The sequence below is a fragment of the Polypterus senegalus genome, chromosome 8, assembly GCF_016835505.1.
Source record: "Polypterus senegalus isolate Bchr_013 chromosome 8, ASM1683550v1, whole genome shotgun sequence".
In the NCBI taxonomy this organism is placed as follows: domain Eukaryota; kingdom Metazoa; phylum Chordata; class Cladistia; order Polypteriformes; family Polypteridae; genus Polypterus; species Polypterus senegalus.
The window spans coordinates 114736161-114808249 of NC_053161.1; positions in this window are offsets into that span (position 1 = coordinate 114736161).

Below are 72089 nucleotides of genomic sequence, written 5' to 3' on the forward strand. Positions count from 1 at the left end.
TGCTGATCCTAGTTTTTATATTGCTTCTTTAAAGTTTCCTTCCTTGCAGTTAATCATGTGTCTTGCAATTCATCTTATTGCCTCCTCTTCTTTGCTTTGCGAAATGTATTTTGATGATTTATTCTGAGAAAAGAGTTATTCTGTACTAAGATAAAAATGACTACACCTTTAATATCACAGATATAAAAAAACACTTTGTGTTATATATTATATGTTACTTTGTTTCAGTTCCTCACTTTGACAGCTATTACTCCTGGAGGTGTATTTGCTTAGTGTAACTTCAACAGTAGAGGGCACTGTAATATAAAATGAGAACAGCTACTTGGCTAATGGAGAACTATTTCTTTGTACTATAGAGATGGGGCTTATTTTATTTTCATTATGTAAACAACATTATTGATTCCTTTTGGGCCTCAAAGCAGCTTTTATTAAATTTGGCGTTCACCTCTTGACAGAGTTCTAGTTGCAGTTATTGCTTTTTTGTACAACAGCAGAAATATTTCGTGCAATCGAGGATTTACAATATTTGCAATATATTGAAATATTTATGTAAATATAGAAGTGGTCATCAGAAGAGCTGTATTTTTCTGCAGCTATTTCACTTTATTAATTCAATGTGCTTTTTTTTTACTGATTAATATAAATAATTAGAATATATAAATATTGATAAGCCCAATTCAGATGTCATGACTCCACCACTGTGGAGTGTCAACTAATTTGTCAAATAACTGCTGAATCATGAAATCATGCCTCTGGTTTATGTAAGACTCTCTCAGCTTCCAGCTCATATTGTGAATTTTTATCTTTACCTTAATCAGTATCCTTTATCTATCTATCTATTGTCACGCATTTGCTATCAGGGTTCCCCTGACAAGCTCGACTGAGGTAAGCACTACCACTCCAGGACTTGAGGAGGCGCTGCCACTAATAGTATCCTCTCCTTTTTTTACATCCTATAGAAGTCACCCGGTGAGGGCACCACAGCCCCGAGATGACATCTAGAGCAAGCCCCGCCCCTTCCAGTCACATCACCAATTAAAGTGGTGACCTAGGAAGATAGCATCTGATTGCCGACCAGGACCTGAGTCCATTAAGAGCTACAAAGCCAAGAGAGAAACTGTTGGCTGATTTGAAGTTAGTGTCTCTTTTTGTTGTAAATCACACGCTTGTTTTGCTTTTTCTTCTAATTTTTGTTATGATTGAACCAGGTTTTGGAGTGGTACCCCAATATTTCTCTCTGTTTCCGATTACCTTCTTGCCACTGGTCACACTGTCTATCTCCCCAATGTACTTGTCTGTCTATTGCCACCTTGCAGTACTGTGCTCAGCAGATTCAGTTCTAGTCCTACACTACACTCTTTGTGAAAGTTGCATTGCTAATGCTAGTGAGATTGCAGTTCTTCACAATCTTGAAATAAAAGATTTGAATGAATTAATATAAGACTGCACAAAAAGTGGAAGGCTAAACAAAAATCGGAACTGTAGCAACAGAAAAACATGTTCTCAGCTGTTCCATTAAAGGCTTCTCTGTTTCTGTAAATTGTGGTATAGCGTTTACCACCTGGTTCAAAGAAAAGTGCCTTGTACAAAAGTGATCTGCAGGTCACAGCACATTGTGGATTTTACTTTGATTTCCTCAGGTTGTTTTGTAAAAGAAAGCTTTAAGGAAGCAGTCCTGTAGGGTAAGGTCAGCTCTTGTAGTGGCGGAAGACTGCACGATGGGATCCCCCCCCCAAGCAGAATCATAATTTTTGTGTGAACTACTTAGAGTGTAAAAAAAATAAAATAATTAGAATAACTCACCTTGTATTCACCTACTGTATCTTCTAGCAGTCCTGTGAGTTCAAAAAATAAACAAAACTTCAATAAACAGATAAAAATCAAGAGAAATTGGTTTTAGTGTGTTCAAAGGTTGTCATCTTTCTTTTACATTTTAATTCTTAGTCTTCCCTTTCAAGTTACAGTACATTTTCCTTCTTGTTCTGTTTACTTGGATTGATAATAAAGATTTACTTTCTAAAAAAGAAACACTAAATACATTTTCTGATTTCTCATTCTCTTCATTTAATATAAAATTAATTGTCTGGTTAAAGGTACAGGACAGCTACGGGAAGCGCTCGGGACCCCGTGGAGGTCGTGGCAAAGGAAAGAATTAAAACAAAATTGTGTGCCATTATGAAGAATGCTGCACATCCTCTCTGTGACACACTTAATACTTGGGACTTTCAGCCCACAAATTAATCAGCAGAGGTGGGTCAAAAATGCAACTGGGGCTCCTTTATACCAACAGCAATACGTCTACATAATGCCGCACTGTGACTGTCAAATCAGAACTTTCTTTATAATTTTCTTCCTTTTTAGTCATTTTGGTATGTGTTCAGGTCATATGTGTGTATATATTTATCTATCTAGTCATGTTTATTTATTTAAAAATCTTTTGTAAAAAGCCAAATTTCCCCTAGGAGACAAATAAAGATCTATCTATTTATCTATCTATGGTGCAGTGGTAGTGCTGCTGCTTTGCAGTAAGGAGATTGTGGGTTCACTTCCCGGTTCCTCCCGGTGTGGATAGTGCTTTGAGTACTGAGAAAAGCGCTATATAAATGTAATGAATTATTATTATCTGTCTGTCTGTCCACAGTTAGGCTTTATCTACAATCTATATTGTTAATAATTAAACATGTGAGGACACTGTGTTGCTGTGCTAGCAAAGATCTGGTGCTTCGTTCATGGATTGTTCCTGCCTCACGCTGTATGCTTGCTGGGACTGGCGTGACACTTGGAGGATAGAATAATTAAACATGTACTACGAAGATATTTCAATTTTTCTTAAAAGTTTTGAGGAATCGTCATTCTAAGCTTAAAAATGGCTTAACGTCTATTACAGAGCTGATTGTGCAGCGATTGGGTATTAGGAGAAAGAAAAGAAAGGACAGGAATTGGGGGTTATATACAATACTGCTGCAATAAATTATTTCATCGAAGGTCACGCACAATCACTGCACCACCGTGTACCCATGTTTAATAACATGCTTTAACTCCTGTCATCATGAAAATGATATCAAGTATACATCTCAGTATTTTAATTATTCAGAGAGCTGTAATATTATGAATGTAATGGATTCTGTGTCCTGTCGGAGGAAGAAAAAGTCCAGAAGCACGTAGTGATTCACACACATAGAAGATCAAATACAAAACAAAGCATTTAACGTGCTACTTTAGTTATGATGGGATTTGAGAAACGAGTAAATGAAACGATTTTAAGATGAAGTTTATGATGTTCTGCTTTAATGACAAAATAAACTATGTGATTAAAGTGGAAACTTCGAGATTAAAGTTGACATTTCGTGCTTTTTTCCCACTGTGAGTCTTTTTATTTCTCTGTACCCTAATAAGCTTTCATATGACACTCAGATGGTGGGCTATGACTCGCCTTTTCACAGCGACTTTGATATCTGACAACTTCTTTTTAATTTCGGGCACTGTGAGACTTTGTGAACTTGAGCGTTTGAGTTTCTCTAGCACTGTATGTCAGTCGATCAACTTCTTTTTGTTTTTTAAACCACTATTTAAACCAAAAGATAATACGTTTTTTTCTTGCCTCCACTTGGTATTCGCTGAAATTGTTCTATTTTTCCTCTTGCTTTTGCCATTGCCTTTTCATAGAACACTGAGCTTAAGGGATATTTATATTGATTTGCATATTTAAAGAGGCGTAATTCTGGGAGGAGTTGGGGTGGGGCAGTAGGCACATGCACGTCCATTAATTTTTACGCTGACCAGGATTTATGTAGCGGAAGAACGTGGAAGTTGGCGTTTGCACAGATTTATGCATCTGGATATTTTTGTGCGTAAGCACATTTCCGCTTTTGAGCTTATGTAATGTTATAGTGTGAGTTCTACGCACGCCGTTATGCATGAGGCCCAAGATGGCCTGAGCCACCCCACAAATTAAAGATGACTCTTTGGTATTTTAAGTCCACATTTATTATGCACTGTTAAAATAATTTCAGTACAGTATATTGTAACTGGTACATCTGAAGTACTACCATAAAACAATGTACAATGTTCAATGTACAATATCATGTTCATGTTCATGTATCATCACTGATCCTAATGCAAGGTTTACTGGATCTGTCTCGAACATGTAGTGCCAGTGGTCTTTTCTATACCTTTTCTACTGCACGCACATTCACACTGCTGGCTCCGACTCACTTTGTCCATATGGAATCATAGACAACTCTGCAAAAAATGAAATCTAAAGTAAGTGAAAAGTATTTATGTAAATACTTTAAATCTTGTTTTCCTTATTGTAAGAATTACTGATTTATTTAAAAAAATCATATTTACTATTTTTTTAGCTTACTTTAAGAAATTTTCTCAAGTAAATTTTGCCTACCCCATTGGCAGATATTTTTGCTAAATAAAAGCAAAATAACTCCCATTTAAAGTTGTTTTTGGTCAAGTTTTTGTATATGTATTTTTGTCATTAACACTAGACATTTTGCCATGTATTCACACTATAAGCCATTTCAATTTGTAGATTTGCACTCTGGTAGCTGCTGGTGGTCAGTCATGAACCAGTGAAATGGATTATAAGGGTCCTCAGAAGAAGCCTTCCTTGTTAACGTAAGCTAATGGAGAGTTCCATTAACTGTTTGTCTTTGCACTTGTCTTGTTTGTGTTTTAATTTTAATTTTTTTTTTTAAATTTTAATTTAATTTTAATTTTTTATTTGCACTTCATGTTGTTACACTATGGACCCTGAGCTTCGCACTTTCGTCTATCTGTATACTTGTATATTATTGAGATGACAATAAAGTTTGCTTTGGCTTTGACTGTTTGTGCAGGGACAGGCTGTGGGCAATGTGAAGCAGTGCACTTCCTGGTGACATCAGCTGAGCTTGCTATTTCTCTTAGGCCTGACCATATTACACAGAATCGCCTCATCATCATCTACATTGACTTTCCATGACTCTGTGAGTTGATCTTAGCCAGGATGTGTGCTTGCTGCCACATACAGTTCAGTAGAGTCAAGCAGGTGTGTGAATCCTGTAAGAGTTGAAAGCACCAAGTGCTTGATCATATCTTGATCATATTGTGCTGTCTCTCCCTCTCTTTCTCTACTCCTTTCTCTCGCTGTCACTCACACACACACATATATACACACACACACACACCCCTCTGCATGACTCCTTTAATGGCTGTCTGGCTTCGCAGAAATGGTCCACTTCTTATGACAATCTACAGATACTAAGCCACATGAGAAACACCACTAGTAATTATTATTGATTCTACTTGATGGTTTAATAAATCACTTCTTTATTTAGTAAATCTGTTTGTTGAGTATTTGTTGAGAAGATTGCCTCTAGTGGGAATTTCACTCAAGTGGGTTTATTTTTTTTGGTTTTAGATGCTTTGTTGATGAGAGGATTAATCTTAACAGCTGTGTTTACCATACAGTCATAAGTGAATGATTCAAACAGCCTGACCATAAAGCACAAGAGTAGTCAATTCTGCTTCAAATAAATTAATGAACTTGCTTTTCATGTGTGTAAACATTTACCTAAGCCTAACCCTAACCCTGGGTACTGTAGCTTGTTCCTTCATACCAAAGACTTCCAAGTTTAGATGCCTTGCACTTCTGAAGTATTCATTTGTTTGAATAAGTAGGTTCAGAATTGCATTGCTTGTTTGATGGTAATAATGGAATAAGTACCAACCACATTAAATAAAAACACTCTTAATACATTGCATTATAAGACAAGCAGTAATGGCACACTGCACAATAACATGCAGTGAATACACTTGACTTGAGCATTCATAGTTTTCATACTGTTTCTCTGTACGTTTAGCATTTGTTGCTTTTCTCCACCCTAGCGGGCTACTTCTTCTCTTCTTTAGTTGGCATCGTTTCACGTTAAAGCTGATTAAGCCAGTGTTTGTGTTGCAGTTGCTTAGTCATTTTTCTTTAATTTCTCACTTAAGCTGGCACTTAAGTCTTCAATCTGCCTCAAGAATGATTTAAGGTATAAAGAGGTAGGGGAAGTGACGGTCAGAGGTGGGTAGAGTAGCCAAAAATTGTATTCAAGTAAGAGTAGCGTTACTTCAAAATAATATTACTCAAGTGGAAGTAAAAAGTAGTCCACCAAAACTTACTCAAGTAAGAGTAAAACAGTACTTGGTGAAAAGACTACTCAAGTACTGAGTAACTGTTTAAACATAACAAATGATTTATTTTTTAGAAATGTTGTAATAAGACAGACAAAAATATAAAGTAATGTGCAAATTCTGCTATTTCCAAATAATAAAATAAAAAAATGAGTAAAAATAATTCACATCTTTACAAAATAAAGATGCACAAATAACACAACGTTCCAAATCTCAGTTTTTCACAACAAAGGTTTTGAAGCCGATACCTACAGTAGGTAACATGTATGTTTGAACAGTGCAAACTACTTACAGTGACAAGATATCCTGTACACTGACAGTATAATACTGCATATTTACTTTGTGGTGTAGTGGGACCATGGCTTCAAACACAATAAAAAAAAAAGGCCAGTATCAAATCCATAAAGCCGTGTCACTCTCTGCGGGCGCAATTGCATGGCTGCGGGGAGTTAATGAGGTAGTTGGAGCGAGTCGCACCATCATTCTTAATTGATTTATTAGCTTGCTGCAGTGTGTGATTAAGGCCCACAGAGACGGGAGTGTATATATACGGGACAGCACAAAAAGAAGGGGGGATCAAAGAAAGGGAGAAAAGACATGAGGTTAAAAGACATGAAAGGCAGGCTTGGGAACGACGATCTGGTTCTTGCAGTGAAGCAGTGCACAGGAGCCCCCGCATGACTAAAAAGTCTTTCACAGGCTGCAAGACGCAGGAAGTTTGTGTGTTGTCATGTGACTGCATCGCTACGATTGATTGGTAAACAGTCATGCAGTAGATCCACTGGCAACTTATCTTTTGCAAAAATATAGTTTAATGTATAAATGGAAAAAGTAATTAGGCTAGTGTTGCCTAATGTAACGGAGTAAGATTAGCATTTCTTCACAAATGTACTCAAGTAAAAGTAAAAAGTATGGTGCAGTAAAACTACTCTTAGAAGTACAATTATTTTTAAAAAGTTACTCAAGTAAATGTAACGGAGTAAATGTAACTTGTTACTACCCACCTCTGGTGACGGTGAAGGTAGTAAGGAATAGGAACGGCGCCCGTACACATGTACCACATGGTTCCCCTGCTGGTCACTGCAGTGAGTTGATTCTACAATAAATTAAAATAAAAATAAAAAGAGGAATAACCTTGGAGTCAATCATCATCCTGAAAGTGGATAGTATACATCATGTAGTACATGTGTACCAAATTTCAGGTCAATAGTTCAAATGGTTTGCAAGCTAGAGTTGATTTAAAATCCTGGACAGACAAATGAACAGCCACGGTAGCTTATTATATATAAAGATTATGTTTTGTATTTTTCCCATTGCTAATAAATTTGCAAAAACCTCATTGAGAGTTTGTCACTGCTTCATAACTGATGCTGCTGAATACGCTTCAGTTCTCTACAATCATAGAGACTCATCACGTGGTACTTACCTGAACTTCTTTTCATCAGCAGAAATCCTGAAAAAAATAATTCCTGCAACTTCCGGTTTCCAAAATGGCCACGATGACGCCACTTCCGGCCAACCTCGATGACATCACTTCCAGCTCCCATAAATTGCCTCACTTCTGGCCCATCATGATGACGTTGATTCCAGTTCCTGCTACAGTGTCACTTCCTGCCAACCATTTCCTGTCATATGATCCATTTTGTTATAAAACCGCCATTTTGTTCTAAGTAAATTGTTCATTGTACTTCTAAGACTTTGAATCGCTTTTTTCATTATTGTCTGCACGACAATATACGTGGATGGTCCCCAAAACTTTGTTTTTGTTTGTGAAGAATTATTTACCCGAAATAATTACCACACAGGTTAGGAAGATGGATGGATAATTAGTAAGGAGCTGTTTTTTTTTAGTTTGAATGGCATTCTAAGCCTAAGCCTAAGACCTAGTAGCTTACTAGGGCTAGCTCCAGCAATGTAGCGCCTGCCTAATATGTGATGAAATTTGAATTCAGTCTTCTGCAGAAAAATGGATTATAGTCCTGTACTTATACGATCAGCCATGTTCCAAAATGTGTCATCCAGAGCAGCAAGACGCAACTCCAGCTCTTTTGTCTTCTGAATTGTGCCAGACTGGAGGCATAACTGATAGAAAATTCACAAATTGCTTCCTCGACTGCCAGACAAAACCAGAGTCTTCCACTGAGCCAGAATTAATTCTAATTGACTGTTCCAAAAACTCAATACGTTCTGCTAGAATACAAGATTATGAAGTTGTGATAAGTTAAACTGTCAATGAGTTGTAATTTTAAAAAATACAATTGTGAAAAGGCAATTCCTTAACAGAGGGGTTCAGCAATAAAAGGAGTCAGTCAAATTCAAGTCAATGTAAATTTGTAAAGTAAACAGGTAGAATGAGGAATTCAACGATGCAGAAGGAGATTTACATCCTTGTTGCGAATATGTTTATAACGGGTAAATCTCAGAAGCTGATTAGTTAGAGAAGGAAAACAGGAAGGTTGGTTATGGAGTAGGAGCATAATTAATCTAAGTACAAGTTTTTTTGGGTTTACAATTTCTTTTAGTAGATGGCAAAACTCAGGACCTAACCTGTGAATTTTAATTGGAAAGTTATGTCATAGAATCAAGATTACATTTATTGGACAAGTATGCATGCATACAAGGAATTTGACTCCAGTTTTAGTGACTCTCCTAGTTTAAGTAACACACCTGAGATAAAAAACAAGACTGAATATATATATATGAATATAAAGTGCAGTGTAACTCAGTGCAAGAAATGCTGAAATAAACAGTAAAAAACAATTATTAACAATATGTAAACAGAACCTTGGAGGCCTGCGGAGTGCGGTGCCCAGCTTAATTAACAATTGTGAGCTTGATGACCGATGGGAAAAATGTTCTTATATCTGCTTGTTTCGGCATACATTAATCTATAACGCTTGGCTGACAGAAAAGTTCAAAAGGTTGTGGCATGGAAGTGAGGGGTGGGTGATCATTTCATGACTCACAAATAATACAGGTCCTCTAAGGTGGTAAGACTGGCACCAATGATACAGTGCATCCGGAAAGTATTCACAGCGCATCACTTTTTCCACATTTTGTTATGTTACAGCCTTATTCCAAAATGGATTAAATTCATTTTTTTTCCTCAGAATTCTACACACAACACCCCATAATGACAACGTGAAAAAAGTTTGCTTGAGATTTTTGCAAATTTATTAAAAATAAAACATTTGAGAAATTTACATGTATATAAGCATTCACAGCCTTTTCCATGAAGCTCAAAACTGAGCTCAGGTGCATCCTGTTTCCTCTGATCATCCTTGAGATGTTTCTGCAGCTTAATTGGAGTCCACCTGTGGTAAATGCAGTTGATTGGACATGATTTGGAAAGGCACACACCTGCCTATATAAGATCCCACAGTTGACAGTTCATGTCAGAGCACAAACCAAGCATGAAGTCAAAGGAATTGTCTGTAGACCTCCGAGACAGGATTGTCTTGAGGCACAAATCTAGGGAAGGTTACAGAAAAATTTCTGCTGCTTTGAAGGTCCCAATGAGCACAGTGGCCTCCATCATCCGTAAGTGGAAGAAGTTCCAAACCGCCAGGACTCTTCCTAGAGCTGGCCGGCCATCTAAACTGAGCTATCGGGGGAGAAGGGCCTTAGTCAGGGAGGTGACCAAGAACCCGATGGTCACTCTGTCAGAGCTGCAGAGGTCCTCTGTGGAGAGATGAGAACCTTCCAGAAGGACAACCATCTCTGCAGCAATCCACCAATCAGGCCTGTATGGAATAGTGGCCAGACGGAAACCACTCCTTAGTAAAAGGCGCATGGCAGCCTGCCTGGAGTTTGCCAAAAGGCACCTGAAGGACTCTCAGACCATGAGAAACAAAATTCTCTGGTCTGATGAGACAAAGATTGAACTCTTTGGTGTGAATGCCAGGCATCACATTTGGAGAAAACCAGGCACCGCTCATCACCAGGCCAGTACCATTCCTACAGTGAAGCATGGTGGTGGCAGCATCATGCTGTGGGGATGTTTTTCAGGAACTGGGAGACTAGTCCGGATAAAGGGAAAGATGACTGCAGCAATGTACAGAGACATCTTGGATGAAAACCTGCTGCAGAGCACTCTTGACCTCAGACTGGGGCGACGTTTCATCTTTCAGCAGGACAACGACCCTAAGCACACAGCCAAGATATCAAAGGACTGGCTTCAGGACAACTCTGTGAATGTCCTTGAGTGGCCCAGCCAGAGCCCAGACTTGAATCCGATTGAACATCTCTGGAGAGATCTTACAATGGCTGTGTACCGACACTTCCCATCCAACCTGATGGAGCTTGAGAGTTGCTGCAAAGAGGAATGGGCGAAACTGGCCAAGGATAGGTGTGCCAAGCTTGTGGCATAATATTCAAAAAGACTTGAGGCTGTAATTGCTGCCAAAGGTGCATCGACAAAGTATTGAGCAAAGGCTGTGAATACTTATGTACATGTGATATCTCCGTTTTTTTATTTTTAATAAATTTGCAAAAACCTCAAGTAAACTTTTTTTTTCACATTGTCATTATGGGGTGTTGTGTGTAGAATTGTGAGGAAAAAAATGAATTTAATCCATTTTGGAATAAGGCAGTAACATAACAAAATGTGGAAAAAGTGATGCTCTGTGAATACTTTCCGGATACACTGTATTTTCGAGAGAGCTAACTATTGATTGTAGCGTGTTTTTGTCCTGTTTAGTCACTGACATGAACCACACTGTTATGGATGAGCTGAGAACAGACTGAATGACTGCTGTGTAAAACTGAATCAGCAGCTCCTGTGGAATGGTGAACTTTCTCAGCTGTCACAGGACACACGTTCACTGTTGTTCCTTTTATATGATGGTTGTAGGAGGATGGCCAATGAATAATTTTTGACCGAAATAATGTGATAATGCTTGTTCCCAAGATGGATCACATCTTTGGACAACAGTCAAGTGTTCTGTAGGCAAATGATGTCAACCTTCTTGCATCTCTGGTAATTAAGATTCCAAAAGTTTCAATAAGTTATAGTGACATTAGCCATACAACTGAAGTAGAAAAAGAAAATCAAAGAGTTTTTCCGAAAATTGTTAAAGAAATAAAAAGAGAAAAACAATTGAGGAAAAAAGATTTGACATACAGCTGAGCCAAGCTGAGTTGCAAAAGACATTTTCAAAATGACAGCTGAGAATAGAATAATAAACAATATAAATGATAAGGTTTTAGGGGGTATAAGTGGCTGATGTTAAGAGTGGTGTGCCACAGGGGTCAGTGCTAAGTCACTGTTATCTATACTAATAAAAGGCAAAGCCCTCACTGACTGACTGACTGACTGACTGACTGACTGACTGACTGACTGACTGACTGACTGACTGACTGACTGACTGACTCACTCACTCACTCACTAACTCATCACTAATTCTCCAAGTTCCCGTGTGGGTAGAAGGCTGAAATTTGGCAGGCTCATTCCTTACAGCTTACTTACAAAAGTCGGGCAGATTTCATTTCGAAATTCTACGCGTAATGGTCATAACTGGAAGGTATTTTTCTCCATTTACTGTAATGGAGTTGAGCTCGAAAGCCATGGGGGGCCGAGTTTCGTGTGACATCATCACACCTCCCACGTAATCACGTGAACTGACTGTCAACGCAGTGCGTAGAAAACCAGGAAGACCTCCAAAAAGCACTGAAGAAAACATGCATTATATAATTGAGAAGGCAGCGAAACAATAAGAAGCGAGCGAGTGACATATACTACCATATTCATGAGTGCTGCTACTTCGGAAAGAAAGCAAGGTGTAAACCTAAACTTTAAATTAAGTTCATAGACAGGCTGCCGCTGGCGTTTCTCATGCCCACGGGTAATGCGGGATGCAAGTTTAATGAGAGGATATAAAACGAGAGTTTTGATCACTTTGTAACTAAGTTAAAATTGTAGGTGAAGGGGTGTGCTTATGCAAATTCCGAGACTGTGTTTGTGGGGGATTGACAGTTAAGGCGGGGTGGGGGAGTCACGTCATCATCTCACCTCCCATTTACCTCATTTCGCTCTGAGCTGAGCTCTGTGGCTAACGCCATCTTCCGAAGCAACTTCATCACACTGCCACCAAATACAGAAAAATCCACAAGTTAATACACCCGCTGTCTCTACAGTTTCTCCACACTGAATCCTCCAGGCACTACTTACAAAAGGTTACATTGACAATCATGTTACGTTATTTTTAAAATCTTTCCTTTTCTTAGCACAAGCACAGCTGAGAAGCTTCGATGCATGTGCTCCATAACGTGTTAAAAATAATGCATTTAATCACACTTTGCAATACAAGCAATGGGGAACTTTTGCCAATGCATGATTTCCTGGTACACCGATTACATTGATCAGCGCTTCCCGATTCATTTTACCCTCGCACCCCCTTGGTTTGAGAAGAAGTAAGAAAAAATATGAGGTTAACACAGAAAAACAGATCACCAATTCAAACTTTATGAATAATCGATTCGCCATCAATAATTGTTTTGGCAAAGCTATACTCAGTGTAATCCTCCTTCCATTTTATAATTTTTCCGCCACTAGCCATTATTAAATGAACGGTAAAAAAGTAAGAGCGAAGCGAGGGTGACTTATTTAGGCAGGCATATATATGACAGCAACACTCATGACAATGTCGATCATGTTACGTTTTTATTAAAATGTTTCCTTTTCTTTTTCATTACTTCTTTAACACACTACTTCTCCGCTGTGAGGCGCGGGTATTTTGCTATATATATATATATATATATATATATTGTGAACGCTGGCCCGGACACACACAGACGGACAACATATTTTCAACCCACACACCGTTTATTTACACTATTTACAAATGTCAACCGTCACGTGCACTCACAACCCCAGTGCCTCTCGCACCGATTCCCCCAAGTCCAGGGCCCACAGTCTCTGTGCCTTTCCTCTGGCCGCCTCCTGTCTTCTCTCCAGCTCCGTCCTTCTACCTCCCGACTTCCACCAATGACTGGAGGGAGGCGGCCCCTTTTATGGGAACCCGGATGGGCTCCAGCTGCTTCCCGGCACTTAGCGTTGGCCACACCCCTGTGTGGCGGAAGTGCCGGCTGCGCACCCGGAAGCCGTCCGTGTGTCCCCTGTCGTCTTCCCCCCGGCACTTCCTGGTGTGGCGGAAGTGCCGGGCTCCCGGGATAAATAGGCACTGGGGCGGCGCCTGCCGGTGGCCACTGGTCCCTACAGGGCTGGGCTTCCAAGCATTCTACCCGAGGCCTCCTGCATAACCAGGACGGACGCCCCCTCTCAGTCTGGAGGAGGTACACGCCCTCCTCTCGTCCTCCAAGCGCCCGCCGGGCTCCATCCCCGGCCAAAGACCACACGGGATAAACCGGCATCGGGGCGCCGCCTGGCGGTGGCCACGGGTCCCTACAGGGCTGGGCTTCCAAGCCCTCTACCCGAGGCTCCCAACATAACCAGGACGGACGCCCCCTCGCGGTCTGGAGAAGGTACAAGCCCTCCTCTCGTCCTCCTGGGCGTCCCGGCCGGGCTTTGAGACGCTGACTGCGCTTCTGCTTTAAGTCAAAGTGAGCACTTTAAATTTTTTTCATTCTCCCCCTGAGCTATAGCCCAGACAAGTGCAAACACGGGACCCCCTTTCTACACCGCGGCAAACTAATATTAAGGCTTTCCCACTTTCTTTTGCACGTATACGATTATGAGGTCGTCAGCTTGGATTATGAAAACACACACACGAGTGGAGGACCAACAGTGCCATCACAGCCGATTAATGGCAGGGACGTCTCACCAGTCTACACAAGACCCACTGCGACTGACCCCAAAAGGCGATCATATCGTCTGCGAACACATCTCACTATACTATATAAAAGAAAAAGGCAACTTTCCTTTCTTTACACCTTTTTTCCTTTTATCCCAAACCAAAGCCTTTCTCTCTTAACACTGCAGAGGACACAAAACTAATTTTCTTTAATTGCTGGTAATGCCAGTAAGGCACATTACCAGAGGCAGAAATTTGGACGTTCACATAGAAAATGTAATTTCTATACCACAGCCATCATGTAGCGCCTTTCAAAAGGGACCTACTACCGAGAGATCATTCATATACATTTTAGCTGCTGTTAGTACTACTTACCTGTTGTGTTACACAGTCTTTAAAATGTAGTTTACCCGCAACCACTCCAGTAGTGCTCAATGTACCTGTACTTCTTAAAACGTTAATGTTTTACTGTTTAATAACTTATAGACTACATTTTATTATTTTTCCCTTGCACTCAGTGACCAAAGCTATACACTGTGAGACTTTGTGAACTTGAGCGTTTGAGTTTCTCTAGCACTGTATGTCAGTCGATCAACTTCTTTTTGTTTTTTAAACCACTATTTAAACCAAAAGATAATACGTTTTTTTCTTGCCTCCACTTGGTATTCGCTGAAATTGTTCTATTTTTCCTCTTGCTTTTGCCATTGCCTTTTCATAGAACACTGAGCTTAAGGGATATTTATATTGATTTGCATATTTAAAGAGGCGTAATTCTGGGAGGAGTTGGGGTGGGGCAGTAGGCACATGCACGTCCATTAATTTTTACGCTGACCAGGATTTATGTAGCGGAAGAACGTGGAAGTTGGCGTTTGCACAGATTTATGCATCTGGATATTTTTGTGCGTAAGCACATTTCCGCTTTTGAGCTTATGTAATGTTATAGTGTGAGTTCTACGCACGCCGTTATGCATGAGGCCCAAGATGGCCTGAGCCACCCCACAAATTAAAGATGACTCTTTGGTATTTTAAGTCCACATTTATTATGCACTGTTAAAATAATTTCAGTACAGTATATTGTAACTGGTACATCTGAAGTACTACCATAAAACAATGTACAATGTTCAATGTACAATATCATGTTCATGTTCATGTATCATCACTGATCCTAATGCAAGGTTTACTGGATCTGTCTCGAACATGTAGTGCCAGTGGTCTTTTCTATACCTTTTCTACTGCACGCACATTCACACTGCTGGCTCCACTCACTTTGTCCATATGGAATCATAGACAACTCTGCAAAAAATGAAATCTAAAGTAAGTGAAAAGTATTTATGTAAATACTTTAAATCTTGTTTTCCTTATTGTAAGAATTACTGATTTATTTAAAAAAATCATATTTACTATTTTTTTAGCTTACTTTAAGAAATTTTCTCAAGTAAATTTTGCCTACCCCATTGGCAGATATTTTGCTAAATAAAAGCAAAATAACTCCCATTTAAAGTTGTTTTTGGTCAAGTTTTTGTATATGTATTTTTGTCATTAACACTAGACATTTTGCCATGTATTCACACTATAAGCCATTTCAATTTGTAGATTTGCACTCTGGTAGCTGCTGGTGGTCAGTCATGAACCAGTGAAATGGATTATAAGGGTCCTCAGAAGAAGCCTTCCTTGTTAACGTAAGCTAATGGAGAGTTCCATTAACTGTTTGTCTTTGCACTTGTCTTGTTTGTGTTTTAATTTTAATTTTTTTTTTTAAATTTTAATTTAATTTTAATTTTTTATTTGCACTTCATGTTGTTACACTATGGACCCTGAGCTTCGCGACTTTCGTCTATCTGTATACTTGTATATTATTGAGATGACAATAAAGTTTGCTTTGGCTTTGACTGTTTGTGCAGGGACAGGCTGTGGGCAATGTGAAGCAGTGCACTTCCTGGTGACATCAGCTGAGCTTGCTATTTCTCTTAGGCCTGACCATATTACACAGAATCGCCTCATCATCATCTACATTGACTTTCCATGACTCTGTGAGTTGATCTTAGCCAGGATGTGTGCTTGCTGCCACATACAGTTCAGTAGAGTCAAGCAGGTGTGTGAATCCTGTAAGAGTTGAAAGCACCAAGTGCTTGATCATATCTTGATCATATTGTGCTGTCTCTCCCTCTCTTTCTCTACTCCTTTCTCTCGCTGTCACTCACACACACACATATATACACACACACACACACCCCTCTGCATGACTCCTTTAATGGCTGTCTGGCTTCGAGAAATGGTCCACTTCTTATGACAATCTACAGATACTAAGCCACATGAGAAACACCACTAGTAATTATTATTGATTCTACTTGATGGTTTAATAAATCACTTCTTTATTTAGTAAATCTGTTTGTTGAGTATTTGTTGAGAAGATTGCCTCTAGTGGGAATTTCACTCAAGTGGGTTTATTTTTTTTGGTTTTAGATGCTTTGTTGATGAGAGGATTAATCTTAACAGCTGTGTTTACCATACAGTCATAAGTGAATGATTCAAACAGCCTGACCATAAAGCACAAGAGTAGTCAATTCTGCTTCAAATAAATTAATGAACTTGCTTTTCATGTGTGTAAACATTTACCTAAGCCTAACCCTAACCCTGGGTACTGTAGCTTGTTCCTTCATACCAAAGACTTCCAAGTTTAGATGCCTTGCACTTCTGAAGTATTCATTTGTTTGAATAAGTAGGTTCAGAATTGCATTGCTTGTTTGATGGTAATAATGGAATAAGTACCAACCACATTAAATAAAAACACTCTTAATACATTGCATTATAAGACAAGCAGTAATGGCACACTGCACAATAACATGCAGTGAATACACTTGACTTGAGCATTCATAGTTTTCATACTGTTTCTCTGTACGCTTAGCATTTGTTGCTTTTCTCCACCCTAGCGGGCTACTTCTTCTCTTCTTTAGTTGGCATCGTTTCACGTTAAAGCTGATTAAGCCAGTGTTTGTGTTGCAGTTGCTTAGTCATTTTTCTTTAATTTCTCACTTAAGCTGGCACTTAAGTCTTCAATCTGCCTCAAGAATGATTTAAGGTATAAAGAGGTAGGGGAAGTGACGGTCAGAGGTGGGTAGAGTAGCCAAAAATTGTATTCAAGTAAGAGTAGCGTTACTTCAAAATAATATTACTCAAGTGGAAGTAAAAAGTAGTCCACCAAAAACTTACTCAAGTAAGAGTAAAACAGTACTTGGTGAAAAGACTACTCAAGTACTGAGTAACTGTTTAAACATAACAAATGATTTATTTTTTAGAAATGTTGTAATAAGACAGACAAAAATATAAAGTAATGTGCAAATTCTGCTATTTCCAAATAATAAAATAAAAAAATGAGTAAAAATAATTCACATCTTTACAAAATAAAGATGCACAAATAACACAACGTTCCAAATCTCAGTTTTTCACAACAAAGGTTTTGAAGCCGATACCTACAGTAGGTAACATGTATGTTTGAACAGTGCAAACTACTTACAGTGACAAGATATCCTGTACACTGACAGTATAATACTGCATATTTACTTTGTGGTGTAGTGGGACCATGGCTTCAAACACAATAAAAAAAAAAGGCCAGTATCAAATCCATAAAGCCGTGTCACTCTCTGCGGGCAATTGCATGGCTGCGGGGAGTTAATGAGGTAGTTGGAGCGAGTCGCACCATCATTCTTAATTGATTTATTAGCTTGCTGCAGTGTGTGATTAAGGCCCACAGAGACGGGAGTGTATATATACGGGACAGCACAAAAAAGAAGGGGGGATCAAAGAAAGGGAGAAAAGACATGAGGTTAAAAGACATGAAAGGCAGGCTTGGGAACGACGATCTGGTTCTTGCAGTGAAGCAGTGCACAGGAGCCCCCGCATGACTAAAAAGTCTTTCACAGGCTGCAAGACGCAGGAAGTTTGTGTGTTGTCATGTGACTGCATCGCTACGATTGATTGGTAAACAGTCATGCAGTAGATCCACTGGCAACTTATCTTTTGCAAAAATATAGTTTAATGTATAAATGGAAAAAGTAATTAGGCTAGTGTTGCCTAATGTAACGGAGTAAGATTAGCATTTCTTCACAAATGTACTCAAGTAAAAGTAAAAAGTATGGTGCAGTAAAACTACTCTTAGAAGTACAATTATTTTTAAAAAGTTACTCAAGTAAATGTAACGGAGTAAATGTAACTTGTTACTACCCACCTCTGGTGACGGTGAAGGTAGTAAGGAATAGGAACGGCGCCCGTACACATGTACCACATGGTTCCCCTGCTGGTCACTGCAGTGAGTTGATTCTACAATAAATTAAAATAAAAATAAAAAGAGGAATAACCTTGGAGTCAATCATCATCCTGAAAGTGGATAGTATACATCATGTAGTACATGTGTACCAAATTTCAGGTCAATAGTTCAAATGGTTTGCAAGCTAGAGTTGATTTAAAATCCTGGACAGACAAATGAACAGCCACGGTAGCTTATTATATATAAAGATTATGTTTTGTATTTTTCCCATTGCTAATAAATTTGCAAAAACCTCATTGAGAGTTTGTCACTGCTTCATAACTGATGCTGCTGAATACGCTTCAGTTCTCTACAATCATAGAGACTCATCACGTGGTACTTACCTGAACTTCTTTCATCAGCAGAAATCCTGAAAAAAATAATTCCTGCAACTTCCGGTTTCCAAAATGGCCACGATGACGCCACTTCCGGCCAACCTCGATGACATCACTTCCAGCTCCCATAAATTGCCTCACTTCTGGCCCATCATGATGACGTTGATTCCAGTTCCTGCTACAGTGTCACTTCCTGCCAACCATTTCCTGTCATATGATCCATTTTGTTATAAAACCGCCATTTTGTTCTAAGTAAATTGTTCATTGTACTTCTAAGACTTTGAATCGCTTTTTTCATTATTGTCTGCACGACAATATACGTGGATGGTCCCCAAAACTTTGTTTTGTTTGTGAAGAATTATTTACCGAAATAATTACCACACAGGTTAGGAAGATGGATGGATAATTAGTAAGGAGCTGTTTTTTTTTAGTTTGAATGGCATTCTAAGCCTAAGCCTAAGACCTAGTAGCTTACTAGGGCTAGCTCCAGCAATGTAGCGCCTGCCTAATATGTGATGAAATTTGAATTCAGTCTTCTGCAGAAAAATGGATTATAGTCCTGTACTTATACGATCAGCCATGTTCCAAAATGTGTCATCCAGAGCAGCAAGACGCAACTCCAGCTCTTTTGTCTTCTGAATTGTGCCAGACTGGAGGCATAACTGATAGAAAATTCACAAATTGCTTCCTCGACTGCCAGACAAAACCAGAGTCTTCCACTGAGCCAGAATTAATTCTAATTGACTGTTCCAAAAACTCAATACGTTCTGCTAGAATACAAGATTATGAAGTTGTGATAAGTTAAACTGTCAATGAGTTGTAATTTTAAAAAATACAATTGTGAAAAGGCAATTCCTTAACAGAGGGGTTCAGCAATAAAAGGAGTCAGTCAAATTCAAGTCAATGTAAATTTGTAAAGTAAACAGGTAGAATGAGGAATTCAACGATGCAGAAGGAGATTTACATCCTTGTTGTAATATGTTTATAACGGGTAAATCTCAGAAGCTGATTAGTTAGAGAAGGAAAACAGGAAGGTTGGTTATGGAGTAGGAGCATAATTAATCTAAGTACAAGTTTTTTTGGGTTTACAATTTCTTTTAGTAGATGGCAAAACTCAGGACCTAACCTGTGAATTTTAATTGGAAAGTTATGTCATAGAATCAAGATTACATTTATTGGACAAGTATGCATGCATACAAGGAATTTGACTCCAGTTTTAGTGACTCTCCTAGTTTAAGTAACACACCTGAGATAAAAAACAAGACTGAATATATATATATGAATATAAAGTGCAGTGTAACTCAGTGCAAGAAATGCTGAAATAAACAGTAAAAAACAATTATTAACAATATGTAAACAGAACCTTGGAGGCCTGCGGAGTGCGGTGCCCAGCTTAATTAACAATTGTGAGCTTGATGACCGATGGGAAAAATGTTCTTATATCTGCTTGTTTCGGCATACATTAATCTATAACGCTTGGCTGACAGAAAAAGTTCAAAAAGGTTGTGGCATGGAAGTGAGGGGTGGGTGATCATTTCATGACTCACAAATAATACAGGTCCTCTAAGGTGGTAAGACTGGCACCAATGATACAGTGCATCCGGAAAGTATTCACAGCGCATCACTTTTTCCACATTTTGTTATGTTACAGCCTTATTCCAAAATGGATTAAATTCATTTTTTTCCTCAGAATTCTACACACAACACCCCATAATGACAACGTGAAAAAAGTTTGCTTGAGATTTTTGCAAATTTATTAAAAATAAAAAATTTGAGAAATTTACATGTATATAAGCATTCACAGCCTTTTCCATGAAGCTCAAAACTGAGCTCAGGTGCATCCTGTTTCCTCTGATCATCCTTGAGATGTTTCTGCAGCTTAATTGGAGTCCACCTGTGGTAAATGCAGTTGATTGGACATGATTTGGAAAGGCACACACCTGCCTATATAAGATCCCACAGTTGACAGTTCATGTCAGAGCACAAACCAAGCATGAAGTCAAAGGAATTGTCTGTAGACCTCCGAGACAGGATTGTCTTGAGGCACAAATCTAGGGAAGGTTACAGAAAAATTTCTGCTGCTTTGAAGGTCCCAATGAGCACAGTGGCCTCCATCATCCGTAAGTGGAAGAAGTTCCAAACCGCCAGGACTCTTCCTAGAGCTGGCCGGCCATCTAAACTGAGCTATCGGGGGAGAAGGGCCTTAGTCAGGGAGGTGACCAAGAACCCGATGGTCACTCTGTCAGAGCTGCAGAGGTCCTCTGTGGAGAGATGAGAACCTTCCAGAAGGACAACCATCTCTGCAGCAATCCACCAATCAGGCCTGTATGGAATAGTGGCCAGACGGAAACCACTCCTTAGTAAAAGGCGCATGGCAGCCTGCCTGGAGTTTGCCAAAAGGCACCTGAAGGACTCTCAGACCATGAGAAACAAAATTCTCTGGTCTGATGAGACAAAGATTGAACTCTTTGGTGTGAATGCCAGGCATCACATTTGAGAAAACCAGGCACCGCTCATCACCAGGCCAGTACCATTCCTACAGTGAAGCATGGTGGTGGCAGCATCATGCTGTGGGATGTTTTTCAGGAACTGGGAGACTAGTCCGATAAAGGGAAAGATGACTGCAGCAATGTACAGAGACATCTTGATGAAAACCTGCTGCAGAGCACTCTTGACCTCAGACTGGGGCGACGCTTCATCTTTCAGCAGGACAACGACCCTAAGCACACAGCCAAGATATCAAAGGACTGGCTTCAGGACAACTCTGTGAATGTCCTTGAGTGGCCCAGCCAGAGCCCAGACTTGAATCCGATTGAACATCTCTGGAGAGATCTTACAATGGCTGTGTACCGACACTTCCCATCCAACCTGATGGAGCTTGAGAGTTGCTGCAAAGAGGAATGGGCGAAACTGGCCAAGGATAGGTGTGCCAAGCTTGTGGCATAATATTCAAAAAGACTTGAGGCTGTAATTGCTGCCAAAGGTGCATCGACAAAGTATTGAGCAAAGGCTGTGAATACTTATGTACATGTGATATCTCCGTTTTTTTATTTTTAATAAATTTGCAAAAACCTCAAGTAAACTTTTTTTTTCACATTGTCATTATGGGGTGTTGTGTGTAGAATTGTGAGGAAAAAAATGAATTTAATCCATTTTGGAATAAGGCAGTAACATAACAAAATGTGGAAAAAGTGATGCTCTGTGAATACTTTCCGGATACACTGTATTTTCGAGAGCTAACTATTGATTGTAGCGTGTTTTTGTCCTGTTTAGTCACTGACATGAACCACACTGTTATGGATGAGCTGAGAACAGACTGAATGACTGCTGTGTAAAACTGAATCAGCAGCTCCTGTGGAATGGTGAACTTTCTCAGCTGTCACAGGACACACGTTCACTGTTGTTCCTTTTATATGATGGTTGTAGGAGGATGGCCAATGAATAATTTTGACCGAAATAATGTGATAATGCTTGTTCCCAAGATGGATCACATCTTTGGACAACAGTCAAGTGTTCTGTAGGCAAATGATGTCAACCTTCTTGCATCTCTGGTAATTAAGATTCCAAAAGTTTCAATAAGTTATAGTGACATTAGCCATACAACTGAAGTAGAAAAAGAAAATCAAAGAGTTTTTCCGAAAATTGTTAAAGAAATAAAAAGAGAAAAACAATTGAGGAAAAAAGATTTGACATACAGCTGAGCCAAGCTGAGTTGCAAAAGACATTTTCAAAATGACAGCTGAGAATAGAATAATAAACAATATAAATGATAAGGTTTTAGGGGGTATAAGTGGCTGATGTTAAGAGTGGTGTGCCACAGGGGTCAGTGCTAAGTCACTGTTATCTATACTAATAAAAGGCAAAGCCCTCACTGACTGACTGACTGACTGACTGACTGACTGACTGACTGACTGACTGACTGACTGACTGACTGACTCACTCACTCACTCACTCACTCACTCACTCACTCACTAACTCATCACTAATTCTCCAAGTTCCCGTGTGGGTAGAAGGCTGAAATTTGGCAGGCTCATTCCTTACAGCTTACTTACAAAAGTCGGGCAGATTTCATTTCAAATTCTACGCGTAATGGTCATAACTGGAAGGTATTTTTCTCCATTTACTGTAATGGAGTTGAGCTCGAAAGCCATGGGGGGCGAAGTTTCGTGTGACATCATCACACCTCCCACGTAATCACGTGAACTGACTGTCAACGCAGTGCGTAGAAAACCAGGAAGACCTCCAAAAAGCACTGAAGAAAACATGCATTATATAATTGAGAAGGCAGCTAAAACAATAAGAAGCGAAGCGAAAGTGACATATACTACCATATTCATGAGTGCTGCTACTCGAAAGAAAGCAAGGTGTAAACCTAAACTTTAAATTAAGTTCATAGACAGGCTGCGCTGCTTCTCATGCCCACGGTAATGCGGGATGCAAGTTTAATGAGAGGATATAAACGAGAGTTTTGATCACTTTGTAACTAAGTTAAAATTGTAGGTGAAGGGTGTGCTTATGCAAATTCCGAGAGACTGTGTTTGTGGGGATTGACAGTTAAGGCGGGTGGGGGAGTCACGTCATCATCTCACCTCCCATTTACCTCATTTCGCTCTGAGCTGAGCTCTGTGGCTAACGCCATCTTCCGAAGCAACTTCATCACACTGCCACCAAATACAGAAAAATCCACAAGTTAATACACCCGCTGTCTCTACAGTTTCTCCACACTGAATCCTCCAGGCACTACTTACAAAAGGTTACATTGACAATCATGTTACGTTATTTTTAAAATCTTTCCTTTTCTTAGCACAAGCACAGCTGAGAAGCTTCGATGCATGTGCTCCATAACGTGTTAAAAATAATGCATTTAATCACACTTTGCAATACAAGCAATGGGGAACTTTTGCCAATGCATGATTTCCTGGTACACCGATTACATTGATCAGCTTCCCGATTCATTTTACCCTCGCACCCTTGGTTTGAGAAGAAGTAAGAAAAATATGAGGTTAACACAGAAAAACAGATCACCAATTCAAACTTTATGAATAATCGATTCGCCATCAATAATTGTTTTGGCAAAGCTATACTCAGTGTAATCCTCCTTCCATTTTATAATTTTTCCGCCACTAGCCATTATTAAATGAACGGTAAAAAGTAAGAGCGTTTAGGGTGACTTATTTAGGCAGGCATATATATGACAGCAACACTCATGACAATGTCGATCATGTTACGTTTTTATTAAAATGTTTCCTTTTCTTTTTCATTACTTCTTTAACACACTACTTCTCCGCTGTGAGGCGCTGGTATTTTGCTATAATATATATATATATATATATATATATATTGTGAACGCTGGCCCGACACACACAGACGGACAACATATTTTCAACCCACACACCGCTTATTTACACTATTTACAAATGTCAACCGTCACGTGCACTCACAACCCCAGTGCCTCTCGCACCGATTCCCCCAAGTCCAGGGCCCACAGTCTCTGTGCCTTTCCTCTGGCCGCCTCCTGTCTCTCTCCAGCTCCGCCCTTCTACCTCCGACTTCCACCAATGACTGGAGGGAGGCGGCCCTTTATGGGAACCCGGATGGCTCCAGCTGCTTCCCGCACTTAGCGCTGGCCACACCCCTGTGTGGCGGAAGTGCCGGCTGCGCACCGGAAGCCGCCCGTGTCCCCTGTCGCCCCGCACTTCCTGGTGTGGCGGAAGTGCCGGGCTCCCGGATAAAAGGCACTGGGCGGCGCCTGCCGGTGGCCACTGGTCCCTACAGGGCTGGGCTTCCAAGCATTCTACCCGAGGCCTCCTGCATAACCAGGACGGACGCCCCCTCTCAGTCTGGAGGAGGTACACGCCCTCCTCTCGTCCTCCAAGCGCCCCGCCGGGCTCCATCCCCGCCAAAGACCACACGGGATAAACCGCATCGGGCGCCGCCTGGCGGTGGCCACGGGTCCCTACAGGGCTGGGCTTCCAAGCCCTCTACCCGAGGCTCCCAACATAACCAGGACGGACGCCCCCTCGCGGTCTGGAGAAGGTACAAGCCCTCCTCTCGTCCTCCAAGGCCCCGCCGGGCTTTGAGACGCTGACTGCGCTTCTGCTTTAAGTCAAAGTGAGCACTTTAAATTTTTTTCATTCTCCCCCTGAGCTATAGCCCAGACAAGTGCAAACACGGACCCCTTTCTACACCGGCAAACTAATATTAAGGCTTTCCCACTTTCTTTTGCACGTATACGATTATGAGGTCGTCAGCTTGGATTATGAAAACACACACACGAGTGGAGGACCAACAGTGCCATCACAGCCGATTAATGGCAGGGACGTCCCACCAGTCTACACAAGACCCACTGCGACTGACCCCAAAAGGCTTATCATATCGCTGCTAACACATCTCACTATACTATATAAAAGAAAAGGCAACTTTCCTTTCTTTACACCTTTTTCCTTTTATCCCAAACCAAAGCCTTTCTCTTAACACTGCAGAGGACACAAAACTAATTTTCTTTAATTGCTGGTAATGCCAGTAAGGCACATTACCAGAGGCAGAAATTGGACGTTCACATAGAAAATGTAATTTCTATACCACAGCCATCATGTAGCGCCTTTCAAAAGGGACCTACTACCGAGAGATCATCCATATACATTTTAGCTGCTGTTAGTACTACTTACCTGTTGTGTTACACAGTCTTTAAAATGTAGTTTACCCGCAACCACTCCAGTAGTGCTCAATGTACCTGTACTTCTTAAAACGTTAATGTTTTACTGTTTAATAACTTATAGACTACATTTTATTATTTTTCCCTTGCACTCAGTGACCAAAGCTATACACACACATATAGACACATACATATATATACACACTAGCAGAATACCCGTGCTTCGCAGCGGAGAAGTAGTGTGTTAAAGAAGGTACGAAAAAGAAAAGGAAAAATTTTAAAAATAACGTAACATGGTTGTTAATGTAATTGTTTTGTCATTGATATGAGTGTTGTTCTCATATCTATCTATCTATCTATATATATATATATATCTATGTATCTATATATATATATATATATGTTGTTCTCATATCTATCTATATATATATATATATCTATCTATCTATCTATATATATATATATATACCCGCGCTTGGCAGCGGAGAAGTAGTGTGTTAAAGAAGAAAAGAGAAAGAAAAGGAAACATTTTGAAAATAACGTAACATGATTGTCAATGTAATTGTTTTGTCACTGTTATGAGTGTCGCTGTGATATATCTATACTAATAAAAGGCAAAGCCCTCACTCACTCACTCACTCACTCACTCATCACTAATTCTCCAACTTCCCGTGTGGGTGGAAGGCTGAAATTTGGCAGGTTCATTCCTTACAGCTTCCTTACAAAAGTTGGGCAGGTTTTATATCGAAATTCTACGCGTAATGGTCATAACTGGAAGCAGTTTTTCCATTTACTGTAATGGAGATGAGCTTCAATGCCGTGGGGGAGTTTCGTGTGACATCATCATGCCTCCCACGTAATCACGCAGTACATAGAAAACCAGGAAGACCTCAAAAAAGCGCTGAAGAAAACATGCATTATATAATTGAGAAGGCAGCGAAACAATAAGAAGCGAGCGAAAGTGACATATACAACCATATTCATGAGTTCTGCTACTGAAACAAAGCACGATGTAAACCTACACTTTAAATTAAGTTCATAGACAGGCTACGCTGGCGCTTGTAATTTAGTGCCTGCCCATATAAGGCCGTCCGTCAGCGGCAATCCAATAGCAAACTGCCACTAAATATTCACGGGTGAAGGACTGTGCTTATGGAGAGGAAGATGAGATGGTCAGGGTGGTGTTTGACACAAACTCAGCGAAACTGCGAGAGAAAGTTTTAAGTGCCAGGACTAAGGTAACATTAAATACAGCCATGGACATAGCACGAGATGGCACCAGCACAGCTGGGAACCTTCGATGCATGTATACCGAGCGGCTCACGTGAACTGACGCAGTGCACAGATAAAAAGCAACAGTTCCAAAGAGCGCTGAACAAAACCGAATTACACAATTGAAAAGGCAGCAAAAATATGAAGCGTCTGATACATACAAGCATATTCATAAATCCAACTACTGCGGAAACAAAGCACACGTTGGAAAAAGTCAATGTCCCGCTAAAGGAAGACAGTGTAAAAAAAACCCGTGCATGCAGTGTGTCAGGTCTCAGATAAAGAAGAAGACGAGCTGTTTATTGATGCAGTAAGAAACGAATCGATGAATGAAACCTGTCATCTTTACAACGATTGACAAACACGGAATGTAACTTGAACACAACACATCCTACAAATACGAACCTGATTGAAAGAAATAATGATAATCAAATCCTTGATGACAGCAACACTCAGTAACACTCACAAAACAAATACTGTATATTGACAGTCATGTTACGTTATTTTTAAAATGTTCCCTTTTCTTTTTCTAGCTTTTTTAACACACTACTTATATATCTACATACTCGAATAATGGATACTTTATTCGCCATCAATGATTGTTTTGGTAAAGCCATACTCAGTGTATTCATTAGATGAACGGTAAAAAAGTAAGAGCGAGGGAGGATGACTTATTGAGGCATGCAGGCTGTAGTGCGCGTCACCTCTATCTGAATTGCGCGATCACATTTGAAAAAATATATCTTTTCAAGTTCTATTTAGTCCATATGTGTCAAACTCAAGGGTCGGGCCACATCCGCCCGCGTAATTATATCCGCCCCGAGATCATTTTATATACTGTATTATTGTTATTAAAGCCCGGTATATGAAGCGCTGGTAACACAATAAACTACAGATCCCATAATGCAGCGCTTCAGCTGCCTTGCCGAACACTTACCGCGTTAATCAAGTCTAGCTTATGATGCTGCAAGTTATTGCGAAGCTAGCTCACACGATGCTGAAGAGAAAAGTTGATTCTGAAAATAGAGCCTTTAAAAACCGATGGGAGGCTGAGTATATGTTTACTGAACCCGTGTGTCTCATTTGTGGAGCTAATGTGGCTGTAATTACAGAATTTAATCTAAGACGGCACTATGAGACAAAACATCAGGGTAACCTGAATGCAATGCAGAAGATACAGAAAGCAGAATTAAATAAGAATCTGACACTTCACGGACGTTTTAACCCGTGCACAATCACAAAGTGATTTCAAGTGAAGCTGCTTTTATGGGAGACACAAATGCACCAGTTCACCTTGCCCCACTTTCCCTGTTGCCAAGTAATGTTAAACCAAGTCGTCACTACGGTGTTCCCAAATACGCACTTTGCTGATAAACTGAGCGCACTGCACACTGAGTTTGCACGGCGCTTTGGTGACTTTGAAGAACAAAAAAAGTCCGTCTACATGCGAACCTTGTGCATGTTTGGTAGCACATATCTGTGTGAGAAGCTCTTCTCAGTGATAAAGACTAACAAAACAGCACACAGGAGTCGCCTCACTGATGAGCACCTGCAATCCATCCTGAGAATCTCCACAACACAGAACCTCACACCAAACATAAACGAACCTGTGGCCAAAAAGATGCCAGGCGTCCAGCTCTAAAATGACATATGAGCAAAGACAACTGAATGATTTGATTTGTTATTGCTGAAAGGAACACATTTTATTTATATTTCCAGGTTTTGTTATGCAGCATGTTCATATTTGAATTTGTATAATTTTGACAGGATATATTTTTATGGAGAGCAAAATCTTTTGGGATATTTAAAATCTAAGTTTATTTTTATATAAAATTACATAAGAGTAAAGAAATTTGAATGTTTGTTCTTTTAACGTTTACTTTATTTCTAACTTGTATAATTTAGACAGGATATATTTTTATGGAGAGCAAAATATTATAAGTTGTTTAAGGTTTGAGTTGACTTATTCACGGATAATATTCCTGACTGTTTTTACCATTCCTACCAAAGATATTTCTGTCGACTAAATAAAAATTTCTTCTATTTAAAATTTAAATAGAACTTGAAAAAATATGATAGTTCATAATATCCACGCAGACTTGCACGTAAGAGCGGAGTTATCCATTTTAACAAGCAGCGTATTGCACTGATGCGAAATAGCTGTGTGTGTATATATGTAGATATGTATGTATATGTATATATATATATGTTTATATATGTGTGTGTGTATGTATGTATATATATATATGTATTTGTGTGTATATATGTGTGTGTATGTATATATGTATGTGTGTATGTATTTATGTGTGTGTGTATATGTATGTGTATATATGTGTATATGTATAGATATGTATATATATATGTTTATGTGTGTGTGTAAATATATATATATATATATATATATATATATATGACAACAACACTCATCACTCACAACAGTGACAAAACAATTACATTGACAATCATGTTACGTTATTTTCAAAATGTTTCCTTTTCTTTTTCATTGCTTCTTTAACACACTACTTCTCGCTGGAAGCTGGTATTTTGCTAGTATATATATATATATATAGCAAAATACCCGCTTCACAGCATGTCATGTGTTAAAGAAGTTATGAAAAGAAAAGGAAACATTTTAAAAATAATGTAACATGATTGTCAAAGTAATTGTTTTGTTTATTTGGCAGCAGCCACGAAGTTGTTTTCGCAGCTGCATCAGAAAATGTACCACACGCCTGACACGCCTCCTTTTACTGTTTTCTCACAGCTTGATTGCTGCTCTCATATATATACACACACACACACACACACACACACACACATACATACATACATACATACATACATACATACATACATATATATATATATATATACATATATACACATACATTTCTTCATATCTACATATCTATATACATATCTACATATACACATATATATATATATATATATACATACATACCTATCTACATATATATACACACATACATACATACACACACACAAATTATATATATGTGTGTATGTATGTATGTATGTGTGTGTGTATAGGTTTGGTCACTGAGTGCAAGGGAAAAATAATAAATTATAGTCTATAAGTTATTAAACAGTAAAACATTAACGTTTTAAGAAGTACAGGTACATTGAAATTACATTTTCTATGTGAACGCTCAAATTTGTGCCTCTGGTAATGTGCCTTACCGCATTTAAAGAAAATTAGTTTTGTGTCCTCTGCAGTGTTAAGAGAGAAAGGCTTTGGTTTGGGATAAAAGGAAAAAAGGTGTAAAGAAAGGAAAGTTGCCTTTTTCTTTTATATAGTATAGAGAGATGTGTTCGCTGACGCTATGATCGCTTTTGGGGACAGTCGCGTGGGTCTTGTGTAGACTGGTGAGACGCCCCGCCATTAATCGGCTGTGATGGCACTGTCAGTCCTCCACTCGTGTGGGTGTCTTCATAATCCGAGGTGAGGACCTGATAATCGATACGCGCAAAAGAAAGTGTGAATCGCCTTAATATTATTTTGCCGTGGTGTAGAAAAGGGGTCCCGTGTTTGCACTTGTCTGGGCTATAGCGCAGGGGAGGATGAAAAATAAAAGTGCTCACTTTGACTTAAGGCAGAAGCGCAGTCAGCGTCTCAAAGGCCGGCACAGCTATGCGCGCGCGCTGGCTGCTCGACTTTTGCTGGGCAGGAGACCCCAGTTTGCAGACACGTTCATGATATCAAAAGTCTCAGCGCTCTTTGGAGGTCATTCATATATATATATATATAGCAAAATACCCGCTCGCAGCAGAAGTAGTGTGTTAAAGAAGTAATGAAAAGAAAAGGAAACATTTTAATAATAACGTAACATGATTGACATTGTCATGAGTGTTGCTGTCATATATATGCCTGCCTAAATAAGTCACCCTCGCTTTGCTCTTACTTTTTACCGCTCATTTAATCATGGCTAGTGGCGGAAAAATTATAAAATGGAAGGAGGATGGCTTTACCAAAACAATTATTGATGGCTTAATCGATTATTCATAAAGCTTGAATTGGTGATCTGTTTTTCTGTGTTAACCTCATATTTTTTCATACTTCTTCTCAAACTAAGGTGGTGCGAGGGTAAAATGAATCGGGATGCGCTTGATCAATGTAATCGTGTACCAGGAAATCATGCATTGACAAAAGCTCCCTTTGCTTGTAATGCAAAGTGTGATTAAATGCATTATTTTTAACGCTATGGAGCACATGCATCAAGCTTCTCAGCTGTGCTTGTGCTAAGAAAAGGAAAGATTTTAAAAATAACGTAACACGCATTGTCAATGTGACCTTTTGTAAGTAGTGCCTGGAGGATTCAGTGTGGAGAAACTCTAGAGACAGCGTGTGTATTAACTTGTGGATTTTTCTGTGAGTATTTGGTGGCAGTCTGACAAGTTGCTTCGAAGACGGGTTAGCCTGAGCTCAGCTCAGAGCAAAATGAGGTGGGAGGGGAGATGATGACGTGACTCCCCCACCCGCCTTAACTGTCAATCCCCACAAACACAGTCTCGAATTTGCATAAGCACACCCCTTCACCTACAATTTTAACTTAGTTACAAAGTGATCAAAACTCGCTTATATCCCGCGCCCTCTCATTAAACTTGTATCCCGTGATTACCTGTGGGCATGTGAAACGCCAGCGGTAGCCTGTCTATGAACTTAATTTAAAGTTTAGGTTTACACCTTGCTTTCTTTCCGAGGTAGCAGCAGTCATGAATATGGTAGTATATGTCACTCGCTCGCTTCTTATTGTTTCGCTGCCTTCTCAATTATATAATGCATGTTTTCTTAAGCGCTTTTTGGAGGTCTTACTGGTTTTCTACGCACTGCGCTGACAGTCAGTTCACGGATTACGGGAGGCGTGATGATGTCACACAAACTCCCCCCACGCCATTCCAGCTCAACTCCATTACAGTTAATGGAGAAAAATACCTTCCAGTTATGACCAGTAGGCGTAGAATTTCGAAATGAAACCTGCCCAACTTTTGTAAGTAAGCTGTAAGGAATGAGCCTGCCAAATTTCAGCCTTCTACCTACACGGGAAGTTGGAGAATTAGTGATGAGTGAGTGAGTGAGTGAGTGAGTGAGTGAGGGCTTTGCCTTTTATTAGTATAGATATATATACCTGTGTGTATGTTTGTATGTATGTGTTGTGAAAAAGGCGCTTTATAGCGCCCGACCCGGCGTAGACCACGCAGAGGCACGTGTTCACACTCAAGGTTTTTTATTATTATTATTTCTTCAGCCGTGGGCACACGTCTTCCATGTGTCCCACCGGCCCAACACAGTCCCAAACACAAAACTCACACCAAACCAAACTTTCCTGCTCCACCACTCCTCCCAGGCAACCTCGTCCTCTTCCTCCCGATTCTGGCCCTGATTGCTGGGAGGCAGGCCCTTTTATACCCCACCCGGAAGTGTTCCAGGTGCCTGACCAGCTGGTCTTAATTGGGCTTATAAACCGTCCAGTGTGGTGGCTGGTTCTCCACAGCGCCCCCAAGCGGCCACCCCATCTCCCAACCGTGCTGCTGTGGTGGACTCCATGTCCCATGGAGCCACGGGGGAGATTGAGGAGGGATCCAGGGAGACTGCCCCCAAGCGCCCCTGCGAGGGCCGATCTTCTCCAGGACGGGGAGTCGGCATTCCTGGTCCCACAGCTGCGCCATGTAAAAACAGAATAAACAGGTCTGGGGTCTTTGCCCCGACGTCCATCGGGACAACACCGCCAGACATGGCCACCGCGGCCACAGTTATAACACACCCCCTCCATGTCCATGATGGCTCCCCCGGGACATATGCAGTAGTGGTGTCCCGGCCGGGCATGGGACCCGGCTGTCCGTCACAGTGTATATATATATATATATATACACACACACACCTATCTACATTATATATATATATTCACACACACACACACACACATACATACATACATACACACACACACATATATATAATTTGTGTGTGTGTATGTATGTATGTGTGTGTATATATGATGTAGATAGGTATGTATGTATATATGTGTATATGTAGATATGTATATATTGTGAACTTTGACCCGGACACACACAGACGGACATCTTAAATTCACCACACACTGTTTATTTACAATATTTACACAAATAAGTCACGTGCACAAACCCCAGTGCCTCTTGCACCAATTCCTCCAATGTCCAGGCCACACAGTCCTGTGCCTCTTTTCCTCCTGGCCGCCTCCAGTCCTCACTCCAGCTCCGTCCTCTTCCACCCAACTTCCACTAATGACTGGAGGGAGGCGGCCCCTTTTATAGGAACCCGGATGGGCTACACAGCTACACAGCTCTCTTAAAACAATATGTGCACATTTAGAACTTTTCTAACAATCCAAGACCCATAACGGGTTATAAAAAGATTATCTGCTGTTATATAAGAACAAACTGAATTTGAATTTATTTCCAGGACTAGTTCATTTTTTCCATCACTGCAGTCACTTTTTAGGCATTTTCTCTTAGGCTGTCATCCTGCCTTTTACCCTTTGAATGTCCATCAAATCATCCATATATCTATGATATATTTTTAAAAAACTGAGTGCATAAAAGTTCCACACACATACAGAATACAAAGAAATAAATGCATCTGTACTACAAATCCAGTGAATTTGGAAAAGAAAGCTTACATTTTAAGTGAAGATTAGCTACACAAGTTATTGCTATCGAGAAGCATTTATTATGCATAATAGGGAGGAAGAGTGATCTAATGCCGTATGTTAAAAAAATCAAACAGATGTACACCAGTGCAAAAAAAAGCCTTCATCAACTCAAAATGTGTTACTAATACAAATGAAATGTAACTCATCTGTTTGGAAATTACATAGTCTGTGTTACAGAATAAATAAAAATGACCAGAATAAAATACTATTTTCTGGAAGTGTCAGTAAAGATGATGATTTTAGTTTAGACTGCACAGACCTTTCAGATAGTGTATCTACAATATGTGATGTTCAAAACTGGTTTAATCAAACTTATGAAAAAGACATGACACTCAGAAATAACTGAAACAGCTACACACTGTGTTTTTTTAAACAAAAATTCTAAATGATAACAACTATATTTTTCTTGATTGGTTGCTTTCCTTGGTCAAACATCTTTTTGAGAGTTTGGGAACACTTGGAAGGACAATACACCCAGCAACCAACAGAATAAAGACTGCATTTCATAAAAATATTCACTAAATGAACTGAATATATTGCTAGCAAAATACATCATTACCCAGACAGCTACTGCTTTACATTCACCTGAAAGACTTGGCACTCGGTCTAGCTGGTGCTTTGGAGAGGTAAAAACTTACTAAATGAAGGCACCCTGCAGAAAAGCATAGCACAGACTTGAGGTAATGTCTATTTCTATTTTTATTCACTGTTGAAAGAGTTCACTCTTAATGTAATCAGACAATTAAGAGGATCTTGGGAGCCTGAGAATGCTGATCAGCAGTAGCATACAGATCACATGCTTATACACATGAAAAATTATTTTTTCATCTCAGCACCATTTCTCCCACTGTGAATATGCCGTTCTATTTTCATCCATCATGGAGACATTATTGCTATAGGTTTTCGGTAAGTTGTGCATTAATTATGTTAATTATGTGCAATGTTGTTGGAGAAGGAACCTTCAGAAAATATGCCTAAACAAACACAGTAACTACTATGTATCTGCCCTTTCAGAATTCCACCTGTAAAATGTACAACTAAACATTTTACAAATGCTGGGACATGTACTGTTATAAAAGTTACAATACAGCCTATATAAGCCATTCTAACTCAGATCTCTTTCTAGGGCATATTAGCAAGCATTTTGAACTACTGTAAGCTCATACATACACTCAGATACATCAGGAGTGATCTAACATGACATCACTGAGTGTTGCAGGTCTTTGAGCATCAGATACTATCACCTTGGTAAGCCAGCCAGGGTTGATCAAGGCCTCCCTACTGCTTTAAAAACTTGTGCCACAAAATGCATATCTCAGTCCTCACCCATCTTAAGCTCTCTAATGGTCTTTTGTTGTCTTGATTTCACATTTGTTTTTTATTTTTAAAGGTTTTCCTTCGACTCAAAAATAGTTTCAACATCAATCTGTTGGTTTTAGGGGTCAAGGAATTCATTGGTTATATTAGTTTTCAAGTTAAAATGGGTTAATGTCATACCATGGATGAAGCAATTGCGGGTTAAGGGTCTTGTACAATCAACCTTCTAATTGCCAGTGCAGATCTCTAGCCTTTGAGCCACCACTCCATGAGAGAGTCAGTAGAAAAATTTTATACCTTAAAATGTATTGTAATAACAAAGCAGACAGTGAGACATTCTGGGGCACCCACAGGCATAACCCTGTATAACTAAAGTCTTACAAATGGAAAAATAAAATGCAGGTCAAGTGTTTAGTTGCATCCTTTCAGACAGGATCAAAACTGGCGGTTCTGCTGGTTAAGACCATTTCCGGCAGGAAGAGGTGGGTCCAAGTGGACGAACGCCGAAAGTGATGTCAGCAATGGAAAAGCTGTCATTCTTTAAGTCTGCAGAGAGAAAGAGCCAACCACTGGAGCAGCGGAGAATTGCTGTCATCAGAGCCTTTAAATTGTCCTATAGGTGCATGCGTATGAGAGGATATACTCATTAATTAGTACTTTCAGGTATGCAACCTGGTCTGTGGTTATTGCTGGTGCATGAATGAGTCCAGCGATTTGCCTGAGCAGCAGAACCAACTGCCACACCTCATTGTTCTCTGGATTTTTATTTCTGTCATTCACCATAACAGGTCAGTCATGTCTGTCCTTTGATCAGATGATGACGGTTCTCCATCTGTTTGTGTCATATGGCACATGGAAGGGAGTCTGCACAAAAGAGTTATTGATATTGGTGGTAGTGCGGGTGTACCATCCTCAGTCACACTGCTTCACATCCTGTCGTGACTACACTTGGCAAGCCATATTCAGGATGACAAGGAATGGCAGTAAGTTGCACCACTTTGGATTGTGAGATGGGTGGAGGGGAGATGGGGGGTTGAGTCAGTCTTAGTCAGGACGTCACCTGCAACCTTGTCCTACCAGGACACGACTCCTGCCAGTATCACTCAGGGGATCACTGATCATGCAAGCCACTCTGCCATGTTAAAGAGCTGACTCAGTGAAGGGAAAATAACAGGAAGCAGTTGCAAAAAGAGCTAGTTTTGGATGCCATGACCAGCTAACTTTTTACTTCCTGGGGGAATACCCACAGGTTTATCATCTTCATTATCTCCAAAGTACTTGAACTGGGCTAGAGAGTGATTTAGTGCTGGGTATGTGAAGTAATTCTCTTGGATAACGAGGATTTTGATCATCAAAAGAATATCAAAAGAAACAATAGGGGAGTTGTAGGCTGACAAAAAAGAAAATGTTTCTGTTAATTAAAATGTGAGTCAAACTGAACACAGCAAACAGAATCAAGGCTACTGGTAGTTAATTCCTGAGCATTTTAGACGTTTCAGTAATAGATTGAGCAACAACATCCATAGTTCAAGTACTATTACCTGCAGAGAAGAACATGTTGCACATTTTTAGCCTTCTGTTATGCTGGTAAATGTCAGTAAAATGCAAACCCCTTGTGTTTCTTCTTTCCTGAGCCTACTGGTTTACATCATCAGATGCATCTTGGTACAGAATCAATTTTAGGAATGATGGTTCATTCTGAAAAAATGAATTCCATAGAAAGCTTTTACCATCCCTAACATCTTGCAACAACTCACTGACTGGAATTTGAGAATATAATTTCTCATATTAATGCGTCATTGATTCACATTCAAAAACTGTAGCAATTGTTTCCTTTATGGAAGCACACTGTGCGTAACACTTCTTCCCTGACTCCCTAATGCCTAGAAAGAATGGCACAGGCTCAACATAATTGACATGAGATTTGAATATGATCCTTCTTCTTTGTTCCATTTTTAAAACTACTCTCTTGAAAGTCTTAAGGTGGTCCATGTTTTTTCATTTCATCTATCACTTCTGAACTTCCAAGCAATGTCAGCCTTTCCTCAAGTTCATGAATGTCCTGAACGTTCAGAGATGGTTGGAACAGTAGAAGCTGATACTAGATGTTTCAGTGTCATCTTAAGACACAAAACTGCCAAACTCTGTGAAAACAGTTCTTCATCAGCACTATTTGAATAAACATCCCATAGACTTTTAAAACATCCAGTATAACTTTCTGTTAAACTATGTTGCTGGTTAGATTGTTCATTCAAGATGTTCATAAGTGCAATTTTTGTGTAAACACATGACAACTAAATGTAGATTTTATTTTGAACTTCTTTTTACATTCTTTAAGTTATTTCCATATCCTTTTTAACATGGAACCAATAATAAGACAGAAATTCTGTTAGATCTTCGCATCTCACTTGACGAAAATCCACTTGGCAAGTTAAACAGTACCTATATTTTTAAATTGTTCTTCTGAAACTGATCCTTGAATGGCCATTTGACCTCTACACAAATGTTATTTAAATAATATAAATGTTTCGAAGGTTATACAAAACATGCTGGCAAAAGTGAATTTTTTTTGCAATTACAAGGAGACAAATGTAAAAAAAAATAGAGCTACTTACATTGTAACCACCAAAGGGCTACCAACACCAAGTGATTACACCCTGACTGACAAAGCCCATTACCTCATGTGTTAACATACTATGACATCACAATGTACAGACCATCTTGAATTCTCGGAATCAATACTAGATAAACTACAAACAAATCCAAAAAGTGTCAACAAATGGTTGAGGTTCTGGCAAAAATATTTTTTATAGGTTCCTTCGAGGTTGGCCATTATAAACCAAAGGCAATCCCAAAGTCAGAGGTGCAATGACCTCTAACCCAGGAGTGATAAAAGAGAAGTGCCACAATAGTAAAAAGCAATATGCAATGCTACAGAAAACTAAGGATACATTCAGACTGCACTTAAAAGACTCCATTTCTGATTTTGGATGCTTTTTTGTTTCACTGCTCAAATTAATTTTGCAAGAGATTCCAATCTGATATGACTGTGTACAGATACAATATCAATTCTGAATCTGTAAAATTAGTAAAAACAAATTAATCAGACAGATTAATTAAAATAGACAATCATAACACTAGCTACATGTTGACTTCATTTTTTTTAGTGCAAGATGTCTGTGAATTCATCAAGTTGGCAGGGAAAAAAAATAATAACTGTTGCTTTGAGTGGAATTATCATCCAGAGATAAGAGGAAGGAGTCCAGACTGGTGGAGATGAGATGTGGAGAGATTTGATACAAAACAGTGGTTTGTCAATATCAGAATGTCAAGGGGAACATTCGATGACTTATGACATCACCTGTCTGTAAGATTCTTTTGAAAAAATATGTGATTGAGGCACTTCATTTCAGTAAACATGCAGCAACTGGGCTGTATTGGCAGGGGGCATTTGCAGTTTACTATTAATAGTCGAACTGACAAGACATAAGGTTTCATATTTCTGTAAAAAGATGTAATCTGTGTCAAGTGAAAAAAAAAATGATGAGCTAAAGTGCAAATAAACAAATGCAACAATATCTTTGTATATAACATTCCAACCATTAACAGGTTGCTTAGTGTGAGAGTGGCAAAACATTTATCTCACCAAAGCAATGGCATAGACTATAATTATATTAATTTAATTTAGATTTCTAAAATAAATTGACTAGCCTAGTATATAAACACACATTTCAACAAAATTGATGTACTGTACTCTGTAGTAATTATCTGTACATATCAACCCATGATTCCTGTTTACTGTGCCCTCACCCACGTAATTAAAAAATGCAATATCACCATCCAATCAAAGCATGATGTCAAAGAGTTTTGGTATTAAGAGGCTGACTGTGGAGAAATTTTTTTATCCTGCCAGGTCTGACTGTGTAGAGTTTAAGCAGTCAAGTCATAGGTGGTGAGAAATGGGAGACATTATTATAAGTTTTAATGTAAGCCCATCTGGGAAATGTTTATACTTTGACATCAATGCCATCTTAGTTTTACAGGCAGCAACTATTTTGAGATGCCACCATGTTACTATGGCATTGCTATGTTAAATTGTGATGCATGATGTTATAATCGTGATGGCATAAAAGGTCACCCCAGACATTCTGGGTCATCTTAGATTTCGCTAACAACAATGAACTGTAAGTATGTGTTTTCTTTTCTTGACTTTTCTGGTTAAAGACAGTTTTGGCATGAACCGTGACCATTTTGATTTGGCATAAAGATTGGTGGGAACTCTCAATTGCGAACGTGACTAGTTTTTAACACACATTTATTCTTCTGGTCCCTATGCTATTTCAGTTTGTTGATTATTATTTGTTATTATTGTTGGATTATTATTTGTATATTAGCCTATGATTTTTCTTCTTCCTGAAATGCTTATGACTACCTGGCACCCATGGATATTTTCCATTATTATCAACATGCATTTCCAAATATACTTACAACCATGAAAACAATTAATGTATTTGTAAGTCACAGAGGCAATTCTAGGGACTCTGGGGTCCCCAGGCAAAAAACTCCATGGGGCACGCCAACTCACCTTCCCTCGAATCTCAAAGTGGTAAAATTTATTATTTTAGTGCAAAGTGTAAATTAATAGAGGGAGGACTCAATAAACACAAATCCTTTATTTTAATTTTGTTAAAAAACAGATTAAATAAAACAGTATAAATACAAAAATTGTATAGAAAATAGAAAAAATAATAATAAATACAATTTTTAAAATATAAATAAACAAAAAAGTAAATAAAATGCAGATTAATGTAAGGTACACATGGTAATAAAAATACAATCCGTACATTGTAATATTTTAAAATGTAAATAAAAACTACACATAATAGAATTGTAAAAAACAAACAAAAGGCTTGTAATAGTATTAGTGTAACTTTCAAAATGGCTGTTTGTGGGATTTGGCTATAGCAGATGCAGCAGTGTGTCCTCGAGGTCCAAAGACCTTTGAACACTGTGCACTGTTGAAATTAGACATCGGACTGAAAGACTCTTCTGGCATGTGGTAGATTTCAACAGCTTGAAAAGCAGATCTGTTTCCATTTAAGGTTCCTTAAAAAGTAATGTCCATCACAACAGAGATTGGGGTTCCCCTCAGGGGGACACACTGCAGTGTGCTGATGCAATGCTTCAAGGGGAATTCCTGTAGATTTGTCGTTGCAATGAATACCCGTGCAAATAGATGCCCTGGGGGGTTTGGTGCCCAGGAAATTGCCTGCCTTGCCTGTCCTGCTGCTGCACCTCTGGTAAGTCACACAGGTTGTCACTAACAGGGGATCTCAATTTTTCTCTTGGTTTTGAATGAAGTTCTGTGGCAAACAGGACAATAAAGTAACCTGCACTGCAGATATGCAATAACTTGAATGCACTGGGCTAAGTGTCTGGAGCACCACTGAGAAGTAAAGATATATGATTTGTATTTATTCAGGACTCTACAAGCACAATGATTGAAATTACTCATGATTTAATGTTAACTGGCTCTAAGGAACAAGGTTTTGATTTTATTTTTTAAATTAGTTTAAATATATTCAGGGCCTAATGTGTTTTAAAATTACGTGATTAAGCAATTTTGAACCTGAAGCTGATTACTGAGTCTGTATTATCACTCTGTTTTATTATTAAGGAAATGTATACCATTTTGCTACTAATGTTACACGAAAGTGCAAGTTGTGAAGGTTGTTTCTAATTTGCCAAATCAAATTTGCAGAATTTGGAGTGAGCCATTTTAAACGACTTTCTATTACTTTTCCATGCTGACTGTCAAAAACCAATAAGGAAACATGGTATTCCATTGTTATTCTTTTGTGCTCTTACTTTAGACGTTAGAAGAATGTGTGGTATGATTAAAACTTGACATTCTTTTTTCATTCTTTCTTTGTTTTGAGACTAATGACTGCTTCGCAGATGATTTGTAATCATTTCCTACTTATTCTGCATTGATGTCAAAAATATGATTTGAGGTTTTCAGAATATCAATGTACTGTCATTCCCTTCATGTTGCTCTATTCTACTCTGATTCTAAACTGATCAATTCAAGGACTGGAGTAGACCACAGGTAATTATATAACGGTGCCTCAACTATGAAGATGGTGTCTCTAGAGCAACTTTTAGTAAGTAAAACTGAATTCAGAATTTAACCTTAATCTGTAAAGATAATAAGTAAAAAGTACTTTTTGAATAATTGGATGAAATGAAGTTAATTACATTTTCTAATTAGGTTTCATATAATCATTATGCCTAGCAAAAGACATTACACATTTTTTGTGTTAACTTTAACACACACAGGATCCATTAGTGAAAATTTGCAGAGTGTAAAAAGGCTGGTTTGAAAATTAGCCCCCTAATTCAATTTTTCAATGCTGAGGACAGTTACATAAAATGGAGTTTATAAGATTTTACTGCTGATGGAAAGCAGCACTTAAGCAGGATTCGATCTATGAAACATACAGCTATAGAGTAAACATTGTTATGATCGTAAAATATTTATACTGCTCTTTTCCCAAAAAAAAAACAAACCCAAACTCGCACTGTGAAGAAAAAATGTCAAACCCCTAGCTTCATATTTTAAAGCATTGGTCACTTTGCAGCAATGATACATCGTAAGTGCTGCCCTTTATTAGTAACAGTCACCCAGTGACACTTTAACTGGAAAAGCAGGTTCAGTAAATTGCTGGATAGATAAATACCCTTCACTTCTTTAGCTGCTGTAAATCTGAGCTGCTTTGAAGTTTCATCAAGTTACTTCTCATCATCACTCATTGAAATAGCCTCAGCCGAACAGATCCTCAGCAGTGTTATGCTCTTAGCAATCACAGAAGCACGATTATGCTGTTAGAAATCAAGCTTCTATTACACTATAAATAATTAAGCTTTGTCACTGGACATTTTCCAATTCATGCCAGTTTGCTATTAAGTATGAGATTTACAGCTCTTCCTTATTGCTTTATTTTCATTAGGGCCTTAGCATTCATTTTTTTTCACTGGCTTGAATTTTGTATACAAAAGAGTGTTGAGTTAAAGGCATGGGGAACATTTCAGACATTATGCTGTGTATAACTGTGAACTGCTCATATTGTTTTAATAACTTCATAAAATGGAAGATAAATACATTTGTACACTATTCCAAAAAGGTATTTGGTGAGAGTAGAATGAGCTCCTACTAGCAACCCATATAGGGTTGTCCCCAAAACTGCTAGAATACACACTGTGACCCTGCACTTCATAAGTATAATGGGAAAAAAAATATTTTTCTTTTCTTCCTTAGTAGTAGTGTCACACACGTGCATATGAGAAACAACCTCAGGACTCTTCTACTAGTAATTACTCTCCAGGCCAGAGGGTGGCACTGTTGCTTAATGTCTTTTCTCTTCCTTCCACTGCAGAATGGATGATCGACAGTTGTTCCACCTATGATGTTACCTCCTGAGCTCACCTCTTCTTTATCAACTTACTCAAAACTGGCTCTGCCGCCATCTAGGAGTTTGTCAGACTAAGACTCTCATCTGAAGAAGACATCTATTGCATGTATTTCTGAGACATAATCAACTCTCAATTATATGGGGTTCACCTAGGTTCCCAACCCTTTATGACTTGTTTCCTCTTTCATTTACAGTAGGCAACCCAAAATTTTGAAAAGATGTGCCAGCAACTTAAATGAGTAGACAAAAATGTTTGCACTGAAAACTAGAACAGAAAACAATATGAAATGTTATGCAGCATCAATAAAGCAAAATTGCATTCATCAAGTGTGAAACACATAAATAAGATGCATAGACAATCTGTCCACTAATTGACTTTAATAGAACTCCTTTTAAATAGATTAAAAACACTAAAATGCCACAGTGGTATATTCATCAATGCCCTCCGCACTATACTGTACATCTAGAAGGGTCTCCCACAATTCCTGGCAGTTCGTATCAAATGCGCTTAAGAGTGGTGAGTTCTTGGGTTTTGCTGTGCGTGTTCTTGTGCTAAGTGATTTACTGGATTTTTTGACCTATTGCTGTGTTTTTTGACTATTCTTTGGATTTCATATTGGGACTTTGTCTTTTGGATTTGTTTTTAACAGTTGACTTAAAATTTTCCACAGAAAGAGACAATTCAGTACATTTTAAACTACTGAACAACGGCCTTGCTAGCTGATATATTTTCTGACCAGTCAAGATCTTTGGAAATCAACACCAAGCATGGCCTCAGTGAAAAGGAAAATATGAGATATGTTGGTTAAACCTAAAGGATTTGTAAAGAAAATAAGGGAGAATAAAGGTAAACTAGTAGAATTTAAAAGAAAACACAGTACACTTTTGGCAATCTAACATCTCCTCACAAACTCAGGTGGATGTCTAGTGAAACCAGATCTGAATCTAATGGAGATAATCAGAGAAAAGAGGGATTTGAAATTAAAAAACCACCTATCACAGCCCTCTCAAAAAAAGAAATCAACAGTTAAAATGCAACCAAAATGCCATAAGACAAGTGTGCAGCTTAGACTGCAAGGCAGGGATTTCATTCTGGTGAGGGCACCAGCCCATGCAGCCCACAATTTGTCATATTGTTGGTAGTCATCCCAACCTGTCTTTGGAATGTACAGTATACAGATAGAATGTGTAACGTCTGCATAAAACAATAGCTCCAATTAAAATAGAGCTGTGTGTTATGATTTAATTTTTTAATTAGTTTTATATATTTTATTTTACTTTTCTATTCCATATAGTGATTTTGAAGTACAGGAAATTCATTTGTATGGTTCGTTCAGGTTTTAAAGTTATTATTAAGGACCGAAAATTACGCCACACCGCTAAGGGCACTGCCATTTCTTGGTTGTATTTGTGTAAACTCCTATTCCTGTTGCTACTGCATGACAATCAGAAATTGCAAAGCATGAATCTATAAAAGTCAGCATTGCACACTTCCTTTCTGCCCAATAATGGATTCAAAATCCATTATCTAACTTTCAAGGATAGTAGCAGTGTGAAGAACATTTTAAGTTTGTGAATTTTTTCGGTGTCTTCAATTTCATCCTTTGCCTTTGTATGTTGTGCTTTGTTAGTTTTGGTGATTCTGACTCTTGTTATACAGGAGTGGGCAAAAGTAGGTTTACAGTTGCTCATATGGAAAAAGCCATACAGGCTGTGATTATTACAATAGTTTTAGTAACTCAATAGCTTTTTTAACTTTATAAACCCAGTGCACTTAGGTACAATCAGCCATCAATATCTAAAAGATAGATTATAAGTAAGCATATGAAATAATAACAATAATAATAAGAAGATGAATAAGAAGACAAATAATACCATAAATTGTGACATGTGAGTCCCTGTCTTGCACCCCAAAATACGAGGGTGAGTCTTAGTACTTTAGCAAAAACAACTTAATTCCGCATGAAACAGGAACAGCACGGTTATTTATTGTAGCGTGATCTACCACTCTGCTCTTTGGCATGTCGTCCCGTTGAGGGGAGTCCCAAAAGAGTTTAGAAACCTTACAAAATAATAAATACATAATAATACAAGAATAAACTGTGTTGTGCATACTCACAACTGTAAACCTACTTTTTCCCACCCCTATATTTTAGCCTGGATTCCTCCCCCGTGAGGGGTTCAAATCTTGGTTTTATGTCTTCTTTGTTTATGTTTGATTCATTTGTTTATGTTAACATAGTGAATTATAATAGACATTTGATATTACTTATCTTTTTCAGTTTGAGGTATTGTTTGGTTTCTTTCTGTATACGTTGCCTTTGATATGTGCCTTGTGTTTTGTGAGTGGTCCCCCAAGAGGCTGGGTCACCTTCCAATCACCACCAGGAACTGCCCTCCATGCTATACATCTGGAAGTCTCCCGCAGTTCCTGGAATGGTAAGTTCTTGTGTTTTGCTGTGTTTGTGTTTAGTGATTTACTGGATTTTTTTTTTACCTGTTTCTCTGTATTTAGTATTTCCCTCATATTTCATATTGGGACTTTGTTTGCTTATGGGTGTGAGTTTAACGGGCATTGTATGCCTTTTGTGTGCTTCTGAGCTTTTTCTTGTGATGAATACATATTTTCATATATAAAATTCTTTGTTTACCCTTGATGCTAGCAGGGTTTGACTGTTTGACTATTACCCACCACAGCCAATATTATGACTATGTTTTGTTTAATTTATCTTCCGATCCATTTAATTCTGAAAAGAAAAAAAAAATCTTTCAAGCTCTTATTAGCACAGAACACTGTCCTGCACACATAAATTTCAATAAAATTTAAAATTCCAATGATTACGTTAAATTCTCTTTATAATTGCTCACAACATTTATTATTAGTTTATTTGTGTTTGTACTTTGTTGATAAAAATTATACTACATTGTGATTATGAAGCGAGAGTACAAATCTACAGTTTTAAAGATTCTTTGAAAGGAATTGTTAATTAAGAAAAAAGGAAATAGCTGATTTAATTAAAATTTAAGCCCGTAAGACTCGCTATTGAAGTATCAATTCAAAGCTTGCCATGTGTGCTCACCTTCTTCTAACTGAGTGTGGAGGAGTACAAATTCTTTTGAGTTGTCACAGGCCTCATTTTTGACTACTACCTTTTTTATTACCTGATTTTCAATGCCTTAGAAATTTTCTTAAACCTTCCATGGGATTATATGAGTTTAATGGCCCTGTCCCACATTTCCTTTGAAATGTTGTCTGCATTGTGTTATACAGTTGTTTGTAAAGAGGATCTACACTAATTCTACTGTGAGATTTCCAGAGAAAGGCATACAGTATTTAACCTAAAATCAGGGGAAAGCACTTAAATACACAGGTAGACTAATGTACGTTCATCTAACTTTGTGCCTAGTCAGAATTTTTCGATCATTTATGGAATTAGTAATTTTCTTTTCTTTTTAATAACTAGTTTAGTGTATGTACTGCAGCATCCTGCTTTTCTTCAATGGATATGAATATTACTGTTGATGTCCCGACTAATAGCTGTCCCCCACGCTGCTCATGCATTTCTTCTATTATATCCGATTTTAAAACCATTTTCTCTAGTCTTGATGTGCATGTCCAAAATAATGGTATCGATGATTCTATCTTAAAATTTAATTCTTCCTGTAAAACGGTTTTAGATTCAATGGCTCTGGCCAAGATACGCAGTAATAAGGGAAGACCTGCTCCCTGGCTAAATGAAACTATGCGATCGCTGCGCCGTGCCTGTCGAACTGCTGAATGGCGTTTGAAAAAAAAATTGTCTGATAGTCTCGTAGGAACAGATTTTTAGGACTTCTCTTTTCAATTTCCAGGCTGCAGTTAAGAAACCTAAACAAGTTTTCTTTGCCGATTTAGTATCCTGTCATTCCAAGAATCCTAGGGTTTTATTTAATTCAATTAATTTGGCCATTCACCTTCATTCTGTGATGGGATTAAATAGCACTGTTCATTCATGTGAGCAGTTTCTATCATTTTTTGTCAGCAAAACTGATACTATCTGCTTTGGCATTGTTCAAACTGGCTATAAACATCCTACTGTTAATCATGATATTGTCTTAGAATCCTTTGATATAGTCTCACTTTCACAATTAAAAAGAACTATTGACACCCTTAAACCAGCTCCCAGCCCCCTCGATATTGTACCACCACGGCTTCTAATGGAAGCCTTTGATGTTTTGGGCCCATCCTTAATAGCCATTATCAATGATTCTATAAGTGCAGGGGTTATGCCCTGATTTTTTGAACATGCTGCAGTTCGTCCCCCTCTAAAAAAAGGCAGAATTAGATCTTGGAGTTTTAGCCAATTTTCGCCAAATTTTTCAACTGCCATTTCTGGCTAAAATTCTAGAAATAGTTATTTATAATCAATTGGTCAATCACCTTAACTCCAATAATTTAGTTGATATCTACCAATCTGGATTTAGGAGTTATCATGGTGTTGAGATGGCCCTCCTGAAAGTATTCAATGACATCCCTATTATTACGGACTCCTTCTTCTCCATGACCTGTCCTCTGCCTTTGACACTATTGACCATGAGATATTGCTGATGTGGCTTGAACATCTTGTTGGGCTAAAAGGGGCTGCTATTAACTGGTTAAGGTCATACTGTATTTAACTGGTAGACACTTTTCAGTGACTTTAATTTCCTCTTTTTCGTCTACTGCTCCTCTTAAATGTGGTGTTCCTCAGGGATCCATTTTGGGTCCTATTTTATTCTCTATATACCTTCACCCTATTGGAGCTATTTTTAGGAAATTTAACATTTCTTTTCACTGCTATGCTGATGATACACAGGTTTATATTCCTGTCTGTAACTCTGCAATAAATCAACTCCATAACTGTCTTTCTGAACTAAGATCCTGGATGACTAATAATTTTCTTGATCTGAATCAAAATTAAACGGAGGTGCTTATAGTGGGTCCATCAGCTAAAGCCCTTTCTCTGTGTTTTGCAAACCTCAAGTCTACAATCTTGGTGTTATCTTTGACAGTAACCTCTCTTTTGATAAACAAGTTAATTCTGTAGTCAAGAGTTGCTTTTTCCAGCTTTGTCTATTAGGTAAGATCAAGCCTTTTTATCTTCTAGGGATCTTGAGAAAGCTACTCATACTTTTATTTTTTCTCGCCTCGATTACTGCAACTCGCTGTATTCTGGGATTAGCAAATCCCTCATACACAGGTTACAGTTGGTCCAAAATGCTGCTGCTCGCTTTCTGGTTGGGGCAAGAAAGTATGACTCTGTTTCTCTTATTTTAGCTTCTTTACACTGGCTGCCTGTCAGTTTTCGAATTGATTTTAAAAACTTGTTGCTAGTTTTTAAATCTTTACATGGGCTTGCTCCTGCCTATTTATCTGAATTGTGTGCTTTACACCAGCCATCTAGAGTGCTTAGATCTTCTGGTCAGTTGTCTCTTGTTGTCCCTCGTACTAAGTGTAAAACTAAGGAGGACAGAGCTTTTGCAGCTGCTGCTCCTCACCTGTGGAACTCTTTACCTCATCACATAAAGGAGTCGTCTACAATTGAACTGTTCAAAACAAGATTAAAAACTCATTTCTTTTCACTTGCATTCCGTGATCTTCAGTAATACTGAAGGTTTCCTCATTGTGATTATGTAACATTACTTACGTTACTTACTACTTAATATTTATTTTATTTATGTTCATACGTTTTATTTCTATTTGTTATTTATGTTATCTGTTTGTTTTCTTTTATTCTATTATTGTAAAGCACTTTTGGCCACAGCATTCCTGTGTTTTTTTAAATGTGCTGTATAAATAAATTGACATTGACATTCAATCATTACAGAAGATAATTTGGGAGGAAAACAGCCACTGGGGCCACATGGCATCACACTCCAACCACTTCACCACTCCCATGCATCATGTGGCCAGACTTCATGATACCATTGCATAGTGTCTACCTTAGATCCCTGGAATCATGTAGAAATACCATCCATACAGTTCAAAATTTGTAAAGACAAATACACACAAACACATACAAAACCAGAACCTAGCATGCTCAAACAGGTTGTGAAACCTCACAGGTTTCACTTTGAGGAAACAAAATAACTGCTCCCTCAGGGATCCTGGTTTGCAACTAGCTAGCAAACAGTGATTTGGATTAAAAACATTAACAGGTCATAGAGGGTGGCATGGTTACACAGTGATTAGCACTACTGCCTTACTGACCCTGTGTCCTGGTTCTGAATTTTGTACCTGGTCATTGTGTGTGGGGCATGTGAACATTATCAACACATCCAGTTTTCCTCCCACTCTTCAAAGATGTGTGCTACATCCTATGTAAGGTTAGGTGTGCCTTAGGTAAGCTGGTAATTCTGATCAACCCCAGAGTAAGTGAGAATGCTTGTGGTATGTGTGTGTATACCCTGTGATGGATGGGCACACTGCCCAGGGAGGTTTTGTTCCTTGTGTTCATTGCTACTGGGATAGACTGGGGCACCATGGGATGCTGAATTGGATAATTTTATAGTATCATACATTTTTAACATTGATCAATGTAAAGAAGCTCTCATCAAAAACAAAGCTTTGAATATATAACACAATTTTCTAATGCAGTATTCTTATGGGCAATTTTCTTTTAAAAAGGGTGAAACTTTATTAATGAATATATCATGGTGATTCTGGGTCCAAAAAGATTGACTTTTTTTTCAACTGATACTCTTCCATCATAGAAGATAATACCCCCGGCAGAATACATTTTTTTAAAATGCTTTAAAAAGAATAGCACTGTTGTGTGGCAAAGATATTATTAATATCACCATTTTACTCTTGTTTAAGCCTGAAAGCTTTGAGTATCAGGGACATCTTGATTTTATGACTGTCTGTTCTTTCTTTGACCTTAACATTGTTAATTCTCTTGTCAGTCTCACCCCTTGAGTCTACACAGGACTCGGAGCATAATGACAAATTGATGAATTACTTTTACTTTGTGAAGTGTACATTCTTGACAGCCGTCTAATGCCTCGATTGAAATTACCGTTTTTTTTTTCATACAGTACGTTTCAATACTGACAACTGAAAAGAACAGACAGAAAAACTGAAAGAGTGCTATGACATATTTTAACATCAAAATGAAGTTTTCAAATAAAGTTACATCATGTTGTATAGAGAGGAAAGACAGAATTTAGTGCAACATCAAAACAATTACATTTTAACCAGAAGAAAAAAAAGTGCCTGCTTTTTTGGATTGTAATGATATAGTAGAGAGTGTTTATGTTTGGGAAGCTTCATTTAAATTAAAGCTTAAAAAGCATCAATATTGTACACTCTCCCAACTCCTCAATCCTACCTGCAGCAGTTAGTTAAATGCGTGAGTTATTGTTTCATATTGCTTGTGAAGGTAATGCAATCTCAATGATAAACCAACATATAATGAGGAGGTTGAACTGCTGGCCATTTGGTGCAGAGACAACAATCTATCCCTTGGCATTAATAACACTAAAAGCCCAGCCTGATCACATCCCAGTCTGCATCAGTGACTCCACTATAGAGATTCTAAAGAGTGCCACGTTCCTCAGTGTGACCATAACTGAGGACCCCACATGAGTTAACAATGCCACTTCGTTAACTAAAAAGGCTCAGCAGAGACTACACCTTTTGAGGCAACTGAAGCAAGCAGGCCTTCCCCCTTAACCCCTATCATCCATTATTGCCATGTTGTTATAGTGGCACCATTTAGAGTGCTCTGACATGCTGAATTACAGTCTGGTACAGAAACTGCAGCATGTCCAACTACAAGAGACTGCAGAAGTTGTGTCCTCAAGATCTGCTGCATTGTGCAGGACCTCTCTCGCCACTCTCATTGATTCTTCATTTCATTGTCATCTGGAGAAAGATACTGTTAGGTTATATGAGCTTATATGAGTTATATGGGGGCTTTTTGCCCCCAGGCTCTCTGACTCCTCAACACAATGTGGCTCCATCAGGATCTTCCACCCCACCTTAACATCCTAGATCACAATTTATTCCTCCAGATTTTAAACCATTCACTTTATCTGTCATGTCAAAAGATCAGTTGCCTCATTGATCTGTGCAACTTTCATTTAATGGGTCTTAGTGTAATGGTGGCAGTTAACTTTATTGGCATACTGCCTATTTAGTAGTGTATTGCATGGATTTGTCTGTTTGTTCACACTGTCTCGTGGTATTTGCATTATGTAAACTGTGAGACCTGTACTTCATCATTTTGTCTTAGCATCTGATAGGTGTTATTTAACATCACATCTTATTTAACAGTAAGAGCTCTGGGACTTACAAACACTTGTTTCCAACTAAAGTATTATTAACTTTTTGGGCCACCTGAGCCCTGGTAGTCACTGTATCTCATATCTCAGTTAATGTATGTTGATTGTTAAAGTTTAACATGAAACCCTGTTATTTTCCTTGAGAGTTTTGTAATTATGGATGCTGCAACATATATTCTCCCTGATGCAGATGGTGATGCTATTGCTCAGGCCAAAGTAAAAAAACACTGAATCATTTACCAATTCAAGTTCCTGACTAGTTACTGCTGATCTTTGGTAAAAATATGAATAGGAGTGTTCTCTTTATTTATCTGGGTTTATATAATAGTGAGCAAAATAAACATGATGGAGTGTGTAAATTTGCTGATATGGCTGTGCCTTTAAAATGTGTGCAATTTAGTGAATAATAAGCTATAAATAAATAAGGATTTTACTAACACACTAGATAATGAAAAATAATCCATTTTGGAAACAAAGAGGAAATGAAGCAGGCGTAAGAACAGTAAAAATGGCAATTAAGCAGGTTGAAAAAACTAGAACAAAAAATCCAGGGGTAGGCTGTAGAATATATAGTAAATGTTAGAAAAGTGTGTAAAAGAGCGAATCTTACAGATGGATATGGCATATAAAAAGTTGCGTATATACATCATTGGATAATACATAAAACAACTGATTTAACTTAATTGTTTTTGAACAGATATAATTTATAGGGTGATGCTATTGATGAGCAACAAGAAAAAGTGTACTGTATATATCCTATAAGGTGCTACGTAGTCAGTAGCTTATGTCATTTTGAACATATTAGTATTAACATACTAGCTGTGTAAGCTCATGCTGTAAAAAGCCTGGGCTCCTAGAAACCATGGATTCTGGCACTTCAATCAATCAATCACATTGGTTGTGCATTAGTGGCTAATTGAGGTTCTCTCTCCTCTGAGATTTCGTTTTGCCAATGTGCTCACCTCCATTATCTATCAGTGGCTAAGCAAGTTTCTCTTTCCTCGGAGGTTTTGTTTTGCCGATGTACTCGCCTTGCTTGTGTATTAACGGCTAATTGAGTTTCTCTTTTCTTGGTGGTTTCACTTTGGCAACAGAGTCACTTTCTTTGAGCTTAATGCTCGGACAGGCTGGACAGACAGACAGACACACTTACACATATAGATGTTTATATATAAGATAATCAATGACAGCTTGGATTATAACTGTATTATATTACTAGACATTAAGCCCGTTACAATAACGGGTGCTAGAACAGTAGTGCATAAACATTTGTATGAACAGTCTATATTAAATGGCAAGGGACCTTGTATGTGGCTGTAATATGCATCACTGTATTGTGTGCCTTTAATTTTCTCTCTCAGTAATACTGGTTTGTATTTCCGTAAAATGCCTGTAATTTTGTCTGACAGTAATACAGTGGAACCTCGGTTCACGACCATAATTCGTTCCAAAACTCTGGTTGTAACCCGATTTGGTCGTGAACCCAAGTAATTTCCCCCATAAGACTGTATGTAAATACAATGAATCAGTTCCAGACCGTATGAGCTGTATGTAAATATATATATTTTTTAAGTTTTTAAGCACAAATATAGTTAACGATACCATAGAGAGCACAGCGTAATAGTAAACTAAATGTAAAAACATTGAATAACACTAAGAAAACCTTGAACAACAGAGAAAACTAACACTGCAAGAGTTCGCACTATAGCCTTATGACCTAAAAACACTTTTTTTTAATGAGTTTTAAGCACAGGGAAAAAATGAACATTTGAAAAATGCGTAATTTAATAAACAACCAAGAAAAGTAACATTGCAACAATGCACGCGTGTGCCTGTGTGTGTGTGTGTGTCTCTCTCGCGGGCCTGTGTGTGTGTGTGTCTGTCTGTCTCTCGCGTGTGTGTGTGTGTATCTCCCTTAAGCGCGCGCCTCTGTGTCTGTGTATGTCTGTGTCTCTCTCACCTGTGTGTGTCTGTCTCTCTCTTGCGTGCGCCTGTGTGTGTGTCTGTCTGTCTGTCTCGTGTGTGTATGCGTGTGCGCGCGCGTGTGTGTGTCTGTCTGTCTGTCTCACACAAGCCTTTGTGTGTGTATGCGCGTGTCTGTCTGTCTGTTTCTCACGCGCCTGTGTGTGTGTCTGTCTGTTGCGCGCGCACCTGTTTGTGTGTGTTTGTGTGTGTATGTCTGTCACGCACGCGCCTGTTTGTGTCTGTTGCACGCGCGCCTGTGTGTGTGTCTGAGTCGCGCACGCCTGTGTGTGTGTCTGTCTCTCACGTGCACGCACCTGTGTGTGTGTCTCTCTCTGCACACACAGGGAATGCACAGGAAGAGACTGAACACGTGCTGTGTGGCCCCGCGCATGCGCACTTCACCAGATGATACACACACACGGACACCTGGACGCACACAGGGGTTTTATTAAAGAGGATACCTATACACCAATCAGCCACAACATTAACACCACTGACAGGCGAAATGAATAACAGGGATTGTCTTGTTACAATGGCACTTGTCAAGAGGGGGTGCCAAGTGAACAGTCAGTTCTTGAAAGTGATGTATTCGAAGCAGTAAAAATGGACAAGTGTAAGGATCTGTGCGACTTTGACAAGAGCCAAATTGTGATTGCTAGACAACTGGGTCAGAGTATTTCCAACATGGCAGGTCTTGTGGGGTGTTCCTGGTTTGCAGCAGTTAGTACCTAGCAAAAGTGGTCCAAGGGTGAACTGGTGACAGGTCATGGGTGCCCAGTCCCACAGAAGAGCAACTATAGCACAAATGCTGGAAAACGTAATGCTGGACATGACAGAAAGGTGTCAGAGCACACAGTGCATCACAGCATGCTTAGTATGGGGCTACATAACAACGGGCCAGTCAGAGCGCCCATACTGACCTCTGTCCGCCACCAAAAGCGCCTACAATGAGCCCATGAGTGTCAAAACTGGTCTATAAAACATAGGAAGAAAGTCGCCTGGTTTGATAAATCACATTTTCTTTTAGATCATGTGGACAACCAAGTGCATGTGTGTCACCAACTTGGGGAAGAGATGGCAGCAGGATGCGCTATAGGAAAAAGCATTCCTGGAATTCATGTAGATATTACACCTACTTAAAGATTGTTGTATACCACGTACACCCCTTCATGAAAATGGTATTCCCTGATGGCAGTGGCCTCTTTCAGCAGGATAATGTGCCCTACCATCCTGCAAAAATTGTTCAGCAATAGTTTGAGGTAATTGACAAAAAGTTCTCTAAATTCCTCAGATCTCAATCCGATTGAGCAGGAAAAACAAGTCTGATCTATGGAAGCCCCATAATCGCATCTTGCAGGACTTAAAAGATCAGCTGCTAATATCTTGGTGCCAGATACCACTTTCAGAGGTTTGGTGGAGTCCATGCCTTGATGGGTCAGAGCTGTTTTGACAGGTAGTTTTAATGTTCTTCTTGATTGATGTACAGGTACATGATTCATGCTTTACAAAGCTTCTTTTTAGGTTCTTGTATAGTATGTAAGTACTTCTGTATGGAAACATGTTGGAGTTCTGCCAGAATCACATTTTTCCTTTTTTTTATTTTCCGCCACCTCAAATACAATGTTGCCTTATATTCTTCATTTTTTTCATGTTAACTAGATACTGGATTCTCCACTTTCAAAAGCACAATCACTTCAAATTCAGTTGTGCTTCAGTGCAGCTCAGGGACACATTAGAGTGCTCTCTTTCACTGTTTAATCTTCACCTTAGACAGCAAGTGAGTCCAAGGATAATGAACTTTTTTGCCACCTTCTAAACTTGTCTGATTATTTCTGAATAGTTGGCCTCATTATTAAAAAAGTCACAATCTAGTAGACCAGAAAAATAAAAAGAATTTCTATATTTGGTTGCTCCATTGTTAATTAGACATTTAGCGCCAAAGGTTACGTAATCTTCTTGCTGTTCAGAGTCAGAATCAGAAATTATGTTCAAAATAAAAGCCAGTAAATGTTTTCAACCAGAGTATTTAAATCAAGGCAGAACAAAAACTCAGAGACAGATGTACAACAAGTTCTTTACGAAAATATAGATTCTCCCCATGCATTTGCAAAGAATCCGAACTGATTATCTTGTTTCATACAAAATGGGGCTGATTATATGGTGTAGTAAGGCACACATTCACATATGTGGCAGTAATACCTATGACACTAATGCCCAAGAACAAGAACACAAACAGGGAGCTACTGATACTGAACTGATATTATTTTGTAAACATGAAGCCAACAATAGTTGAAGCATTCTGACTTAAAAAAAAACCCTTTATTTACCAATAGAATAAACAGAAATAATGATTTATGGGCGTAAATATTATATAGACTCTTCCATCCAAAACTCTATCTTAAAAAAGAAGAAAGGATAAAAAAGTAATCGTGCTAGCATATAACGAAGACTGTGATACTCTAATGTCACAAACAGTGCCCTGCAATCGGCCTTTTCTCTGCGTTTCAGCCACTGCCTACCAAAAAGTCTCCATATATACAGGTAACTTCATGTTCTTTCTGTGGTGGGAAAGTTATGTGTTAAAACAGACTTTGTGATATTCTACAGAATCAGCATTTAGAATTTGTGTTACAGATTTGCTTGCACACTTCCAAAATGATGCAATCCTGCTTAAGTGCATTTGTGTTGTTTGGACCCCCAGATGCCCTCTGGTAGTGAAAGCTCTGCTAATACATTGAAAGAACAGAACAGGCTTTTGTCTTTCAAGCAATGGGCACAGGAAGATGGAGCATGCTTAAAGTTGACACATCTTGTCAAATAACTGGTACCTGCTTCTCTTTCTATTTCAAAACATCCCCATATACATTAGCAAATAATCTTTTAAGAAACTAGATTCAATCATAACTTCATTTATTTGGAATTCAAAATATCCACGCATCCAAAGGGCGGCACTACAATGACCTAAATTAGTAGGTGGCATGGCCCTGCCTAATTTTCAATTTTATTACTTGGCGATAAATATACAAGCTATAAAAACCTGAATGTTGACACAAACAGATGAACATACATAGGCTTGGTCCACAATAGAAATGAAATCCTACAGTACTTCTTTATATTTCTTACTCTGTGCCTCAATGAATACAAGGTATCGTCACTATACTAACAACCCAACTGTTCTTCATTCACTCAGAATATGGAACCAAAGTAGGAAGCACTTCAAGTTAGAAAATATTCTATCTGTGGTATCTCTACATGATAGCCACCTTTTTCCACCCTCTTAAACTTACACAGTTTTTAATGTTTGGAAAATATACGGGATTAAATCATTTAGAGATTTGTATATAAATAATATCTTTGCATCCTACAAACAATTACACTCCAAATGTAGCTGCCCATCAAGACAATTTTTCCACTATGTCCAAACTTTGCTAAATTAAATCTGCCCACTTTTCCTCACAACCCACTGTGGACGCGGCCCGGACACAGACAGGCGGACATGTTGTTCATCAAACCACCACATGTTTATTTACAATATTTACAATAATAGTAATGGCCACACAGACCCAGGTCAGTTCAAATAGTGCACAAACCCCAAACACACACAGTCCTGGCCACAAATGCCTTCTTCTCGGGCCACCTCCACTCTCCTCTCTTGCCTCGTCCTTCTTCCACCCAACTCTAGCCCTGAATGAATGGAGACGGCCCCTTTTAAACAGTCCCCAGATGAGTCCCAGGTGTTCCCGGCATTCCTCCTCTGGCCACGCCCCAGCGTGGCGGAAGTGCCGGCTGTCCTCCTGGCAGCTCTCCGGGTGTCGTCCTAAATCTTCCCCCCAGCACTTCCTGGTGTGGCGGAAGTGCTGGGGTAACAGGTTCCCAAGGCATTGGGGCGCCTCCTGGCGGTGACCACGGGCCCCTACAGGGTGGAGCTTCCATGCCCTGTACCCGTGGCCCCCAGAGCAACCAGGAAGGCGGCCCCCATGTGATCCAGGGTGGGCTCTGACCCTCTTCCAGTCCCTCACGGTGTCCCGGCTGGGTCGTTGCCCCTGGCATCCCTGACACCACCTATTTCTATTCCAAAGGAGACACTAATCAGTCTTGAAGACTCAGACAAAATGTTTGATATCCCTCCCTTTTAAACATCCCAGAGTATAATGGGAAAAGGACCTCTCACTCAACATCTCAGAAAATGAGTGGAAGGCAGATATGCACACAATTCACTCGAGATCCATATGTGCAAAGCATTCAATCATTCAACTTAAAATCTTTTTATTATTTATACTTTTATTGATTTTATTCAAATCACACAACATTCCATACAAATAGATGAATTTTACAAAAATAGGATAGAAAAGAAATCAATCCCCACCCCTGAGAAAGAGAGCATGGGTAGCAGAATAAAACTTAATGCTAGTAAAAATAAGTAAGCAGATGAATTAATAAGTGAATACAGATAAATAGAGAAGAAAAAGAAATGGGGAGAGAATCTGCTTCCTCAGTGCTTTAAAAGCTTATTCTAAAATGTTATTGATTAGATTCTGCCAGGTTTTGAAAAATATCTACACGGATCCTCTAAGTGAGAATTTGATTTTTTCCAATTTCAAATAGTATGTAACATCAGTTACTCACTGACTTAAAAGGGGAGAGTTAGGATTCTTCCATTGCAAAATAAGTCTACGTGCCAATAGTGTAGTAAAGGCAATAATAGTTTGTTTGTCCTTCTCCACTTTAAGCCTATCTGGAAGAACACCAAACACAGCTGTTAATGGGTTAGGATGGATTGTGACACCAAGGCTGTCTGAAAGACATTTAAAGATTTTGGTCCAGAATGATGTTAATTTGGTGCAGGCCCAAAACATGTGACCTAATGAGGCTGGAACTTGATTGCAGCGTTCGCAGGTTGGATCTTGCCCTGGAAACATTTTGGACAATTTTAAATGAGACAGAGGTGTGCGATAGATGATTTTAAGTTGAATAATTGTGTGCTTTGCACATATGGAGCTCGAGTGAATTCTCTGCATTGCTACCTTCCACTCCTTTTCTGAGATGTTGAGTGAGAGATCCTTTTCCCATTGTCCTCTTGGATCTTTGAAAGGGAGGTACTGTAAAATGGTTTTATATATTACAGAAATGCTGTCTAAGCCCTTGAGACTGAGCAATATTTTTTCCAGCATAGAGGGAGATGGGAGATGAGGAAAATCAGGCAGGTTCTGGCTAACAAAGTTTTTAATTTGAAGATAGTGAAAGAAATGCGTTGCTAGAAAGTTAAATTTAGAATGTAATTGTTCGATGGATGCAAATTCATTGTCTATGTACAGATCTCTAAGTGATTTAATCCCAAATGTTTTCCAGACATTAAAAACTGCTTATGTTTGCAAGGGTGGAAAAAGATGGTGCAGAAGTACCACAGATAAAAGCTTCTCTGTCTTAAAATGCTTCCTACATATGATTCCATATTCTGAGTGAGTGAAGCACAATTAGGTTGTTAGTATATTGGTGATGACTTGTAAGTATTGGGGTAGAAAGCAAGGGATATAAAGAAGTACTGCAGGGTTTTATTTCTATTGCGGACCAAGCCTGTGTATGTTCATCTATTTGTATCTATGTACAGGTTTTTATAATTTGCATGTTTGCTGCCCAGTAATAAAATTGAAAGTTTTGCAGAGCCATGCCATCTTCTGCCTTAAGTCTTTGTAGGGTCGCTCTTTGGATGTGGATGTTTTGAATTCCAAATAAATGTGGTTATGGTTGAATCTAATTTCTTAAAAAATGATTTATTGATGTATTTTGGAATGTTTTGAAATAAGAAGAGAAGCTTAGGAAGGATGTTCATCTTAACAATGTCAATTCTTCCAGCTAAAGTGAGATGAAGGGTTGACCATCTATGCAAGTCTTGCTTAATTTTTTCCATACAGACAGCAAAATTTTGTTGATAAAGAGCTTTATGTTTACTTGTGATGTTTACCCCTAGGTATTTAAACTGATCTGCAATGATAAAATGGATCTGATATTGTGTGCTTGAGAATTCACTGGGAAGAGCACACTTTTATTCAAATTAATTCTGAAACCAGAAATCTTTTGAAATTCTGTTAGTGCTGTTAGGACTGCAGGCAAAGTGTTTTGTGGGTCTGATATATACAAGTACCATATCATCTGCATATAGAGAAATTTTCTGTTCAAGTCCTCAACGTAAAATCTTTTATCGAGCACATATATCTTGTTTTAAATTCTCCAAAATGTTTCCAGGGCAAGATCCAACCTGCGAATGTTGCAATCGAGCGCCAGCCTCATTGGACCATAAGTTTTGGGCATGTACCAAATTAACATGATTCTGGACCAAAAGTTTGAAATGCCTTTCAGACAGCCATGGTGTCACAATCCATTAACAACTGTGTTTGGTGTATCTCCAGATGGACTTAAAGTGGAGAAGGACAAACAAACTGTGATTGCCTTTACTACACTATTAGCACGTGGACTTATTTTGCCCACCTGGAAGAATCCTAACTCTCCTCTTTTCAGTCAGTGGGTAACTGATGTTATATACTATTTGAAATTGGAAAAAATCAAATTCTCACTTAGAGGATCTGTTCAAAACTTTTTATTAACCTGGCTGGATCTAATCAATAATATTTTAGAATAAGCATTTACTGTATATTATAGGAAAATGACTCCTGAATGAAGTTTTACTCTGGTTGTTGACCTTCCTGTCTTTCTTGGATTTTCTGGTTTATGGTAAATTTTGCTTTGCCAATGATTGCTGATTTCTGGATTACAGATTGGCCTTGTTAGCCTTGGGTGGCCTTTTTCATGAAATTATTTTTGTTCTTTTTCTCCTGTGCCTTGCCACTATTGCTCTTCTTTTCTTAATTAATAAAACCTTTCAATTTCTAATATAATTGTTTTGTTACTGTAATTTAAGCCAGAGGTTTCCAGTTATCCTTTTCCTTGAATTGCAGTTTTGCGCATATATAATATTTTTAAACTTTTAAAGCCCGGGGCACATTTTGGGCCTTGAAAAAATGCCTTTTGAGTTTTTGAGCAAGATTTAAAGAAATAAGGCCTGTTTCTAGAAGACCAATGAAGTACTAGTCTGTGTTTTTCTGCTATTTTGAGGCTATATTTGTATTACATTATCATAACACCAGAGAACAGGCAGTCCTTTTCAGTAGTACTTAATAACATTAATTAGTAGGCAAGTTGCCCACATAGTCATGAATTATATGGTTGCTCAAACTGAAACATTTCTGTCATTTCTATTTTATGTCTTAGATGAATCACTTTGGCAATTTAAATTCTCTAAAGGAATTAATAAGGGGTCTGTGGCTAAGGATCTGCACTGGTATCAGGAAAGTAGCTGGTTCAAATCCTCTTACTGCCAGAAGGGATCCTATTCTGTTGGGCACTTGAACAAGGCCCTTAACCAGAAAATTGCTCTAGGGGTGCTGTACAATGACTGCCCTGGTCTCTGACCCCCAAAGTTCATATGCAAAGACAATTTCCTATTGGGGATTACCAAAGTATATCAAATAAAAATAATAATAATAACACGAATATTAATGTAGCACTAATGCTAGTTTTTTTTTACTTATAGTGTTTTCTTATCCTATTGTAATATATTTAATTGTCATGATCTGGGAGTCTGAAGCACTAAAGAGTTCCAAAGCATTTTCACTAATGTCTACCACAGGAGGATGTCATAATCAAACCCCAGCTAGTAGTATGGGCAAGCAATGAATCTTCATAAAATAAAAGATTTATTTTTCACAAAAAAGCATTCCAATCACAATGTAGGTCCATGGCACACAAACACAAAATAGCATTGCCTGAAACATCAAGGCAAACCAAATCAAACAAGTGCCAATACAGATTCCAAAAACAAGGCTAGAAAACAGAGCAGGAAGATGAAAAATCAGAGATCCTATAATTCACAGAAATCACAATAAAAACAAGTGCACCTAACAAATTCATAATGAACCACAAGAGACTGTGGAAAAGTCTCTGGTTTTAGGGAGTGGAGGGCAGTTTCTGACAGTGATTGGCAGGTGCCCCACCTCTTGGGGACCACCCACAAAACACATCGAACATAACAAGGTGGATTACAGTCATATGAAAAAGTTTGGGAACCCCTCTTAATTCTTTGGATTTTTGCTTATCATTGGCTGAACTTTCAAAGTAGCAACTTCCTTTTAATATATGACATGCCTTATGGAAACAGTAGTATTTCAGCAGTGACATTAAGTTTATTGGATTAACAGAAAATATGCAATATGCATCATAACAAAATTAGACAGGTGCATTAATTTGGGCACCCCAACAGAGATATTACATCAATACTTAGTTGTGCCTCCTTTTGTAAATATAACAGCCTCTAGACGCCTCCTATAGCCTTTGATGAGTGTCTGGATGGCGGTATTTTTGACCATTCTTCAATATAAAATCTCTCCAGTTCAGTTAAATTTGATGGCTGCTGAGTATGGACAGCCTGCTTCAAATCATCCCATAGATTTTCGATGATATTCAAGTCAGGGGACTGTGACAGCCATTCCAGAGCATTGTACTGCATGTTGCATTGTTGCATGAATGCCTTTGTAGATTTCGAACTGTGTTTTGGGTCATTGCCTTGTTGTAATATTCAACCTCTGTGTAACTTCAACTTTGAGACTGATGCTTGAACATTAATCTGAAGAATTTGTTGATATTGGGTTGAATTCATCCGACCCTTGACTATAACAAGGCCTCAATTCCTGAACTAGCCACACAGCCCCACAGCATGATGGAACCTCCACCAAATTTGACAGTAGGTGTTTTTCTTGGAATGCGGTGTTCTTCTTCCGCCATGCAAAGCGCTTTTTGTTATGATTAAATAACTCAATTTTTGTCTCATCAATCCAAAGCACTTTGTTCCAAAATGAGTCTGGCTTCTCTACATGAGCATTTACATACAACAAGCGACTGTTTGTGGAGTGAGTGCAGAAAGGGCTTCTTTCTCATCACCCTGCCGTACTGATGTTCTTTGTGCAAATTGCGCTGAATTGTAGAACGATGTACAGATACACCATCTGCAGCAAGATGTTCTTGCAGGTCTTTGGAGGTAATCTGTGGGTTGTCTGTAACCATTCTCACAATTCTGCGCATATGCCGCTCCTGTATTTTTCTTGCTCTGCCAGACCTGGGTTTAACAGCAACTGTGCCTGTGGCCTTCCATTTCCTGATTACATTCCTTACAGTTGAAACGGACAGTTTAAACCTCTGAGATAGCTTTTTGTAGCCCTCCACTAAACCATGATACTGAACAATCATTGTTTTCAGATCTTTTGAGAGTTGCTTTGAGGATCTCATGCTGTCACTCTTCAGAGGAGAGTCAAAGGGAAGCACAACTTGCAATTGAGCACCTTAAATACCTTTTCTCATGATTGGACACACCTTTCTATGAAGTTCAAGGCTTAACGAGCTAACCCAACCAATTTTTTGTTGAAAGTAATCAGTATTGAGCAGTTACATGCATTCAAATCATGAAAGTTACACAGGGACCCAAATTTTGGCACAGCCAGTTTTTCACATTTGATTTAATTTCATACAACTAAATGCTGCTTCACTAAAAATCTTTGTTCGGAAAACACACCAGTACTGAGATGTTCCTAGGAAATAAAAGACATCCCACTGTTATCTTTTTTGTTGAAAGTATTATGCAGGCTGAGAGGTGCTCCCAAACTTTTTTCATATGACTGTATATACACAGACAAAACCAAAAATAAAGATTCACATAATCAACATAAAAAGAATCAAAAATTAACAAACAAGACATCAAGCGTGAATTTGAACCCCAGTCAGGGAAGGAACCCTGGCTGATTCATGGATTTGTAATGTTATTATTGGCTGTTTTATTAAAGTTACTCATGAAACTGAATTAAAAATTATCTTGAGTTTTGTAATAGGAGCTTTGATTCAAAAGTTACATTTTATTTCACATAGTTTCTGGTGCCTTTTTGTTTTTTGGTTACAGCCGCTGCCAGTTGAGGGGATTTGCTTTTGAGGATCAGCTGGCCAAGTTCTGCCGGAAGCGGTGATTAATTTGCAGTTCTTTGTTACTTATTGAGTTAGTTTGTTTTTTTGCAGTATATACATTGCTCTCACTGTGACTGGTGGTATGATGATCCTGCAGATAGAGTTCCTACCTCACAATGCTGATTCTCCACTTGACCTTTGGTAAGTACTGTATGTTTGTTATTTGCTACTTTTATATCTAATGTATTTCCTGCAGGGATGGATAATTTTTGGTGATTAGTGCAGCTTTCTAATCCAGGCCTCAGAGAAGTGGGTTACATAAAAATAAGTTGCTGTTGATGTTGATTACATTTATTTAATAACAGAGTTCACACTATAGTTCAATTTACTTTAAATCAGGAAATCATTTCAGGCACACTAATTTGTAACTACCATATAAATGACATATCTTTCAGAACGTGCAATTAAAATTTAAAGTAATGATGTCATAATTGTTAATTAACTAAGCTGGAAGTTGCTTAAGAACAGAAAAGCCTCGGTTGAAGCACATTCATCTGGATGGTTTCCATAGGGTGATGAGAGCATTATCCTTCATTTGCTTTTCTCGTGGCCTTTTCTGAAAAAGAAATATAAATTATTTTAGCTTTCCTTTGTCTTATATAATATAGTTTCTGTTTTTTTTCTTTGTATGGTGCTACTGGTCTACAACAAAAGATGTTGGATGCCTCAAAGGTTATAAACGCTGTACGGCAATCACACAGCCTTAGAATATCAGTATTTTAACAATAAACTTTACTTCAATAAATTTAGCTCAATAAACTAAATCTCACCATGATAAGCACTGGCTCTTGGTTTGTGCCTGATGCTGCTGAAATAGTCCCCAGCATAATGTGACCCTGAATTAAAAAAGAGCTAATAAAAAAATGGGTGGATGGAGAAAGAGTCACGAATTTTAATTAAATAAAAATAAAAAATAAATTCATGGAGTTAAGACTAGTGCAAATGTATTTAAAAAAATAGTAAGCAGTACTTACAAACTAAAAATTTTAAATACATTCAAAATATAATACGTATTTTTAGCTGGATTACCAGAAGTGTACTGCATGGAGAAAATTATATTTACAAATTTAGATACATATTTTATAAAACAAATTCTAGCTGAAGTGGGCTATATGGGCAGGATGTACTCATATTTTGATTTATCATATCAGTCAAGCTACACATTTTTTATTAAGAACAACAACTCATGTCCCCAAAGAAAATCCATACACACACAAGGAGGACAGACAAACAGAGCACACAGGAGGCAACACAGGAGTTAATTGAACCAATCTTAGCACTGAGGCGACAATCCTACCTGCTACGTAAATATGACACGTAAATCTAACTTAACTTTACAGAAAATTTAAATAAATTCATTATTTAGCAAAGTTTCAGTCATGAAGCTCACCATGCCAAAAAACACCAATAACTGATCTTTAGATGTTAGGTATCACTACACACCAGGCATATTCATTGCACAAACACACACACAGACACAGAAATGACACCAAGAAGCCAATGCTGTTATGAAGCTGTGCTCTGTGACTTTTCTCTATGGGGTGGTAACCATGGTAGCCAAAGTGGGCAAATAAATCTAGACAACTTTCATTATTTAGTAAACAACATGGATTTTTATTTAACAGATCTGTCAGAATGGGAGTTCATAACCTTTAATTTCCTTGCCTACAGACAGAGATAGGTGCAAAGACAGTTGTTAAAGCTGGCAGTTTCAACAGATATTTGGAAAATGACCAAATAAAATCACTTTTCCCCCCTTGTAATATTTATTGGTTTGCAGTGCTTTAGATGGCCAGGTCAAGTGTAAACCTGGTCACACAGGCTGATTGATTAAACAAATGGTAGAAGAGCCAGAGACATGCATGACATCAATCACATCTGACCTGCTCCTAACAACTTAAATCATTAAGTATTAAAGCAGTCATGTGCTGTTTACTATTCCCTTACTCCTAAATCGATTGGGCTATTTGTGGGAATGATGCAAGGAAAATCAATTACATTTTCTTCTTTTCTCATTACCTATATTACAAAAAGTGGCAACAATAATGATTATTGTTCATTTGGTGATTTGAGCCAGAAACTGGTTTAAAAGGAGATCTGAGAATAGATCATTTGAGACAAATTTGATATATTTAGTTAAAAACTCCTCTTGAAGCGTGGGTCCATCATACCACTTTACCTAAGCAAGAGGACTGCTGCTGCTGCTGCAGAGGTCATACATGGGCTGGAAGTGGAACAGCACAATAGGCAGGCCACCATGGAGAGAGATTCAAGAAATTAATATAGATGGTACATATTTAGCTGTGAGTCATATTCCAATTTAAACCACTCTTAATTAGTTAATGTGTTAATGCAAACAATTAATGATATATAATCAGCATCTTTGATCACAGATAGATAGTACTTCATTCATCTCCAAAGGGAAATTGATTTTCACCACCTAATACACAGAATATAAAGTCAAACTGCAAAAGGGTAAAAGTACACATTATTACATAAACCCAAGCCTCAGAAGTAACAAATAATAGAGCAAAAAAAAAGAAATATATATATATATATATACAGTAATCCCTCCTAGATCTCGGGGGTTGCGTTCCAGACCCCCCCGCGATAGGTGAAAATCCGCGAAGTAGAAACCATATGTTTGTATGGTTAAATTTATATATTTTAAGCCCTTATAAACTCTCCCACACTGTTTATAAATATTCCCCGCAGAGTTATACAGCATAATCCCTTTGTATTCTCTTAGATATTAGGTAAGATTCATTGAAATTATGTATATAAACACACTGTTTATATACAGTAAAACCTAAATATTATTTTAAAGGTGTCGAGTGTCTCCGATATCACATATGTTACAACCATTACGATAGACAGGCCACCAGCAATAAATACGTACAATACAAGAAAAATAGTATACAGTAAATGTGTGTACAGTGACACGTACATGTACTAAGTACTGTAAGTAGAAAATTAATTATGGTTACTTACCAACAATGACACGATGACTTGTCCGATAACAATGAATTTCATTTTACTGCACAACAAAGGAGAGCGTTACAGCCCTTCTAAAGGAGCCACTTCAGGCGATTGTGTAGCACTGCTGTTGTTCTTCTTCTGGCAGTCTTCAATCCAAATCCCTAAAGCAGATTCCATCCAGACTACTGCCTTATTACATCCACTTACAACTCGTTTTTCAACCTGGTTAAAAGGACACTGCGGCCGTAGATCTTATATTCCTTTCCTACTTTTTAAATAAAAAGAATCGTAGCCTCATTGATGCCGTAATGGCGTCCTACAGCAGTGTAGCTTTTCCCTTTCTTCAACATATCCAACACTTTTACCTTTTCGGAAGTTAACATCTTCCATTGGTGCTTGGGCACGGCCTCTGAAGCAGTAGCAGGAGCAGATTGTTTTGGAGCCATAATGAAGGGCTTGACTATGCACAAAGATAAACACAAAAGAGCACAAAAGATACTCTTTACACAGCGAAACAAATTGATGCTGAATGAGCGAGACGAGACTTCCTGGTTAACACCGCATTCAGCACACAGGAACTTAACTGCGTGCTCTGATTGGTTAGCTTCTCAGTCAGGAGAACTTAACTGCGTGCTCTGATTGGTTAGCTTCTCAGTCATCCGCCAATAGCGTCCCTTGTATGAAATCAACTGGGCAAACCAACTGAGGAAGCATGTACAGGAAGTAAAAAGACACATTGTCCGCAGAACCCGCGAAGCAGCGAAAAATCCATGTTATACTGTATATTTAGTTATATATATATATATATATATATATTGTGAGATGTGGCCGACTTGTCATCACGGCCAATACCCCCAGGCCGCAAGAGGGAGCTGCAGGGAGGCCCGAAGACTTCTTCGTGCCCTATAAGTGAGTGAGTCAGAGGAAGAGCGACGTGCTTCCGGGGTGAAAAGAAAGGACTTGTACCTGACCCGGAAGTGATTGAGAGTCACATGGACTGGGGATTGGAATGCTTCTGGGTCAGGGTATTTAAAAGGACTGTGAGAGCTCCCAGACGGCGAGCTGAGCTGGGTGGAAGGGTGGCAACACGTCTGGGAGTAGGAGGATTGTTATTATTGTGTATTATTGGTTTGTGTATGAATATAGTGGAGAGGAGGGTGCTTTGTGCACTGTGGCATTTAAATAAAGTCATTATTTGGACTTTTACCTGGTGTCTGGAGTCATGGACAGGGGTTCAAGGGAGCGATAGCGCCCCTTATCTGTCACAATATATATATATATATATATATAGTGACAGATAGGGGGCGCTATATATATACATTATATTGTGATGGACAGCTGGCATTTCAGTCCGGCTGGGACGTCCCTCAAATGAAGAAAACAGCCTTTGCAGGACAATACATCCCCTGGGACGCTAGATGGCAGCTCCCCTGGATGGAAATGGTTCCCCAGACTACCGCAGGGCAGCATGGGACATGGAGTCCGGTTCTTCAGCCCTGTTGGGTGCTGTGGGTGCCGCCAGGGGGAGCTCACCAAGAACCAGGGGGATATTATGATGACGTTAACCCAGAAGTACTTGGGAGTCAGGAGGACTGAAACCCGCAATACTTCCGGGGCATCTGAAGAAGGCGTTTGACCCGGAGATGGAATACTTCCGGGTCAGGGACTTTAAAAGGACTATGGGAAACCCAGCAGATCGAGCCAGAGTTGGGTGGTAGAGGACAGAGCTGCTGGGAGTGGAGGATTGTGTTTTTTATTATTATTGATTATTGTATTGATTTATTACTGGAGAATTGTGGAGAGTGCGGTGTTTTGGGCACTATTGAAGAAAATATTAAAAGAATCTTCTTGTGCTTTTACAAGTGTGTCTGGGACATCTGTCTGGTGGGTTCAACAGGGCAATAGCGACCCCTAGCGTCCACAATATATATACATTTAATGTATATCAAAATATATGCTGTGACCAACAGAGATTCCACTGACCCCCCTTAAACCCCCATACACAACTACACAGCACCATCCTGGGTTCAAATAGCTTACAATACTTTTACAGACCTCCAAATCCTTTTTCTCAACAGTATAATACAATATGTTTACTTGTCTCCTTCCACTTCCCAAGTAGTCTCATCCACTCTCTGCCTGTGACCTGGGAGTACTTCCAGTGCCACAGCATTGCACACTTGAAGCATTCGGGTCAGGCAGAAGCCCTTCAAAGAGGGTATAATAATTCTCTGCAACTCCTCCCTGGTGGCACCCAAGATCCCTGACAGGGTTGTTCCATGGAACTGTAATTCACAGCCTGCCTTGCAGGTATCCATATTTGAGTACCACCATTGGGATACTGCCATCGCCTGCATGGGGTGGACATAATTCCTGGGAGCAGTGCTTCTTGGCAAGGAGCTGGCACCAAACCTCGTTTGGAAGTTCGACCATCCTTGTCCTTCCATTACGGCCTCCCTCCCTTGCAGGGAACCTGCCAGTCCATCCAACATAGCACTCACAATGTACATTTAATGTATAATGCCCCTAAACAAATACTGTCTTTATTACAAGGTGTGTTTTCTAGTTGGCTAGGGTAAAGACAGGAATGAGGGGGGGAAGCATTATAAAGTCTAATGTCTGTGAGACCTGTAGGAAAACATCTCTTGGACAGGTTGGCCAGCATTAATTATGATGGCCTCACATTTTACCATCATCCACTTTTCTGACCTGTCTGATGTCAGTTATGTAATCCAAATGGCTTTCCTGTTCAGTTTATGTAGGCATCTGGCATTTCTTGAGTTGGTATTACTCCCTTGAAGACTAATGTTTTGCAGATACTATGGACTGGTAGAACATCCTCAATAGATATGTCAGTCCACACAATTTCATGTTTTCAGCATACAGTAAAATTATTAAGTATTAAGGCCCCATCTCTTTCTGCACAATTTATTGTGTTATAGATTTTATTTTAAACGGATGAACTTACCATTTGCCCTTTCAATCTCCACTCAGCAACCCATAATGACAAAGTAAAAATGTTTTCAGAAAGATTTGCAAATTTATTAAAAATCAAAAACTGAAATCTCACATTCATATGTTTTCAGACCTTTCATTCAATACTTTGTAAAAGCACCTTGGGCAGTAATTCCAGATTTGGAAGCTTGGGTTAGTCTCTACAGGCTTTCCACACTAGATTTGGGCACTTTATTCCATTCTTAGATAGACAGTGTCACACACGTATGCTTGGAAAGCAGGCTAAGGGCTTAACCGAGGGAAGAAAATGAGGACAGGGATTGACAAAGTGTACTAACCTTTCTTCTTCCTCTTTTGCAGATATCTTGAACAGAAGCCCACCTAGAAGTTCAGAAGGTCCTGAATTCCCTTCCTGACCATGCCTCCCATAACCTCACTTCTGGCCTGAACCCTTGCAGACCCGCTTCTTCCTTCCCCACAACTATAAAAGCCAAGCACCTTCCCTTCCTTGTCTGTCACTATTTGGACACTGACCCAGATACTACTCTGGAACTAAACCATTTTCTTTTGTGGAATTGTTCACAATATACGGGGTGAACCCTCAACTCCTTAATCTGCTTCCTGTTTCTTTTTTTCAACAGATAGAACTTACTTGTCCCAAGAGAAACATTTAGCATTTTAACGAATCTCTTTAATAAATATATACATAAATATATATATATATTTACACACACACACACAATATGGTCTTGACACATACCAGGATGACTACAGAAGAAAAATAATTAAAAAGAAAGTCACAGTCACAGTGAGACATTCTACAGATGTATTGCTGTTGGTATTAAGTAGTCTTTCTTGACACAAGTCTGCTGAATAATTCATTGGCTGAAAGTGCTCAGTGTTAGTGTGTCAGAGAGAGGAAGTGCAACATTGTTCATAATGGCACTCAGTTTTGTTTTAATTCTCTCCTTTGCTACTACCTCCTGGGGGTGCACAGTGCATCCCATAACTGAGTTGTCCCTTTTAATTAGCTTGTTAATTCTGTCAGCCTCTCTTGAAGTGATGTTACCAGCCCAGCACACACCACAGCAGAGAAAATTGCACTGCCCATCACATAGTTGTAGAACATGTGAAGGATTCTTGCTAGCAGATTTTCTCAAGTTCCATTAGATTTGTTGGGAAACGTCTGTAAACTAGGTCTCGAAAGATGTTCTATGGGCTTTAAGTCTGGGCTTTAGCTGGGCCACTCATCAAGAGTCAGGGACTTGTTCTGAAAGCCACTTCACCATTGTCTTGACTCTATGTCATAGTTGTGATGAAAAATGAACTGTCGCTCCATTCTGAGGTTGCATGCACTCTAGAGCAGATTTTTTAAAGACCTCTCTATATTTCACTACATTCATCCTTCCTACGCTTAGTTCTCACCAGTCTTCCTGAACTTAATGCTTAGAAGCACTCCATAGGGATGGCATTAGGCAGGGGATGAGCAGTTCCAAATAGTGATTGGAGTTCTGTCCAAATAGTTCAATTTTTGTCTCATTGGATGAGAGAGTCTTTTTCCACATGCTCTCAGAGTCCTTTAAATGTTGCTCTGCAAACTCCAAGTGCGTGTTAGCTACACTGCCATGAACATCCGATTGATGGAATGCTCCTGAGATGGTTGCCTTTCCAGGTCAGCACAGGATTTCTGAAGCTCTGTTAAAGTGGCTGTTGGGTTTTTGGTCACCTCCTTGACCAAGGCCCTTCTTGCCCTGTTATTCAGTTTGGCATCCTGTAGTGTCAAAATCTCATCCTTCACTGTAGAGGAGTTTTAGGTGAAACAGTGTTGCAATTTTTGATGCGGGTGAATTACCCTCAACATCTTCCCTAAATGGGTAGCACTTAAATGTAACGATTGGCTCAAGTAAAGCTGAGTCTTGAAACCGTCTGTCAAAGTCTGACAGGCAATTTTCAATCTGCTCTGTGTAGCGTATGCTGTCAAGTTGTGCACACGCCTTCCATTGCATCTCCAGCTCCGACGTGAGGTTTTGGATGTTCCCCAAATCAAGGCGCTGCAGCTTAGAGGACAGATGTTACATTTTTCATTTGAAAGCATTAACTGAGCTAATCATATTGACCATGGTTTTATCTTTTTCCTTGCAGCTGTAAATTAAGCTCATTCAACATGTTGGTCAGATCAAAAAAAAATGCCAAGTCCAGCGGCCATTGATCGTTATTAAGTTGCTTGTATTCTGTATGTTTAATGACAATGAGAAACTCCTTTTTCTCCGGCCAGGGGTCTTGAAATCTCAGCAAGAATTTCTCCCTAGCCATCTGCCTCAACGAAGGCCTCTTTTATCATCTCTCCATCTTGGAAGGACTTCTTATGCTTAATGACTGAGTGATTTACCCGGAATGATGCTTCAGTGTGTCTGCCTTTGCTTTTGAATTCAGCAGAGTGAAAAATGACGGCTGTCCAATTAACTGCGATTTTAGTTCCCTCTCCTTTCTCTTTCTCAGATCGTTTTTCAGAAGGAAGTCAGTTTCGAAGTTTTTATGAACAGTTCGAAAGTGCCTTTCCATATTTTCTTTCTTTGGAATAGCAATGATAGATCAGACAAACGTACTTCGATTGTGACATTGTGAGAGAAAAAAATCCTCTTCCAATTCCACATCCAGCCCATAAACAACAATATTTTTATATTTATATTTTTATATAAATCCCTTCTTTAGTCGATATAAATAGGAAGGCTAACTAGATCACTTAGATAGCTGGAGTTTTGCAGTGGCTCGCGCGTTTAGTTGTGCATGCGGGATAACCAAGAAAAGAGATATCAGACTGGCTGCCCTGTATATCAATCAAGTGGCAAATGCCATAGGGAGGATATATAGACTAACGTTTAAAAAAATTTTTTTTGAATGCAACGCAATCTACCTGCACTACCTTTCCGATCTACCAGTCGATCACGAGCGCCGTATTGGGCACCCCTGCTCTAATCTATGCCTCTCTTCAGTTTTTGCGCGGAGGTCTGCACATTGAAGCTAGGTTTTAGTCCTGACATGCATTGTGAACTATGGGACCTTATATACACTGGTGTGTGCCTTTCTAAACAATGTCCAGTCACTTCAGTTTGCCACAGGTAGACTCCAGTCAAGTTGTAGACACATCTCAAGGAGAATTAAAAAAAAATAGGATGCATCTTACCACAGCAAAGGGTCTAAATATTTATACAAATGAGAGATTTCAATTTTTGATTTTAAGTAAATGTGTAAACCTTTTTGGCAACTTTTCACTTTGTCATTTGGGTTGTTGAGTGTAGATTGAGGGGCAAAAACAGCACATTTATCAATTTTAAATTAAATCTACAATACAATAAAGTGTGCAAAAAGTGAAGAGTCTAAACAGTTTCTGAATCCACTGTCCAGCTCTCCTCATATACACTGTCCAGCTCTCCTCATATAACGGCCTGTCTCCTGGTATCTCTTTCATGATGTTGAGACTGTCCTGGGAGACAAGCAAACCTTCTTGCAATGGCACATATGGATGTGCCATCCTGGAGGACCTGAAATATCTGCAACCTGAATCGGCTGCATGTAACGCTGCATGTTACCAGTAATGACAAGGACACTAGCAAAACACCAAACTAGAGAAGAATTGGTCAAGAATGATAAGGAGGGAACAATTATCTGTAGCCACCACTTACAAAACCATTCCATTTTAGGGAGTTGTCTTGCTGTTACCTCTTCAGTGTACCTGTTGTCACTTTCATTTGCACCAAACAAAGTGAAGTTGATTCACAATCACTTGTGGTTCCTAACTGGACAGACTGATATCCCTGAAGCTTACTTGACTTGGTGT